This window comes from Protomyctophum parallelum, assembly GCF_964188405.1.
Source record: "Protomyctophum parallelum genome assembly, chromosome: 10".
Lineage (NCBI taxonomy): Eukaryota > Metazoa > Chordata > Actinopteri > Myctophiformes > Myctophidae > Protomyctophum > Protomyctophum parallelum.
In genome coordinates this window covers 8344366-8416454 of record NC_139704.1, presented here as the reverse complement: position 1 = coordinate 8416454, position 72089 = coordinate 8344366, and the positions used below count along the sequence as shown (strand labels likewise).

General features: G+C 42.9%; 2 protein-coding genes across 4 annotated transcripts in view; one reads left to right on the top strand and one right to left on the bottom strand.

Annotated features, from left to right (window-relative positions):
- Nucleotides 1-7584, top strand: part of cyp1b1 (cytochrome P450, family 1, subfamily B, polypeptide 1) — a 9452-nt gene extending 1868 nt beyond the window's left edge. For both annotated transcript variants that reach the window (XM_083774393.1, XM_083774392.1), the window contains exon 3: nucleotides 4390-7584. In XM_083774393.1, the coding sequence (XP_083630519.1) occupies nucleotides 4390-5002 (613 nt within the window). In that variant the 3' untranslated portion in view covers nucleotides 5003-7584. The remainder of the gene's footprint in view (nucleotides 1-4389) is intronic.
- An 8268-nt stretch (nucleotides 7585-15852) lies between these two features.
- rmdn2 (regulator of microtubule dynamics 2) lies at nucleotides 15853-61203 on the bottom strand. Of its 2 annotated transcripts, none has more exons than XM_083774394.1 (11): nucleotides 61144-61203; nucleotides 57001-57497; nucleotides 37207-37399; nucleotides 36586-36688; nucleotides 35289-35349; nucleotides 22204-22279; nucleotides 21768-21845; nucleotides 20014-20112; nucleotides 17338-17391; nucleotides 16922-17002; nucleotides 15853-15945 (listed from the first exon to the last, which is right to left on the bottom strand). In XM_083774394.1, exons 2-11 carry the CDS (start codon nucleotides 57480-57482, stop codon nucleotides 15892-15894), a joined length of 1281 nt encoding a protein of 426 aa, XP_083630520.1. In that variant the 5' UTR covers nucleotides 57483-57497; nucleotides 61144-61203; the 3' UTR covers nucleotides 15853-15891. The 2 variants fall into 2 exon arrangements, with proteins under 2 accessions (XP_083630520.1, XP_083630521.1); XM_083774395.1 differs by lacking the exon at nucleotides 61144-61203 and adding an exon at nucleotides 57863-57987.
- Between the last annotated feature and the right edge of the window lie 10886 nt (nucleotides 61204-72089).

Genomic DNA, 72089 nt, shown 5'->3' with positions numbered 1-72089 from the left:
ACATGCATGCTGATAACTGCGTGCCAGTGAAAGTGATTAGGTATATATAGGGTAAAGTGATTTTCTTTGGTTAAAAATAAGTGTTAAAAAGCTATATTGGATATAGTGTTTGTTCTGTAACAGGAGTCTACATGTCTCTCCAGCTTTTTATTAAACATATAAATTCAGTTTCAGGTCGGGATACCAATTTTAGCCAATCAGGATAGAGAACTCAGTCAGGATACAGTGGAATCGTAAGTGATGACACAAATAAATCAACAGACAGTTTTTGAACTGTCAGGAACACTGAGAAATGGCCGTATACTTTCTCCTGATTGGCTGAAATATTGTCACCATACTTGGAAATTAATTTTCTGTTTATTAAAGAGTTGGAGAGACAGGGAGACCAAACAAACACTCTATAGCAATAGTGATTATAGCCTACTATCAGAAGGTAGTGATTTAACCCTTCTGAGACTGTATCTCAAAATTACATTGGTGACTGAACCGCTTATCCATAGTCGGGTTGCGGGGGCAACAGCTCCACCAGAGAGCTCCAGACTTCCCTCTCCAGAGCCAACATTAGTAACTTAATTATGGGGAATGCTAAGCTGTGCTTCTATCTCTAAGGGAATTGGCAGCAACCCATCCGAGAAAAGTCATTTCGTCTGCTTGTACCAGCGACCTTATTCTTTTGGTCATGACGCACACGTATAGGAACGAAGGTGGCTCAGTAGACAGAGAGCTTTGCCTTCTGGCTCAGCTCTCTTTTCGTCACAACAGCATGCGGTATACAACTGCAATACTGCCCCTGCCACTCCAACCAGCTGGCTCCAGCCAGCTGACCAAGCCACCCAGGCTCCTGGTCAGTCATGACCATAAAACATTTGATTCTGTGTCAAAACACATGAAAACTTTTTTATGGTCATGATTCACCCAGGAGTCTGGATGGCTTGGTTGCAGGATTAAATGAATGTAGCTATATATTATTTTCTGAAATCTATGGGGAAAATGGAATCCGCTCCAATGACTGGCGCTGTGTGTCTGTCTATATGTCTGTCTGTTTAGAGTACGAACAGCTGCAGTGACATAAAGTGGCACATTCACACTGAGCACTATAACTATAACTGCAGCCAGCCAGTGGTGTCATTTTGAGCGGTGCCTCACCGCTCAAAACCACATGCCGTGTGTGTACGTCTGTCTGTTTGTCTGTTTAGACTGTAAACAGACTCCAAACGTTAGAGTACGAATAGCTACAATACCACTGGATGACCAGCCTAAAGGGCCATTCACACTGAGCACTGTGAGAAGATACATGCATCCGCATGGATGACGGCAGACTGCTAGGCGAGCGCTGGCGCTTTGGCATGGGGGTTCAGATCAACATAATTATGGAATTAATTCTGTACTGGCCATAAATGGAGTGTGTCTTGAGTGTACAGGGTTTGATGAGGTCAGATCAACATATGGAATGTCAGAACAAGGACGACGGGTGGGGATGGATCAACTTAAAAAATGTCAGAACAGGTCAGCTCCATATATGGAGATCGAAGGGTTTGAGGTCAGATGTAGTTGCTGACCGGCTCCATATATGCAGATCTAGGTGATGATCCAGTCTTCTCCATGTATGGTTATCCAGGGTTAGATGAGGTCAGTGTTGTGATCTTCATATATGGAGATGGCCATTATGGTGGTGTGACGTGTCACGAGGCATGAGGTCACGAGGCGTGACCATATATGGAGGTGTGATGTCATGAGGCGTTACCATATATGGAGGCGTGACCATATATGGAGGCGTGCAGCCAGCTAGCGCAATTGTTGAGCAGCCTGCACCGCTCAGTTCACACAGGTGTGATTATTACTTGCGCAAGCAGAGCGCGCAAGTAATATTTTCGCCCAGTCTCCTTCGTCGTGACAGCTGTTCCGCCATTCGAGGCTTACGCAGAAAAACATCAAATCTGTGCCTGTGTTGCTGGACCAATGATGACGAAATGACCATATTTCTTACGTCATCATTTAGAGCTAGTCATACGTATACTATATACATAATCAGTAAAAAATAAAATAGCAAATTGTGCCTGATCTGCTGGGACCAGAGTACGTGGTGTGTATGTGTATGACTAGCTCTAAATGATGACGTAAGAAATATGGTCATTTCGTCATCATTGGTCCAGCAACACAGGCACAGATTTGATGTTTTTCTGCGTAAGCCTCAAATGGCGGAACAGCTGTCACGGTTTTTGGCGCAAAGTAACCACAGTATACCGCTAATCAACTTACAACTACACACTTTATACAGTATAGAGTATAGAGTATATATGTATACATATATAGTATATGCCTATATACTATATATATTTCTTACGTCATCATTTAGAGCTAGTCATACGTATACTATATACATAATCAGTAAAAAATAAAATAGCAAATTGTGCCTGATCTGCTGGGACCAGAGTACGTGGTGTGTATGTGTATGACTAGCTCTAAATGATGACGTAAGAAATATGGTCATTTCGTCATCATTGGTCCAGCAACACAGGCACAGATTTGATGTTTTTTCTGCGTAAGCCTCAAATGGCGGAACAGCTGTCACGGTTTTTGGCGCAAAGTAACCACAGTATACCGCTAATCAACTTACAACTACACACTTTATACAGTATAGAGTATAGAGTATATATGTATACATATATAGTATATGCCTATATACTATATATATACTATATATATTTCTTACGTCATCATTTAGAGCTAGTCATACGTATACTATATACATAATCAGTAAAAAATAAAATAGCAAATTGTGCCTGATCTGCTGGGACCAGAGTACATGGTGTGTATGTGTATGACTAGCTCTTAATAATGACGTAAGAAATATGGTCATTTGTGGTCATTTGGTCCAGCAACACAGGCACAGATTTGATGTTTTTCTGCGTAAGCCTCAAATGGCGGAACAGCTGTCACGGTTTTTGGCGCAAAGTAACCACAGTATACCGCTAATCAACTTACAACTACACACTTTATACAGTATAGAGTATATATGTATACGTATATAGTATATGCCTATATACTATATATATACTATATATATTTCTTACGTCATCATTTAGAGCTAGTCATACGTATACTATATACACAAGTAAGACGCGCAAACGCGTGAAGCGAACGCAGCTCGTGTGTGTGTGGTTGTGTGTGTGTGTGCTACAGCTGCGCCCTGTGTGTGTGTGTGTGTGTGTGTGTGTGTGTGTGCGTGCGTGCGTGCGTGCCACAGCTGCGCCCTCTGGTGGCGGGCCGGTGGTGTAACAGCGTGACACCACACAGCGTGACACACACACAGACACTCAGCCCCTGCTGTCATAGTAAGTGGCTCACTGCGTTCGCAATAATCAGTAAAAAATAAAATAGCAAATTGTGCCTGATCTGCTGGGACCAGAGTACGTGGTGTGTATGTGTATGACTAGCTCTTAATGATGACGTAAGAAATATGGTCATTTGTGGTCATTTGGTCCAGCAACACAGGCACAGATTTGATGTTTTTCTGCGTAAGCCTCAAATGGCGGAACGGCTGTCACGGTTTTTGGCGCAAAGTAACCACAGTATACCGCTAATCAACTTACAACTACACACTTTATACAGTATAGAGTATAGAGTATATATGTATACGTATATAGTATATGCCTATATACTATATATATTTCTTACGTCATCATTTAGAGCTAGTCATACGTATACTATATACATAATCAGTAAAAAATAAAATAGCTAATTGTGCCTGATCTGCTGGGACCAGAGTACGTGGTGTGTATGTGTATGACTAGAAAAACTAAAAAGGGATCCAGAATATATCTACAACGATAAAACAGTATTTCTTATATAGATAGAAACTTGAATCATACTTAATAATACTAGATGTTTATATGTATAAAGTAGGTAGCAAATAGTTACATCTAAACATTAATCATTTCAAACGTTCCTTCACAGAGATACTGAGATTTGACAGTTTACAGCGGTCGAAAGGACTTGCGCGCTCTGCTTGCGCACTAGTTGGCCATTTATGGCCTACTAGTGTGCAACAAGCAAGTATGCACTCGACAGAGTGCAGTTCTAGTTATTATTTTTGGCTCATGATAACATACACTTGCTGTCACTGTGTGTGTGAACTGGGATGTACTGTAGGTCTAAACTGTAGCTTTCACCTGTCAATGTTGGGCGGTAGAGTGGCCGCATGGGAACCGCAAGGTTCAACACATTGCCATCGGTGTGGCAATGTGTTGTATGAATGGGTACATGTAATGCACGATCTATGTAAAGCGCCTTGGATAAAGGCGCTATTATAAATGCACCATTTACCAATGTATACAGTCATGCTGAGCTGATGTAAACTGTAGCTTTCACCTGTCAATGTACATATAGGCATCCTGATCTGCAACTCCGCCTCCAGCAGGAGGTGGACAAGGTGGTGCCCCGAAGCCGTCTCCCCACCATCGAGGACCAGCAGCAGCTGCCTTACGTCATGGCCTTCATCTACGAGGTGATGCGCTTCACCAGCTTCATACCGCTCACCATCCCCCACTCCACCACCACGGAAACCTCCATCATGGGCTACACCCTGCCCAAGGACACCGTGGTCTTCATCAACCAGTGGTCCATCAACCACGACCCGGTCATATGGCCACAGCCGGAGACCTTTCGCCCGGAGCGCTTCCTGGACCAGGACGGAGCCCTGAACAAAGACCTCACGGGCAGCGTGCTCATCTTCTCCCTGGGGAAGCGCAGGTGCATCGGGGAGGACTTGTCCAAGATGCAGCTGTTCCTTTTTAGCTCCCTGCTGGCTCACCAATTGCACATCACGTCAGACCCAACCAAGCCTCTTACTATGGAATATATTTATGGGCTGACTCTGAAGCCCAATGCCTACTCCATAGCGGTGTCCGTACGGGACAACATGGATCTGCTGGATGAGGCCAGCAGGCAGTCAACGAACGGAGGGACTCGGGAGGATGTGGGTGGACATGGATCAGATTGAAGAAAAACAATAAATGTAAATGAACATAATGTAGGCATTATAACTACAATATAAACAATGAAGGTTGGAAGGACAATATACACTGAAGAGACTCAGCACCTGCATGCAATCAGGTGTCCGCTAAACAACTTTGAAATAGATGCATTATATTTATACGTAAGCTGAAAACTCAGGCAAAGGTCATTCTTCACTGCTTCACAGGACTGATTCTAGAGACACGTTTGCTTTTTCCAAGTATTGAGAAGACACTGCGGTCTCTCTCTCTATCTCTCACTGGACATATTGTTTATGCTGTGCCCTACATGAAAGAGCAAAAACAAAAAAAGTACTGCATGTAGGCCTACTATTGTACTGTCTGCACTGGACATCCAATTTCATAATTAGGCAGGAGGCATAGGTGATTCTTTCATTTCATGATACACTCAAACGGATTCCGACCCATTGGGTATGCTGGAGTCAACATAATATGGTGTACTGGACCTGACAATGTTGTACTGTTAGTTTGACATTAAATAATCAGGATACACTTTGGGCTCGGAAAGAACTGAATTAAAATATGCACTGAGACTTAGATATAAATATGACGTTCAGACATTACACTGTGGTTTCTGTAGTGGTTTTCTTTAAGGGCTTCCGTCAGCCCAAAGCCCTTGAAATCTTTGCTGACCACGATTACCATAATCTCACCGAATATTATAGAATAGCTGCTACACTACATCTTGGCTATTAAGTGTAAACACTGGAATTCACTCTGTAACGAACTATATGGCAGAATACATATCATTACGAAACTGAAATTCATTAAGCTTGTGTGAATATAGCTTTTGCCATGATGGAACACCAGCTCACATTGCATTCATACGACATTCCTTATGTTATTCCCTCAACCGAATGTCTTTGCCAAAAATAGCCTATCTACATTTTCACAATGCAACGTTTGTGACACCTCGTGAACTTGTAGATCTGATATTTTTGTCCAGTGTTCCCTCCCAGAATATGGATGCTATAGGGCTCAAGTGCATGGTTAAACCTAACGTTGACCATAATAAGCCCAGCCTAAAAAACTGAGGGACCAATGGAATGCATACAGGGCTGACTCTGCCACGAGCATAAGCAATGAAATAATTTCACAAAACAGACTGATATGCACATGCAGTGCTTCAACCATTTGTCATCCGATGACATACTACAAATGCATATAGTTACTCAGGAATAAGGCCTATCAAATGCCAAATGTTTGACCTAGAACGCTTCTGAATGTTAACTGAAACATTATGACGTAGATCTTTATTCAAAGGTCTAGGTTAAAGAGCACATTATGGGTACCAAACATTAACCATTAACTGGCTGCATATGTAGCTTACGAATGTTGCTAGTCTGTGAACTGCTGTACTATGTACCAATATGAAATTACTAATGTTAGATCTATATTAGATCAGTGTTATTAAGACATATTTTTTGTGACAATGATTTTGCTCGCGTTTCACTACTGCATATATAAGCTTGAATGTCCAAGATGCTGCTCTTTGTAAAACCTTAAACCCTGCTATTTAAGTTCCTTGGAGAAGATGCCTGCAGTTACAGTACCAACATTATTTCATCTGCAGTTTTAAAACAAAGACAGAATATTATCAGATATTAAAAATGTACACAGCAACATCATGAATGTTATTTTTTAATGAGTGTCAAAATGGATCCTTATAGGGTTATTATCTTTACACTCACACAATTGAATTAACAGTTAATTGAATTTTGCAGTGTATAATTGGAACAACAGGGTAAAATAGGTGTGTTTGTTTTATATCCTTCTATCCATCTAATTTGTGTCTCTTATCAATAGATGCATATTGCATACAATACCATACATAATGCCAGGCATTGGACATTTAGACCTCCTGCTAATTCATGGCAGATACAAATGCCAGTTGGGTTGGGGACATTTCAAATAGTTAAAACCGGATCGAGATACTGTAGATGACAAGCACCAACAACTCATCTCTGGCTCTTGTGGAAAGCTACATTTTCATTAGTTGTTCTCTATTACTCTCACAATGTGGAAAATATAGCTATATCCAGACTATCCAAAAGCATTTAAGGGGGAATCACACAGTGTATGGCTTGTATAACATTTTATTCAGTTCCCTTGATTGATAAGTTCAGATAAATAAATGTTTGACTCAGTTAAGTCAGTGACCCATTTAATAGGAAGGGAGCAGCTCCAGGCAGTTCCTAAAATGCCTGGAATCAGGCTGTGCAAACTGTGATATATATATATATATAGGCCTACAGTACATGAATTCTTAAAAATAATTGTAGAACAAAAGAACCTCCGTCCCACTGACTGTGCATCAACTACAATGAACTTCATAATTCTTGCATCCTGTCAGATAACACAAATTAGATGAGTACAGCAAAAGGACAATATTCACTGTATAGCTATACAGCTTTTATTGTAGCTGTATCCATTCGTACAGCTGTGATGTTATTCTTGAGAGTATTTCTTCATACCCTCTTTCTAGAGCGGACAAACTAACTTGTTTTGAGTGATGTTGTAATACTAAATAAACATATTTTATTCATTATTTTGTATTTATTTAATGCAATTGTATGAATGTTTAACACAGAAATGTTATTTTCTGTTATTCACTAATACATAAGGCAATCACATTGCAATCACAAACAGTTCTGCTATTCTTCAAAATCATCGGGGTTAAACTGCAAATCTTTAATATATAATATTCAACTTGGCTGCATAGTAGCTTCAATAGAGTGGAATTCTCTGCCACTATGTGCTCAAAATACAAGAGAAAATAACTAGGCAAAGGATTCTTTCTGCAAAGCAAACAAATGTGTATAATATACTGTTGTAATTTTCCATCACAATCCGCGGCTGATGAAGCGTTAAGGCTGATTAACATGTCTCATCCACTGTCAAGAGGGAGTTGAGAAGATGTGCACTGTATTTTCGGCACCATGCCAGGTCAGGTGGGAACAAAAGGGAAGTGTTTGGGAGAGCCCTTTCCCTGTGTGGCGTTTTATCTCGGCCTCCCAGAACATCCTGTACTTGATTAGCGAGAGGTTCGCCAGCTACTGTAAGTTAGTCAAGTTAGTGTGCGTGACAAATCCAGATGAAGGTAGATGATTACTAATAATACGGCACTCAGCATGCAGTTTTTCTCCATCTCTCCCCACTTCTCTACTAGGGAAAGTAATATGTGGACTCTAGGGACAATTTATTTGGGGATCTTTGCTTGCTGCAAGATTAGTCTGGTAGTATAGAGACCTGCCACTTTTATGTTTAATACTATACTATGTCATCTTGACTTTGAGAAATGTAATACCGCTCTGCAACATCACAAGGCTAGGGTTTATTAGTTTTCCCTCGTGAATCACAGGAAGCTCCCAGTGCTCCCATGAGCATTAATTACTGAGAAATGAAACTGGCCTGTTTATGCAGAGACTTTCCCCAAGCGGCCATAGAGTTGAGCGAGAATGTAATGATTACCACTTACTGTACGTTTGAGGAGTTTGGCAGAATGTTCATTTGTAACTCAGAGAGTATACAGAATGTCTGCAGATGTGAATTGAAAGTAATTTTCTATGACGTGCAAACACTTGGGATTTGGATGCATATGGATGCATCCAGCGTGGTAGCCTACAGTAGACATTTATACATAGGCCTAAACATCTGCAGCCAACACCAAAGTACATAGGTGTCTCAATGTTTATAAGTTTACCTCATTCCCAAGGGCTCTATACTAGCCCCCCTCCTGTTTCCAATCTAAACGTGGGTAGATACAGCAAGTGTGGAATACCCTGACCCCATCCCTCAAAAAACAGGCTTGAAAATCGACCATTCAGCAGGCCAAAGGGAGAGGAAATATGTATTGCATTTTATAGCGCTTTTCCAAGTGCTCAAAGCGCTTTACAATGGTTCATTCATTCATACATTGGGAGGCGAACAGTCGATGCCAGCTTCCTCACATTGGTGGCAAGCTCACACCGACCAACCCATTGAGGCAATGTAGAGTTCAGTGTCTTGCCCATGGACACTTCGACATGTAGACAGGAGGAGCCGGGAATCAAACCGCTGACCCATGGATCATTGGACGACCCTTTTATACCTCCTGAGCCACAGTCGCCCTCGAAATGATCAGAAGCGATCATTTCGAGGGCGACTGTGGCTCTTCGAAGGAGACTGTGGCCCTTAGTCAAATGACTACCACCTACCTCTTTACCCCCTTCCCTTTTTCCCAAACCTATAGGCCTACACGTATTTATTTTTTGTGATGATTGTAATTTTGTTATTTTTCACATCATGATTATGAATTGAATACCCTGGACCCGAATGGAAACAAGACTCCCCCGGTGATATCCGTTTAGAGTAGACCGCGTTGGTCAGAGGGTAAGTAAAACAATCACTGCCAGAGAAATGAGTTCTTGCAAGACTACACAAACAACGGTGATAATTTGGAAGCCACCTCTTCAGGATGATTACATCGTGGCAAAGAAATACATAAAACTGAGACATGACTAGACTGGAAGGAAGTTAGGTTGAATCAGATCCAGTGGCAAAATCCTAATAAACCTGGCACAATTTACAGTACATGTCTGCAAAAAAGGAAGGCAAGCCTTAAAACTACAACATCACTCAAAGTCACGCAAGAACCTGCCTGTTGTTATATTGGTTTTGGACCAATGTCAATATTTGGTTGATAATAAAGCAGAAAAAAAAATCCCCCATAACATTTTAATCATGCACTCATATTTAACTATTGCCATAGATGTCAATTTATTTCATGTAAAAATAAATACTTAATTTGACTTTGTATTTTGCTTGATGGAAAATAAACGTATGTAACAAAATACTTGTTTTTGTGTACTCAAAATCTGAAGAACTTTCATCTCCAGTCTTACTATGACTACATTAATAACAATCAGAACCATAACATTGTATGTATGAGTTATATATTACTGAATTAAAATAAATAAAAGGTCCTGTACTAGCCGCAATATGCAACACTAGATTTGTTTTAATAATGGGAGGAATCTAGAGTTGCAATATCATCCAGTGATAGACCATTCATCCAAATTCAAACTGCAAAGATTTGTTTCATAAAAATCCACCGTAGACATGTTATAAGCTACTTTCTGTCAGTGTTGGAGTTTGGAAGCAGAAAATACATTTCTGCACACATTTATGTGCCACGCAGTGTCAAACATTATGTACTGTAACACTTTATAGATGCAAGTAAACCACCTGACATCCTGTTGGGTCAAGTCAGAGCACCTGTGATGTGAATGTAGCCTGGGACAGTGGGCGGAGGTAAAATGGTAAATGGTGCAATTATAGCGTCTTTATCCAATTAAGTGCAGTGGTTTTCAATCCTTTTCATATCAAGGCGACAAGGCCCATTATTTAGTCTGCATTTGAGCCACGGACCACCATTTGATGTCATTTAGCCTCTCAGACCCAAAAACGTAGAATATTTTGTTATGGTTGGATAAGATTTTTGTCCACATTTCCACGCTGTATTGATGAACACATCCATCAAAGCTGTGTTCAGACACAAGTTAGGTGTCAGACACAAGGCAACTGTCTTGAATGCAGCCCAGTAAGGGCATATGTCAACCCCGCCCGCTCACCTCCGCCCCTCCTGGTGCTGCGGCCATCTTGGGAACTAAACACAATATAAACAATGGGAGAAGGGTGGGGCCAAGAAAGGCCCTTATTGCAATCGGATCGGTAGCAAAAAAAACTAAAAACTAAAAAAACATGATCGGGACATCCCGGGTTTAGTGCCTTGCTCAAGCACACAAAGCCAGAAGGAACTGAGGATTGAACCGGGATTCCAAAACGACCACTCTAACTGTCACTTTTGTGCATTACCCACTGTCCCTCCAGGCTATGGGATACATGTCCACCAGATACATGTCCAAAGATATTTGCTCCTGCTTTCGGCTAAAGTCACGCAACTATTGTCCTGTAATCATCTTATTTACACATCAACCCATTTCCTTTCAAATGCAGAGAGAGAATAGGGGGATGACATTCAGAAAATGTTCTGGCTGGCCGGGAATCAAACTGGGGCTTAATTGATGATCAGAACAGTGCGCCCATGTGGTATGCACAACACTCTGCTATTCTTTCACCAAAATACCAACAATGAATGAAGTAGTGTTGGCCTCATTGGTCAAGCTTATAAATAGCCTATAGCTGTGGTCTGCCTCGACACAGCACAATGAACATAATGTAGGGTACATGAACTCTGTGCCAGCTTCTAACCGGTTGTTGTTATACAGCATGTGCCGAATCACACAGCAGATATAGGGGCTTTGTCTCAGTGCCATTCGGGGCAGCGGTGGCCGAACGGTTTGCGGAGCGGTCTTGATATTGGAAGGTCGCTAGTTCGTATCCCCGGACCGGCACGTTAAAATTACCACCGCTTAAGTGCCCTTGAGCAAGACATTGAACCCCTACCATGAAATCTTCTATGAGCAGGGCCTGGCTGTAAACTATTACATTATTGTTATTGAGCTTAGTCCAGTTACCCTGGGTAAATATAGTGACTTTGCTTTGCCACTTAATGTCAATTTGCCCCCCGGGTTCTCTAAAACAGACTACTGGCAGCAACAGAATGACAATGTAGCATATGTATGACTAGGAAACATACACTTAAAATGACACTGGCTCTGACAAGAACACAATAAAACCAATAAAGTTTTTACTGTATGCTGAATTGTTTCAAACATGCTAATTCAGTATTCAATCAAATTCAATCAATCAGAAACTCACTCACTCACTTTTGATTGATTTGATTGGTTATTGAATTGAAAATGAATTCAAAGGGACAGCCGTTAGGCTTGTTTCCATTCTGGTGCACCCTCAGTGCCACAACAAAGATTTAAGTTAGATAAATTAGCATGTAGCTTGCTCTTTTCAAATTGCCAATTACTTTATTAATGTAATACCTTTGCTCACACGTATTTGTAATTTGTAACAAGATACCTTTTGGTGCATTTGTGCCCATCTGTGACTATCGCTGGAGGGTCCACCTGAATCAACAAACAAATGCTTTGCAAACCATCAAACGATATCATGTACAGGTGTGAATAAAGCCAAGCATTGCACAAATCTGAATTGCACTTGTTTAATTACAGCCAGGAACACTGTACATCATCTTGGTAAATCAAAATACATTCTTCTTTTTTTCTGACACTGTATAACAATAAAAATATTTTACATTTTTCAAGTAGTGTTCATAAAGCAGATAGCCTACTCTTGAAAACAGGGGAATCAAAAAGAGGAACATGACATGGGTAGTAGAGGCCTGTCCTCATCCCAAAGTATACAAAAACACAAAACCTACCATTGGATCATATAATACAGCTAATGGATTACAGTGTTAAAGGTTCCTTGCTAGAATTATTTATTGATATCAATTCTACCATAGGGGGTTTTCAATGTATTCATAAAATAATAGTTAGTTTTATGACATAAATTACTCGTGTTAATATCTCAAATGTGAACCATTATGTGCAATTACTTAACTTCTTTAATTAACTAAGATTTCCGTGGTGAACAAAATTAATTAGTGTTAATGCCATCCTTTGTTTGCAACTCATTTTGTGAATCTATCTAAAACCCAATGCAAAAATTCCACTCACAATCTGCCATGGGAACGCACGCATAGCATAAGTATGACCAGGTTTGCCTTCAAAAAGACATCACCCCTGTAACACTTGTTTAAAAAAAAAATTACATTAAAGTGATACTGTTTAAGAATTTTGGGCGACATTGGTCTCTAAGAACTGGGATTCCCAAAATGCAGTTCACGGAAGTACCGCTCAAAAAAAAAGAAGAAATGTTGCAGTTTTAGTGCCGAGATGATCACAGCCTTGTCAGAAACCGTGTATGTATTAACTTATCCTTTTTAGTACATTGTATCAGCTTAAATTAGCTGTGTGTCGGGTACAGACACACATGACAAAAAATAAGTTTAGAGTGGTCAAAATACACATTAAAATGTGAAAAGTATACCAGTAAAAGATTATATAAAAAAATAACTTCATGTTTTCTTCATATCACAAAAGGATGGGTAGCTGCCAGAAGCGGTATACTGCCGTAAGCGGCCGGTGTGGAAAAAATAAATTTGAAAAGGTTATCCAGTAGGACTGTGTCAAATAGTTCTATATCCTGATAGTGTTTGTTCAGTAACGTGGGTCTCTATAGCTCTCAATTTCCAGGTCAGCATATAGGCGGCATAATGCCACAAAAGGAGGTTCTTCTTGTATCACGTTCACATTCATTCATCAGACTCGACAGAGAGAGAGAGAGAGAGAGAGAGAGAGAGAGAGAGAGAGAGAGAGAGAGAGAGAGAGAGAGAAGGAGACCCATGTTGCTGAACATGTAAAGTGATTTCTATTGCAATATAGAGCTATTTAACACTTAACCAAAATATATAGGAACAGTAGATATGCAGAAACAGTAGATATGCATTTGTTACAGAACAAGGAGCCTATTTGTCTTTGTTTTTGCATTGCCTATTGTTCTGTTTTAGTGTTTAGCTAAAAAAAAAATGAAATCCTTTTTAACACTTCTGCCATCCTGGACGTGGCACAGTAGTGTCTGTATAATAATGAAAGTTAGGCCGGAGATTGACAGGTGGAAGTAATATTAGTTGAACTTGGTTTGTAAAAGCTGATGGAAGCGTGTATGACGATTCAAATTACGCTTTCTTTTGAAAGGAAAGATGAAGATTGGACGCACACAAAAAATACGTTTTTGTTTCTCTTTTTTGGCATAGCGGTATATTGTTAACCATGTCTCAAACATGATTGCAGATAAAAGCTCTAAAAGGATAGAAATTGGAACAGCTCGTCTTAAAATGTTCCCTTCACTCATTTTTAACAGTTATTTTTTTTGTAAAATCAGTTGCACATATATACACAGGGTATATATATATATATATATATATTTTTTTTTTACAGTGTACATGGAAAATCACTCGTTTTCCAGAGGGCGTGAGACGGAGCAAGCTGGAGGCTTTGATGTTGCCGCTCACAATACAAAATGGGAACTCCCCTGGAGCGTTCTAAAAGTCAAACCCCAACCATCCGCCGAATGCTGGCGGCGAAATAAAAATAAAACGGCCCGATCTGCCATTTATATCGGTGAGCGACGTATAAAATCGAAACGGGAGCGAAGCGCTTCCCTGGCCGTTTTGCCTTCAGTGTTTTATCTCCCATTTTAAGAACGAAAAGGAAAAAATAATTAATTACGCTCGTTTAGCATGGGCTCAAACGCTCCATTTTCGAGCCGACTAATTGTTTGAATTGGAACGCAAACTCAAGCACCTTGGAAACATACCAGTGAAGACTAGATGACCATTGCCTGCAATTTCTCTGTAAAGCCAGCAAGAAATATCACTAGTATGCCACACCTCCCTCTACAGAGAGAAGCTGGACAACAGTGTTTAGGATGGAGACTACACTTCCCTCTCAATGGGTGTGATTCACTAAACTGTTTACACCCATATTTTGGGTGTAAATGAATTTTCCAAACTTCCCACGTTAGTAGTCTGATTCAGTCATCTTTTGTTTTTGTCTGTGAATTCCGCTCGTTCTCAAGTCTGCTCGGATGCAGACTTACATGGGACCAAAGCTTGCTGTACAGTATGTCATTAGAATTCCGTATTCTAGACTACAAACGTTGTGGAGTTTGGAAAATTCCTTTACACCCAAAATATGGGTCTAAACATAATATATAAGAGTAAATGAAATGCTTATAGTACGTGCATGTATTATGTTGCCAATTCCGCATTCCCGCTGGTTTGAAGAGAGCAGTGAAAAATAGGGCCAGAGGTCATCAAGTGGTCACATATCAGCGAGTTTGTTTGGGTGCAACCATTGTTGGAGGTCTTGTTTTGGCCAGTGGTGCCACTTGAATGTGAAGCAGGAGACAAAACAAAAACAGGAAATGGAGCGGAGGGAACACAGGCTCCGCCGTGTCGAGGTGTCCTCGAGACACACTGGTGCATATACAGTACACTCATCCTCAGTGCAACTGGATATTCAATATAAAATACATTTTTTGATCTGACTATTTCAAATATGACACTGGGCATACTGGATCTGGGATCAGGGACCGCGGGGAGACACATGCTCGCAGCTCACATTATCTTTACAGATAAAAGACAATTCACTTACAATCTGTGAAATATTCACTCTTTCACCCTTGTTAACGGTATTATCCCGCAGACCTGATTGCAAGGCGGTCTGTGTAGATGTCAGATAATACAATCAGATACAATGTAGTGCAGTCTGTAAGTTCAGATATGACTTGTTTGTTTTTTCCTGAAACGGAGTGAATCATAATCTGTTTAGTCTACCTGTTTGCTTTTAAAACTGACAAGATGGTTTTAACTATGAAGAGCATTCAAATGTCCCATAGCATAAATCTTACAGGTGTAATCCCTTCTGCAGCCATGTGTCCTATTTGTCCTTGAGCAACACCTACTTGCACCATACAGTAAGAGTACCAGAGGACAAAATCTATATATAGCTCTGAAATAACCTTTAGCATAATTATACAATTATGTCTGTGTGCTCACTGGAACACCATAGTAGCTTTTTGAAACACCCATCCTGCCCCCATACACACACTCACAGAGTGAATTAAGATTCAGGGAACACACACACACACACACACACACACACACACACACACACACACACACACACACACAAAGTCGTAGATAATGGTACCAGTGGAGCATAAAAAGGCCTTTCTTTTCTAATCCGTGGAAAAAGTGGCCCCAGAGCACAGAGTGTGTTCATACACCAAGCGATGGAGAGTGTGTTCATACACCAAGCGATGGAGAGTGTGTTCATACACCAAGCGATGGGCAAAGTAGGTCCAGTTCCTTCTGTGCATCTTCATCCTAGGAGAGAGGCAACGTTTTACAATACAGTACATACACTGGTGTGACCTCATTCAGCTCTATTCAGTCTGGCTCTGGCCGTGTTATGATACAGTGTGGCTTGTGCCCCCAGACAGATGACAGACAATAGCTACTGTACTGTATGTCTGATCGAAAAAAACTAAAATCAGTTTTTTCCCCCAGCTTTGGCCATATAAACTATACATTTCCTGTTAATGGCTTTAAAGCAGTGGTTGTCAAAGTGGTCGTAGTCGTAGTCAATGGCGAGGGAGAGCGAGTGCATTTTCCGGCAGCGGCATCAGCCACGGAGTCTCCGCCAATTGCCAACAACACCCGTGGCAGTGTTTCTCGGCGACCTAACCCAAACCCTAACCTCACAGGCAAGCCACGGCTGATTTTTAACCAGCAGCGCATGTCAGGAGCCACGGGTGAGTTTTAATCAGCGACGCCGACACCCAAACCCTAATCTCACAGGGAAGAGACGGGCAGCACATGTCTCGGCAGTTGCGGCGTCGGCCGTGGAACGGACCGACACTGCCGCGGAACGTGGCAGCAGTTGAGTGTCATAATCCCCCCCCACCTTCCCCGCACGCTGGGCAAGACCTATACGCTTTGGGGCGGAAGTTGCGGGATTTTGGTAGAAGTACCGCTCGAGGAAATGACGACGCTTTACAAATCATTACATTCTCCGTGAATGAAACAAGTGTTGTGATTGGTCGGAAAAATATCGTATCCTGGGGGGCAGGTAACGCCAGTTGCGGCGTCTGGATTGGCGGCCGCCGAATGGACCGACACTGCCCCCCCCTTCCCCCCCCAGCTGCACCGCATCTGATTGCCGCTGCGGGAGAATGCACTCGCTCCTTCTGGCTTCTTCTCTCAAAAAAAACAATAGCTATACACTAGCATGGTGTGGCCAACAGAGAAAATACCCAGCTAGAAGGAGTCAAATAGAGCATTATGGGTAAACAATCTTTACCTCTTTAGAGATACTATCCATTGAAGAAGCAGCGTTACACATGTCTCTAGCCTCTTGTTTCTGGCTCAAGTCTTTGTAGCACTGTACAAGGAAAAAGAAAAGTAATTTATGTAATATTTATGTAATTACAGAAATCATAGATTTAACATGTAATGTGGTCCCCAGAATAATAATATCTGGATATCAAATAAAGATACTGAAATTGATCTGGATCTTAACCACATGAAACCTAGCATCCCTATTCCCTAAATATACGGATTTTGGCTAAATAGCAGATCTACACACTCACAACGCAACATACTGCAAGCTTGTGGATCGCATATTTTCAATAAAGATTTGGTGTGGGGGGATAAAGGGACAGACCACTGTGGTCAACAAAGAACATAGGGTTGAATTGGTTAAAGTCACATACTAACCTTGGCTAAAAACACAAAGTTCGTTTTGGAATATCTGGGACGGATCTCCTCTGCCTGTGAGTGCAAGAAGATACAAAGAGACAAGTTCCATGGTTAACAATTACAATTTAGGCATTTAGCAGACGCTCTTAATCCAGAGCAATTTACAGTAAGCAAGCACAATACATGGCAATACATAAAATACATATAAATAGTCATCAAGAATCACAACGAAGCAAAGAACCTAGCATCATGTCTACATAAAATGTTATCTAAATTAAAATAGTTGAGCCTTTGCATACACCTGTAACGTCGTCGAGGCTAGGGCAAGTGCTACGGCAAGTGCTACGAGCTTAGATGGAGTCTGAAGAGGTGAGTTTTCAGACTACGGGAGAAGATTGGGAGTGAGTCTATCGTTGTATGTGTCTATGGAGTTAACATTACTCTAATAGACCCCCATGTGTGTGGTTAGAATATTCAAATATGGTCTTCACTGCATATTTTTGGTTTCTTCCTGAAAGCTGAAAGCCTTTGAGTCAAAAGTCTTAAATACACCACTTTAGTGACATAATAAAATCAACCCGTCCACCATTATCGTACAACACACAGCTGTGGGCGAGGCTTGAGTTCAGATGGGTGGTGCCAAGGTGAAAACCAGGTATACTTAACTCATTGGGTGCCTTTTGACGCCTGTTTTCCAAAGGCCCCGGGCACCGAGATCGCCTTTTCACGCCTTTTCAATCAATTCATTACTCTGGTTTCCGATGCGGTGAAAAGAATAATAACTAATAATAAAATAAAATAAACGGAAATGCAGAAATAGATTCCGCAGGCTTATGCTGTCTATGGGGACGCAGATTTTAGAACGCAAAATTAGACCAAAAACAAGCTTGATTTGCGGCTCTAAACGATATGATCCTAGCTTAAAAAAAGTATGTTTTTGGTGGATTAAATCAAATGACAATCGCGGGACATGTTACATTTTTACTTCCTGACTAGCTTTCAAACTAAAAGGTGCTCGCCGTTGAAAATGCATGTGCACCCTCCACCAGATGGCGCTGTGGTGCCGAATGAGTTAATGAACTGGTTGGTGTGGCCACATAAAAACTACATTTTAAGACGTTTTGTAAACTTTTTGAACAAAAAAAAAAATCCTCCTAGAATAATCATAATACCTGATGGTGATGTTTTAGGGGGGAACAATCAAGGCAGAGTCTTTAACATTTTCAAAATCGCGAAAAATCGTATTGTGAACGCAATATCGTGATTTGAATCGCAACGTGAGTCGAGTGAATTGTTACACCTTTTCATTTCAAAGACCAGTTTGATGCGTTACAATTGCAAAATGCTCGCTGTAGCTCACAGAGCTACAGCCCCATAAGCCCCACGCACCCCACGGCAATTCTCCCATAGTCAAGGCCATGCAGCAGCACAGAAAACAACCGGCTATTGGTTAACAGGAGGATATGTTGTATAACCTCGCAGGAGGTGTTTGTTGAAGCTAAGACAGCCTCTCTCCCCAGCCCCCCCACCCACCCCCTCCCTCCCTCCTCACGGCCATGAGCGACAAGTTCCAACAGGAAGCACTTATATCAAATTGATGGGTGAGATACACACACACACGAGATGTTGAAGAGGACGCACGCATGGGAATATTGGCCCAGGAGCACGTTTCATTTCTCTACTATATAAACATGTGAAATGTGGGAACACAGGATTAAGTCTTTCTAAACACAGAGGAGGGGTTTGGTCTTTAAAAAAACATCTGGATGAAGATGCAACCTGGAGGCAATAGGTTTCAATTTAACGCCAGACAAATAAGAGCACTGTGCGCTGCATCTCGCAATGGGTGTTAAGTTCAACCTTTGAGAGCATGCCAAAACCCAATTTAAAAAATAAATAAATACTAAAAACAAATCCAACAACTATTTGTGGAAACACAAGTAGGTGGGGCTAAGCAGGGGGTAAAAAGAAAGCAGGGAAAAACTGTAGATTCCCGTAGGGCAGTAATCTATTACTGTAATATCCTTACGTTCCTCCTGTCTTGGCAATTGTAAAGGCTTACTCGTTACTAACGAGTAAGCCTTTACAATTTTTAGCTGTGTTAGCTGTGTTTCTCCATCGATTTCCCGAAAAACGCGGCCGGCCGGTGTGCAACCACCTTAACTGTTTTACAGTTACTGATCCTAGTAACAACACTACCTTTATTTTATTTTTATGTTTTAATTTTCCCCGAGTGAACAGCATTCAAAATAAGACGTTTTCTGTCTGCTGCGTTTGCCACTAGATGGCAAGTGATGGTGGCGAATGAGAGTATTACATAAGTATTATATTAAAACAAGTATTGAACGTATTGCTTCCACTCGCTACGTCCGGCCGGGGAAACTCTCCCGTCAGGTGAAAAGAAGCAGCTTGGACTTCTCATGCATAGAAGGAAGCATGAGGTCAGTCCGCTGCCCCCCCAGGTTGGCAGAGGAAGTGTAGCGCCCAGGATTACATTAGATAATTGACACTGTGTGAAATGGGTTGCAAAATCCATTTCACCCAGTTTTGCACTGATTGTTCCACACACACACACAGGCACACGCACACACACACACACACACACACACACACACACACACACACACACACACAATAATGACAACTACGTACGTACGTACGTACGTACGTACGTACGTACTGTAATGAACGTACCTTAAGGAAGTGTTTCAGTGCATCCTGGACTGTGGCAATGGGAGGCTCTCCAAATAAGGTAGCAGCAACTTTCCTCTCAATCCACGATAACTGAGCCACCTGACACGTACAAAAAATGGTTAAGGAATTAGACATATTAAATCAGATGCAATTGAATGATTAAAAATAAATAAAGAAAATCCAGTCATTTGAGAAGCAAATACATATGACTTCTGTTACCATCCGGCCACTCTACCCCTGAGCCACCGCCACCGACCAATAGCATGTCTAAACTAAAGCCTGTACCCTGCTTGGAAACTTGAGTAATCATGGAAATCTAGCTTTTGGCTTTTAATTCCATCTAAGGGACAATGACATGAAAAAGGGTAAAAAGATTCTAGGCTTAAATTAATTGAACTCTATGGGAAGAAATGAATGGCCGATCTTTCAGCGGAACCAGAAAAATCACGCCCTCTGCCATGCCCTATTCCAGCCTTAGGAAAATACAATATTAGAATCCCATGATGACCAAATGAACCCTGTGTAGACTGGTCTGTTTTCCCACTGACAGTCGTTAAGGGAAGATAATAGGCGGGAGGAGGAGGAGCAGGCCTTCTGGGTCAAACATGAACTGTTCCTTCCTCGCCCCCATTCATCTGAGCACAACAATGTGTAATTGCAGGTGTAGCGTTGCCTTGGCGTCATCGCGGGGCCTTTCAAAGAGAACTGCTGCCTCAATGTAAACAGTAGATCATTGTTGAATACCAATACGCCGACGAGAACACATAAAATTCAACCCCCCCCCCCCCCAAATCATCAGGTGTTACTTCCACCACCAAATGTGCTTAATCACTCACTGCCATGCCCCCTTTGCTCCTGTTTTCGTACAGATGGTACCGTGTGTGTGTGTGTGTGTGTGTGTGTGTGTGTGTGTGTGTGTGTGTGTGTGTGTGTGTGCGTGCATGCGTGCCTGCATAAGAGACCTGGATATGAACAGTGAAATTCTATCAGCCATTCTTCAAAGAAGCCGCCTAATGGAAGCCTGCTTACGGGAAAATGCTGGTTTTGTCAAGTTTTCTGCACAATCACTTCTGACCCTGCTAGCTACACCGTTGCACAATGTAAATACCACTGCATGCATGCATTGCACAGTATACTGTTATGTATGTTCAATGCAAAGTCATACTATCTCCTGCTCACGGAAACCCGTTCAATTGACAGCCCTGTTGAAAAAGCTGTTCCGACATTCTCTGCGATCCAGAGTAATGTGCAATTGCATAACCCATCGACATAATCTCAAGCAAAACTTCCTGCCTTTGAGGAAACCATTGTTGTGAACTGGTTACCGGCTGTGCTAATCAACAGGAACACTTCGTTGACGGCTGGTTCACTTCAATATACATTTTGTATTCAATGACAAGGGCCTATGTTCCCAATCATAATGATCAGCAAATACGTACGTATGTGATGATCAATAATAGTTTCTTCTATCCTCCACGTCATCAGTGCCCATATACCCTATAGGTGGGGTTGGGGAAAGGGCCTTTCTGTGTGGAGTTTGCATGTTCTCCCCGTGTCCCCTAGGCCTAGGGTATATTACGTACCCTCACAAAAAGCATACAGAAATCCTGGTCTCTATACAGCCTATCCCCTGATGTGTGTGTGTGTGTGTGTGTGTGTGTGTGTGTGTGTGTGTGTGTGTGTGTGTGTGTGTGTGTGTGTGTGTGTGTGTGTGTGTGTGTGTGTGTGTGTGTGTTCGCACGCGCGTGACTTACCGCATAGCACCAACGTCCTAGTAGGTAGTGGGATAGGGGGTCCTGTGGCTTAAGCTCGATGGCTTTATCCAGATGATCCTAGAAGGAGGCACAAATATACAGACTTTAAAATGGTTTTCAATCCTTTTTGTATCCAATATTTATTGGGCATTTGAGCCACGGACCCCAAAATGTAACGAATATTTTGTTGTTAGATAAGATTTTATCCACTACTATTCCATGCTGTATTGATACCAGAGGAGAGATAAAAGGCAAACATTGATCAAAATAACAATTATTAAGACTTGTAAATTAAGTATAATGCAGATGTCTAACAATTTAACTCTTGAGAGTAAAATGAAACGCCTTTACGCTCTCAAGAGTTAAAGATCTCTAGTGGTCCATTTGGTTGCCAACACTCCTTCATTTAGCTGGGGACCACCTGGACTCCCGTTACCTTGAATATGTAGCCATTCTTTATCTTGTTCTGCACCGTGTCATATTCGGACAAGACACCGCACATGATGGCATACCTGCAGACAGACAAAAAGGACATCGTGTTCACTTTTAGACATTTGAAGACCACCTGAGCGATGGGACCGACAGGTGCCACTCATCATTTTATTGTCCGAAATGTGTTAGTACCTGCTGATGTAACCAGTACCACACATGATTTTGTTTGACTGGAGTGGAAGTACTGTAATTAGGAGCAGACTTTTTAGGGACTTTGTATATAGAAACACACAAATGTAATATGTTATCACCACAGGTATGCTCTAAAGGTGTGTGGAGATTAATCAGGCAGTTCCCCCCCTGGTCTGAAGTAGGCCACAGGCACTGGGAAGAAGAAGTGATCAAAGTCCTTTCACAACTACGCTGCCGTAATGCTGCTGGTGCTCTGTGTCAAACAGTGCAGTGAGACACAAAACACCCTATTATATGGCGGATTGGGGGGCGCAAGGTCATCTTGACAGTGCCATCTGACATGGTGGTACTGATGGTAGATGGAATCCGAGTGTAGGGTGCGTGTGTGTGTGTGTGTGTGTGTGTGTGTGTGTGCGTGTGTGTTTCTCGCTTAAGCAGAGCATGATTTGTAGTCGGGCTCCCGACTAATCACTCACTTGCACAATCTCGCTGAATTGGGATTGGTTGAAAATTAAGCAGGCACACAGCGTGCCTAAACAGTGCGAAAAGCAAACAGTGATTGTGAAAATTGTATTATTTGGCGGTTTGCGGCAGAGCGCAAGTTTTGATTCAGGTGATTGGTGGGGAAGTACGAAATGTAGTTTAGGAGCATGGTTTATGAGTTTCACTCCCTCTCCACGGTGCGGATATTTAATTGATTTATGTGACTTCGGTGATTATTGCTTACAGCCGCTGCTCAAACAGGACATGTAAAAGAAAAAGAAAAAGCTTTCATCCAGGGGGCTTGTAATTGTGTGCAACCATTTGTGGACAATAAATCTCAACCCCTTTCGTGCTACACAATGTAACTTCCATTTAATGTGGGCGGTGTGGAAATTAGCAAAAATAAAACGAGTGCCAAACATCACAACGCGTTAAGTGTCTCGCACTTTCAATGAATGCCCCGTGTTTATTTTCTTAAGATGGCATGGGCGTTGCCCACACGCCACACCACTGCTGGGCTGGCGGCGCGCATGCAGTGGGGAGCTTTACAACATCACAGGAGCAAAGATGCTATCTTATCTGAAGTTGTGTGCCGTTTGGCTTCCAAATGAAAACACACTTCTGGATGGGACGGCTTTTGAGAAAATCCTAAAAGAAACGTCGCTACCACTTGCGAGGAAACCAATCCAAACCCTCGATGCCGAGTGCCAAGCAGGGAGGCATTGGGTCCCGTTTTTTATAGTCTTTGGTATAAAACACCTGTGGTCTTCCCGAGGCTTTGGTCGTGACCCGTGACCCGGCCACAGAGACTTGAACCCCCGACCTCCCAATCTCAGGACGTACACTCTCTGACCACAATAACTTTGTACTTCTAGAAATATCGCTGCACTTACTCGATTTGCAAATATATTTTCCGATGCAAGTTTGCCCTCTAGCGTTTTGGGTTAGAACGTAAACTAATATGACCCGATACTAGTCTATCTCTGGTCTGTCTCCAAATAGAAATCCCCCCCAATCCTACGAGAGTCTAAAAACACAGCAATATAAACATGAATTCAATCCTTGCCATCGAGGTTAATAACATCATCCCAACCCATCATCATCAATGTCTCCGTAACACTTTATCCTTGCGATCTGAAACACATGTTATTAAGAGCAATAAATCTTGTCTACGGTCAAGGGAGGGGAGACGGAGAGAGAGAGAGATGAGAGTAGCAGCATACCTGAAGGTAGTACTAATCCCCAGGTTGAGATCAAACATTGCACAGGTGAGGGCTGTGTGGGGAGGATTGCTCAACAGCCATGCTACCGCAGGACATGTTTTCCCCAATCCTCTGATTGGTGTCGTGTATCATTATTCAGCATGTAGCAATGCTGGCAGTACTTAATCAGAAGTATTTTGGACCCAGGAGGTGTGTGTGTGTGTGTGTGTGAGTGCCAGTAGTGGCAGAGCTCATTGTGCCAACCACACATAATGGTGTTGGCTCGTCTCACCTACCTGGAGTTCCCCTGTGTGGAGCAACACGCTGGAGGACGGGAGCTCGTTTAACAACACAGGACAGACCGGCGATTGTGTTGACGTTCATGCCTAACTTGTATTTACGGCAAGTGCACCCCTCCCTCCCTCCCTCCCTCCCACGGCGCTATTATTTACAACCATTAACAAATAATAATTGGTATTTACTATTTACATGCAATGCGGCATCACAAAGCATTTGGAGAGAGAGAGAGAGAGACAAAAGATGTCATGCATGGCAGGTTAACTAATGCTTACTGTTTAACGAGCAATGACGGCAAGAAGGGTCTACCTCGTTGCTTAAGTAAACTTTACATTTCCGGCGTGTGAAAAGGTACCGTGGTGTGGGTGCCTCCAGAGAGGGGAGAGAGGTGCATGGGAGCAGAGGGAGAGCATCCACACTGTAGCGTCACGAAGATGCCAAAAGCCGCGAGTGGCTGGTTTTTAGACAGCTGGTGGATGGAAAATGTGGGTGGAGCTGCATTTCCATCCACCAGCTATTTAAAAAACCAGGAAGAGACGCATTTGGCATCTTCGTGACACTACAGTGTAGATGCAGAGAGAGTGAGAGCGAGAGAGAAAGAGGGAGGGAGGGAGGGAGAGAGAGAGAGAGAGAGAGAGAGAGAGAGAGAGAGAGAGAGAGAGCGAGAGAGAAAGAGGGAGGGAGGGAGAGAGAGTGTCAGAGATGGGATGTGAAGGTGTGTGTCAAGCCTCAGGGGCCTATAATATACCTGCTGTTGTTTAGACTTTCCTTTCTGTCCCTGCTGTGTTGAAATACTGCCTTGCAGTGGTGCAAAGTAACTAATTACATTTACTTAAGTAAAATTGTGAGGTAATTGTACTTCACTTGAGTATTTCCAATATCCAATACTTTCACTTCTACTCTACGTCTCAGAGCCAAATATTGTACTTTTACTGCATTACAATGATTTGAGAACATTAGTTAAGACTAGTTACTTTGGAGATTTTGATTACCAAAAGCCACTCTACAAGCTCACAATGTGCGTGGCAAAGCTACTGTATTTGCAAAAGTTTAAATTGGACATTCTGCATAATGAGTACTTTTACTTTTGGTACATTTTGATACCAATACTTTTGTACTTTTAATACAAGTACAGTTTGAATTCCGGACCTTTACTTGCAACAGAGTATGTCTATATTGCAGTATTGATACTGCGAGTACTTTTTCCACCACTGCTATGTTGCATGACTTTCCAACGTGATGGGGGGTAATTATCGACAGGGGGGGGGGGGGTTGAGAAAAAGACAGGACGCCAGTTGCGCAAAGGTGAAGTCCACGCTTTCATCGGGGCTCGCCAAAAATCCCCCACTCTGACGGGTAAAAACAAAAACTGCTGGGCGGAAACCGCAGGATTGATTGATTTCAGCCTTCATGTCGAAACATAGAGAGCTCATTCAGAGAGAGAGAGAGGTCTAGCACATTTATACCTGAGGACGCATCGGTGTCAACTAATAGCTTTTAACCACTTTAACCATTCTTAAAGAATTTAGCTGTTGAAAAATAGCAGATCTGCAAGCTCATAGCACGGCAACGAGTGCCACGCTACGAGTTTGTAGATCTGCTTCTTTTTCTTTTTTACGTGGCGGAAATTGTTGAAAATATATTCTTTCACAGCGAACGTGTTTTTTAACTCATATCTTTGCATCTGGGGGGGGGGGGGTCCCTCCCTGGAACAACATATTTTCAGACGAGGGTCGGCAGCCAAATACATAACTTTTGGAGTCCTTGACATGAAACAGTTTGAGAACCACTGATATAGAAAGGTTTTTTCAGAAGACGTGTAGAATCTGGTGTCAGGTCTAAATGGACTAGGCTGTGCTCCGGGCTAAACCTGCACTGAACACCTGGGAGGAACTCTAGGAATTCCAAGGGCAACCTGTTGGAAACATGCTGTGGGAATGAGCGATGTGTTTTGATAGATTATATACGTATATATATATATGGATATTATTGTCTCCACCAGGCCGAAGGCATGTGGGGAGAGTATGTTTTGCACTCCGTCCGTCCGTGTGTCCGTGTGTCCGTGTGTCCGTGAACAGCTAATCTCGGCCACCGTTAACCTGGTCGATGCCATATTTTGCACACACACTCCCTGGATGCCAACCATGAACCTCTGCCCCAAACTTTCCAGAACGGCCTGTTATAGCGCCACCAGGAGGCCGCTTTGTGCAAAACAAGTTTTTCGATGCCATATTTTGCACACACACTCCCTGGATGCCAACCATGAACCTCTGCCCCAAACTTTCCAGAACGGCCTGTTATAGCGCCACCAGGAGGCCGCTTTGTGCAAAACAAGTTTTTGCACAGTACACCTACAGATTTTGTCCAAACATCACGCAAATTGGTACACAGTCTCTCTAGAGCCATTCAACGAAACGGGTCTTTCAGATTTATCAGACTCCATCCTGATTGGTTAAGATTGGCTTCCAAAGTTCACAGGAGTGCTCAGTTTCAAACAAAATGCTGCAAATCATGAACACATCGCGTGATTTCCGTGAAATTGTGCACCCACATTCCCACTAGGCCGAGGACGAAATGCCACATGAACAATTTCAACTCAGCCTCAAGGTGGCGCTATAACTGGCCGAAAAGTGTTTTTACCTCTAACTGCACGGATCTGTGGATAACCTGGTGGAGACCTGTGCCCGGAAGGGCACTTTTTCTAGTTATATAGTGTTTTTTGCATACGTGCGTGCACAGTGTGTGTGTGTGTGTGTGTGTGTGGGGGGGGGGGGGGGGGGGGGGGTTGCGAAGGCCCTGTGTGAATTTAAAGAGTGGTTCATGCGCCAAAGTGAGGTGCCCTGTGAGCTCTTTTAGAGGGGGAATACCACTCATTTTTAACATCGACCTACTGTACTGACCTACTGTTTATAGCTGGTTGAAACAGAATAATACTTCCAAGTGATGAGGTCTTTGTTGCGCAAGATCGAGAGCGGAAGGGGTGCATTGTTGTCATGACAACCCTAATGATGACCGCAGCAACACAAAGGCATGTGTTCAGTTTTAAAGTTGTCACTCCAGAGGTCAAAATGACAGCCCCCCCTACACACACATGCGCGCCACCCTTCTGACTGGCGACTGGCAAAGGCCCTGTAGTTAATCCGTGGGTCTTTGTACCATCAGAGGGGCCCTGCAGTCAGGGATTTACATGGGCTAAATTCACACGGAGGGATCAATGCAAACGCACCTAAAAAACAAAGCCTGCAATGCAAGTAATGCAACCACGGTGTCCCTGGCCGCCCGTCAAGCCTGCTGGGATTACATACACAACCGTTTGGGCTTCGTGCTCGCAGGCACGAACACACACACGTCACGCAACCCCCGTAATAACCCCGTCCATATAACCCCCGTAATAACCCCCTTCCACGCCGTGGTGGGGAAAAGTACTCAAAGCTTTTACTTGAAGGTTTCATGACATTCATCTTCATTTGTTTTTAGTTTTAGTTTTTCTTTTAGGTTTAATAACCTTAAATTACACCCACACAACCTGAACTTTGAACATTCAGAAAGACTTAGCTGTCCAGTCAAAGCCTTGGGTGTTCATTCATCCATTCATTTTGTAAATCAAGAGTGCACACTGCACAAATGATTACATTTCTGCACTTTTTCCAGAGTTTACTGAGAATTTGATGGGTGTGGTGTACAGTAGTATTGGTTGATGTGAAACAATCTGCGGTGGATACTGGGAGGAGGAGGAGGGCATGGTGGGTAACAGAACACAGCGCCGTCTGGTTCGACACGGCTGCTGGAGTTCAACAGTTAGAGAGGAGTGACAGCATGGAGTACGTGCTGCAGAGAGGTTGATAGATAACATTCAACTTTGACACGGGCCAAGGGCCTCTCCCTCCTCATACAAGCAACTTCAAAAGGAGTCCTTGTCCACCTCTTCTGGTAAATGGTAAATAATAGTGCATTTGACACACCTTGACACATCCTTGTCCACCTCTTCTGGTAAATGGTAAATAATAGCGCCTTTATCCAAGCCGCTTTACATAGATTGCGTGAGCATTACATTTACCCGTTCACACAAACATTCATACACCGATGACGGAGGAAACCAATGGGGTTCAGAGTCTTGCTCAAGGACACTTCGACACTAACACTAAGGGAGCCCCGGGTTCGAACTGGCAACCTTGCGGTTCCCATCCGGCCACTCTACCCCTGGGAAATAAGCCCTGTGAAGACAATTTGGCCTTTGACACACAAAGAAGCTGGTGAATTCTATTAAACAGTGATTACTGTGACTACTGGCTAAGTCGGTTAATGTATGTTTAACCCTAGATACCTGGCCATAATGTGTCTGCTTTAAAATACATTGGAATAGAAAAAGTTGAAAAAACACATAGGGAAGGAGACTTAAACATTTTGGTATGAATTTGGACCTAGATATTAGTGGAGGATATTAAGTCAATATTTCATGAGAATCGTTCACTTTATGGTACAAGCACCAAAATTGGCACACGAGTGCTTCGGAACCTACTCTCTCAGAAAAGTACGTTGTCCACTTGAAAAAACAAAATGGACACCATTTTTCAAGATGGCCGACAAATGAAAAAGGCCATTTGTGGCGGTTCTGGACAACCGTGGGTCCGACCGACTCGAGACCGGGCACTGCACTCCCTGTGGGTGTGTGGAACGTGTGTGTCGAATTTGAAGTCGGTGGGGCGAACGGTTCTCGAGTTATGTGGATTACAGACGTACACACACACAGAATTTGTGCAATTAGCAGATCATTGGAACGGTTGTTCGCTTGGTGATACAAGCGTGACATTTGCCGTGAACATTCCTTTGGTCAACTCTTTCACTTTTTAAACCGAGCCATCCAAAAATCCAATATGGCGGTGATATTTCAAGATGGCCACCAAAATTAGACTGGTTTTGCATTTCAGCATATATTTGGCTATACCTTTGTGATGTACTATACCATACTACTGTATAATACTGTACGGCACTGTAGGGCATCATACTGTACCAGTACAGTACAGTACAGTACAGTACAGTACAGTACAGTACAGTACAGTACAGTACAGTACAGTACAGTACAGTACAGTACAGTACAGTACAGTACAGTACAGTACCGTACCATACTGTACCGTACTGTACCATGCTGTACCGTACTGTACCTTACTGTATGGTATCATACTGTACCATACTGTACCGTACTGTACTGTACTGTACCATACTGTACCGTACTGTATCATACTGCATGGTACCATACTGTACCTTACTGTATGGTATCATATTGTACCATACTGTACCGTACTGTACTGTACCGTACTGCATGGTACCGTACTGTACTGTACTGTACCGTGCCGTACTGTACTGTACGGCATCATACTGTACTGTACCATACTTTATGGTATCATACTGTACCATGCCGTACCGCACGTTACTGTACCGTACTGTACTTTACCATACTGTACTGTAACATACTATAGTGTACTGTACAGTACCGTGTGTGTGTGTGTGTGTGTGTGTGTGTGTGTGTGTGTGTGCACGTGCAGGGAAAAGGGGAGGGGTCGGTTAATGTGGAAATTGTAATGTCATTTGCGTCAGTGAAATGTTGTGCAATAACAGTATGTCATACAAAAGCAATATTTGTACAGTAAATATGACATGGATGCAATGTAGTGCAGATGGATTTCTGTGGCATGCATCATTTTTTGTGCATAGAGAGATGTGTGCTAACTGAGTGATTTGGTAGGATAAGTCGGACGGATAAACGGACATATTGCTTTGCATCCCCTATAGTAGTAGGATCTAGGATGAGCATCAAAACTATATATTTTAAATACTTTTCATTAGCACAATTTTACATTCCATAGGGCTGGACCACACATGGACCCCATTTGGTTTTGTTTTCTGCATCTTCCTCTGTGACCTGCCACCTTCATGTCATCTCTCACAGCATCCTTAAACCTCGTCTTTGGCCATCCTCTTACCTGGCAGCTACATCTTCAGCATCCTTCTCCCAATGTACCCTCATCCCTCCTTTTCACATGTCTAAACCATCTCAACCTCACCTCTTTATTGCTTTATCCCCAAACCTTCTAACCTGGGCTGATCCTCTAATTCAGTCATTTCTGATAATGTCCTTCCTTTTCACTCCTAATGAGAACCATAGCATCCTTAATTCTGCCACCTCCAGCTGTGCCTCCTTTTCATCAGTGCCACCGTTTCCAACCGTACGGCATGGCTGGTCTCACTACCATCGTATACATCTTCCCTCTCACTGGTAGCCTTCTGTCACAAATAACTCCTGACACATACATAATATGTCCCATATTCTCAATACATTGGCTTCCCTTGCTAGAACATTTCCATCTCTATACTCACCTTAACCTGTTACACTACTGTCTACTGTCTGGTCAATTGGTACAAATAATTTTCTCCCTCCCTCACCATCTCTCTTTGCACTTACTGTACATCTCATATAGCCCTGACCACTTCTTAGCCCACACCACCTGACATCACATCTCTTCTCTTCTTACCCATCATCTAAAAAAAAAACCCCAATGGGCATTGCCCATTGACATATATTCAAGTCTGTGTGTGTGTCTGTACATCTGTAATCCACATAACCCGAGAACCGTTCGCCCCACCGACTTCAAATTTGACACACACGTTCCACACACCCACAGGGAGTGCAGTGCCCGGTCTCGAGTCGGTCGGACCCACGGTTGTCCAGAACCGCCACAAAAGGCCCTTTTCATTTGGCGGCCATCTTGAAAAATGGTGGCCATTTAGTTTTTTCAAGTGGACAACGTACTTTTCTGAGAGAGTAGGTTCTGAAGCACTTGTGTACCAAATTTGGTGCTTGTACCATAAAGTGAACGATCGTGTCATTAATATCCTCCACTATATCAGACCATTCCTTGAATACGCCTGCCTGACATGCCGTTCTATTATTATTATTATTATCTCTGTGTATACCTTTTGTATTGTATATATGTTTTGGTGTATTTATTGTACTAGCCCTTACCCGCTGTGAGACGGGGGCAGTACCCTACCTAGGGTACTGCGCCCCTTCGCATTCTTAATTCACTAATAAATTCATTATTAATCATTAATGTGTCAAATCGAAAAATTGTGACGACCTCCATATTATTATGGTCAATGCCTGTGTGAAAAGTGGGAGCGATTGGTGCAGGCAGTGAGGAGCTACGGCGGTGTTTCTGACACACAGACACACAGACAGACTGACACACAGACAGACATTGACTGAATTATAGTATGATGATGATTTTAAACCTATTGTTCGTGAGTTTATGGCCCCTTAATTGATGTATTTGTATTGCTCTGGAGTGGATCTTCACATACAGTACAGCCTATTCATTGATTGAATGACGACACCCAGTTATGTTCCACCTATTTAAGGATTTCAAGGCCATACCCATGTACTGAAACTTGAGACGTTGTTGTATTTAGGTTGAAATAAAAAAGATGGGGGGCAGAACTTTATCGTGCGCGGACATTCCACTTTTTTCTTAATGAATTTCTGAAGAAAAAAAAAATCCTGGTTGTTTCTTGCAAATTGCAGGAATCTCTAATTATTTTTGCATAATCTTCAAGGGCCCAAAATATCCCCACCTGAGTGGATCAGACAGAATTTGTCTGGAGTGCTGCGGTACGTGCATGAGCTAATTATTTCCGTACTAATGAGGGCAAATAAGGACTGCTTGTTCCGAAATCCGTCATGATTTCCCTTAGAGGGCTGGGATGGGTTGTGTTAAGTGATATTTTTTGGTTTAAAGGTTAAATCACTATATTGTGTTAGTAATCATTGCTAGTGTTGGTTCAGTAACATGGGGTCTCCCTGTCTCTCCAGCTCTCCAATAAACAGAAAACACATCGGTTAGGTGACACAATTTCAGTGGAGAAAGTAGCCATTATAATAGTGTTCCAGTTCCACTCATTTCTTTGTGTCATCACTTACAATTCCACTTGTTTAACCCATTTAGGCCTCGGTGGCGCGCTATGAGCTTGTAGATCTGCTATTTTTCAATAGCTAAATTATAAATTATATATAAAATAATTAAAACACCAAAAGGGGTTCCCACCCAAAATGGCCTAATCTGTATCCTGACTGAGTTCTCTATCCTGAATGGATAAAATTGGTATCCCAACGTGAAAATGCATTTTCTGTTACCGACTCCTGTCACTGAACAAACAGTCTACAGCAATGAGTACCATCACAATATAGAGCTTTTTCCTAACACTTATATTATCCAAAGAAAATCACTTACCCTACCTTTAATATTGCTAAAGGATAGAATAGTGGTTCGTGTAAGGCATTTGCACAAGAGATCGAGGCAAGAATTCCCTGGCAGTGCAATGTGGCACAAATCAATGGAAGAACACACAACATGGTTTATGCCAAACGTCGTGACAAGTACGGCAGCGGTGTGGAAAGTGGGGTGAGAGCTTTTCTCACGGCATCGAGAGAATAAGTAAACAGCTACTTATAAACTCCCTTGCAACACTTCCTGGCACACTCCCCAGTCTCCATCCCCTCCCTGCCTTCTTAAATCATAGCTCTATCTAGGCTTACTTTTCCCCTCCTGTCCATTAAACTCAGACAGCATTTCCGACCAGCTTAAGAATCTCACAAATTCCATTAATGGGATATGGGATTAAGCATTAAGCTTCTTTTTAAGCCGTTGCTCTTAATTAACTAAACAAACACAGCCTTCTGTTTAACTAGATGTCTGGAGTGCTGGTACGTGCATGAGCTAATGCCAATTATTTCCGTACTAATGAGGGCAAATAGGACTGCTTGGTTCCACAAGGCACTTCCTGACTCACAACGGACCTTTTGGGGGGGGCATACTATGCATCGTAAATTTGTAATGCATCGTAAGCATGATCGAACCGCATCGTGATCAACAGTGAAGGCGTTGACTCTGTGAATGTTTATTTATGTTTTGTTTTATTTATTTCTCTATTTGATAGAAATCTTCTGCCCATTTGGTAAACAAGAATGTATATTAATTATGCTTATATACATGAAACCCTAAATGTCTACATGCCTTAATTATTCAAAATGGGGGGAAAAACATTGGGATATCAAAGTTGATTGGTGGTTGGTTATCAGCCCAAAAACACTGCAAATAACATTTCAAACTCTAGCCGCATAAGACAGGGGTTCTCAACCGGGGGGTCGTGACCCCTCAGGGGGGTCCCCAAATTATTTTGGGGGGTCCCCAAATTATTAAAAAAAATTATAATGTTATTTATTTATTTTTGCAACTGAATTTCTGGAAAATAGACATTTAGAGTTTGCATGGTACAAATAGTGCATGCATAAACTTTCCTTGATGGTTATTTCTGGTTTCAGTATTTATTTATGATGTATTTTCTCTATTATTAAGGTTATTGTAGCGGTCAGTTTGTATTGGTGGTGGGGAGGGGAGCGGGGCGGGGGTCACGACTCACAAGACATGGCCAAAGCATTTTCGGGGGTCCCCAGCCAAAAACGTTGAGAATAGTCCTGGCATAAGAGACCAATCTGAATGTCAGCATGTCATCTTTATAGTTCAATCCTCCTCAGCTGTATCATGTATGCCATTCACCAGCTCACTGTACGTACGAGAAGTCAAGTCTTAACACGTCGAGTGTTTCAGATGTGGAATGCAGCATTGGGGCCTCCATAAATACAAACAGGATCCATGCCATCAGGCCCGCTCCACACAACTCATTAAAAGAGAGGGAACTTTTCCCTCGAGTCACCGCGTAACTTAGGTGATATGCTTTATCAAGCAAAACACTGGTTGGAATAACGTGTTCCTCCATGCACACGCTACGTCCAACCAGGGACGTAGCGTTGCGGACTCCCGTCTGAAAATATGTTGTTTCAGGGACCTCCCCAGAAGCAAAGATTTTAGTTAAAAACGTTCGCTCTGAAAGAATATATAGTCAAACATTTGCGGCACATTTTCACAATTAAAAATAAATAGCAGATCTACAAGCTCGTAGCGTGGCACTCTGTGCCGCGTTATGAGCTTGTAGATCTGCTATTTTTCAATAGCTAAAGTATAACATAATCCTTGAAACACCAAAAGGGGTTCCCGTGCAGAATGGGTTAAGTACTCGACTTAAGTACAATCTAAAACAAGTAAACAAGCTCACAACGCGCCGCATCGCAACACACTGTGAGCTTGTAGATCGGCTATTTTCAAATGGCGCGTGGCGTGCTTGCGTGTTCATACCTTTTCAGAGCTTTTGCCATTTTACTCAAAGAAGGGTTAACTGGATGAGAGTTCACCCCCAGCATGACTGATTCACAAAAAGCTACTGCAGGTGGCCCAAAGATGGTTATCGCTCAAGAGCAGCATTTCATTAACCCTTTGTGTCATCAACCAGAAAATACAGAAAATAGCAGCCAGGAGAATGAGACTAGCAGGACACTGCCAAAGGCATCAAGAACTGCCAGCCAGCAAACTGGTGCTCTGGGAACCAACACACGGGCATCGATCACGAGGACGCCCCACGCTAACATACGTGGATGTACTCAAGAGCGATGCAGGAGTGCAAAGTACCAACGAACTGGCCAGATGTATGGAGAACCGAGATGACTGGAAACGACGATGGAGGGCTCGTCTGAGGACGACCTAGTGTGTGTGTGTGTCATCAACCGCTGGTTCGTGTTCGCAAGAGCGGTTAATGGGAATAGGAACACCTTGCTGCTCCTAGTTCTCACTGTGTGCGTGCTTGCGTGCGTGTGTGTGTGTGCGTGCGTGTCTGTGTGTGTCACGTGTGCTCATGATGATCTCCCTCACAGTGGTAGTAGGCCTACTGACTGCAGAATCACACAGCAGCAAGTGTGTGTGTGTGTGTGTGTGTGTGTGTGTGTGTGTGTGTGTAAAGGAATACCTACCACTGATGACTGTCGGCACACAAGGGATTCAGATTCACAGCTTCTTCTCCCACTTGTTTCCCTGAAAAAAGAAAAGGGGGGCAAATGATGCTGCGCTGAAAACACACACTAACCACCTATAGGACTGTGGTTTTCAACCCTTTTCACATCAACTCTTTATTCGGCATTTGAGCCACGAACCGCCATTTGATGACATTTAGCCTCTCAGACCCAAGACCAAAGAATATTTTGTTGTCATCGGATAAGATTTCCATGCTGTACTGGTAACATTAGGAGAGATAACAGGCAAACGTTGATCAAAATGACAATTCTTCAACATTCTCTAATTGTGTATGATTCACAATAATTGAACGCTTGAGAGCGTTCATTTGGTTTCATTTTACGGTCTCAAAAGTTAAAGATCTAATAAGGTTCTCTCCAGTTGAGAAAAGGATATCCCCTTGAGATGTAGCATCTCGTTTTCGAGGGGGTCCAGTGGTCCGGTGGTCCGGGGACCAACAGTGGTCCTTGAGGGGGACCCCCTCAAGGACCACTGGTGGTCCCCGGACCACTGGAGAGTTGGTAGCCAAATGGACAACTGGTTGAAAATGAAAACCACTGAGCTAGGACATTCATAATCATGTGAGCAAAAACAAGAGAGCGTGCTGGATTAGCTGGATTAGGCAGAATTAGGATGAACACAACAATAGCTACACAGAGCAGAAACGCCACTAGGCAGTGCACTGTAGTATAGCAATAAAAACAAAAGTGATATGTAACACAATCCAGGAAGAGATGGCTTTTAAATCCTTCGTCACTTCGGTGGCGACAGTCTCATTTCACTTGCTCTATTAATACCGACGTCGTTACTGTAAGTATACGGTGCCCTGTTGCTCTAAATAGGCCCAACTCCAAACACCATCAACACTTTGCACAATGGTGTCTTTGAGGGAAAGCACCTGACCGGCCTTGATTAAAGGTACATTAATGAGAAAGGATTAAAGAAAAACAGGTCAATCCAGTCTGAACCCACACAGCTGCCTCTGTTTGAGGGAAAGGACATTGTGGTCTACATATTGTTATAGTGTAACTCAAGACGCCAAGAGTGTGGAAAGTTATTAAAACCGGCTTTTAAAAAGCACCGTGGGAGGCAATTGTAAATTCACGAAAATAAATAAAACTACAGTCATTGACGGCAGACAATGCACATTATTTGTAGCTCAACCATGCAAGCAGCTCTAGAGGAGCTGTGTTTATGACCTATCGTCAACTAAGAGGGAAGCTTGGGGAACAAGGAATCCAAATGAGATGAGATTACCAGTCTCGGCATGGGCCTTCTTCTCCTCCAGGCTGGAGCTGACGTCGTGAGCATCACAGCAGGCACGGGCTAGTCGCCATAGAAACGTCGAATTCTGTCCAAACTAGGAGGAAAGAAAGAAAGAAAGAAAGCTAAATGCATCATAATGGTATCATAATGCCAACTGATTTTCTGTGAGACCTGTCATTGTGAAATTGGATACTGTAAGGAATAGGAATGGATGCTGAATTGCTGATCAGTGTTGATTTCGTCGACTAAAACTAAGACAAAAAGAAACTGTCGCCGACGACCCTTTTTCACTGAGGAAAACTAAATAAAAACTAAGCTATGACGACTAAAACTAGACAAAATATTTAGCCAATTTCGTCAACAAATAAAAACTCAAATGTTAGGGAGCGACTAGTGGAGTGGAGATCCAGTTTATGTTGGTTGCATTCTGAAAATAGCAGATCTACAAGCTTGTAGCTTGTAGATCGGCAATTGTCACTATACAACCAAGTGTAAAATCAGCCATTGCCACACCGTCTGCCAAATGCCATTTGCCAAAATGACTAAAACTAAATATTGTTTTCCCTCTGTCAAAATCAAGGCCTATAATAAATGTGTGGACATCAAACACACCTCCTCTCTCTTCTCCTGCAACGTGTCTAGGCTCTCTCTCTTGTCGGACGCTGTGCCTTCGTGCAAGGCGTCGATCCTGTCGAGAAGGATGGACAGATGGTCCGCAGGCTCTTCCTCTTTCTCTTCCTCCTCCCCGCTCTGACCTTCATCCTTTGACTCCTCTCCCTCGGAGTCAGTCAGGGCAGTTATGTACCTGAAAAACATGTCGAACGGACCCGTCTTTAGCACAAACAAATTCAATTAGAAAACGCATGCATTCAATCACTTAACCGATTCCATGCCGACTAGTGCTGCCAACGAATATTCCATATTCAAATGTAAAAAATAAAAGAATAATCGAATATTTTAAATTAAGATTCAAATTAAAAAAAGAACAATAAAATTGCTGTGTGAGTTCTGGTGAGACTCTGTGCCACGTAAACTAAAACATTATACAAAAATTAGGCTATTAAGATAATTATGAATCATTCATTTGATCTCGCAAGACTCAAGAGAGTGCATTTCTCAGCACCAGCCCATACAGGACCGGACCATAAAGAAAGAGAAAGTTTTACAGCATATTAGGCTGCAATATTCATATCACATATAATTAATACATGTGGTGTTTTAAAAGGAATATTCAAATATCATTTTTGGCCAATTCTGGCAGCACTAATGCCGACCACTAGCCAGTGAAATGCACGAAAAACCAAAAAGAAGAGCAGCGCCTTGGCTACCCAGGAAGAGATCTCTCGCGCGGGAGAAGAAGGGTTGTCCGCCCGATCTTGAATTAAGGATTTATAGACTTCTAAACATCCCATTTTGTCTCATTGTGAGCAGAAAAAGGACCATTAAAAAGGGACATTTCACAGCTGGAAGAAACTGCAGTCGCAGTATTTGTAGTAGATAACGGTAGCACAATTTGAAATTTGCACCCTTTGGCCAGAAACATAATTAAGTCTGCGTGTTTGACTGGATTGCTGAATTCATACAATGAACATAATGCTTTAGTGCACTGCCCCTCCCTGTGTGAGAAGGAAGTGAGACCAATGCCTGATGAGTCATCAGGGCATTTGAAATACTAATATATACTAATCTAATGTAATATCTAAAAACGCATATTACACACATTAAAAACCCCGGGAACGTGTTTCTTGTGTCCTAAACATAATTAAAATGAGATCTGGATGAAAAAGGGGTGAAGTGGCCATTTAAATCATGCACGATTCAGCTTCACTGACATGCGCTGAACATGAACTGCATGCTGGTTACAAATAATAAATGTGACACGTCTTGATTCTGCAATAACCACAAAATGATACTTGGCTTAGGGTGTGTGCACCAATAAATTCTCGGCAATGGTTGGCCCAATAAATGGGCCAAAAGAAAAACCAGTTCACCCTATCATCATAAAAACACAGCTTGGGGTTGCAAACGTAAAACACATCTCCTTCCTTTTGTGTGTGGAATGAAAGTCTCCTGAGGCATCTGTGTTGTGATGACTAAGCCATCATAATCAAGTCTTAACGAGTAGCTTTTACTCCCCCCTCCCCCCCCCACAAACACACACGTCACACACACACCCCGGCAGACATTGGCAATAATGGATCAACAGTAGTCTGTACACTTTTACTGTACAGGATGTCTACATGCAAACCAGTTTGCTTACACAAGGGGGGTATCTTAATTGTTTGTTGGAAAGTCTCGACATATTATGGTAAGATACCTGAAGGCTTTTCTAATGCACAAAGCGAGACTTGTTGGCCAGGACGGACGAGGCACGCAATGTTCAAATTCATGTGTTGCGACGGCCTCCTTTCAACCACCCTAAGTAAATTCTAACACCCCTAAGCTACCACTTAAAGCACAAGCAGTAAAAAGAATTATGCATTAATTCCATAGTCGGGTAAGAAATGAAAGACGCAGAGGAAAATGAAAATATGAAAGGCCTCCATTAAGCGTTGGCAGTAGCAACACATGCGTCATCAGTGGTTATAGGGAATGTTTTTTTGGGGGGGTGGCGAGTGGTCCTGGCGGGATGTGTCAGAGCAGAGCGGGGCCGCCGCTGTGGCAGAAACATTATGGGACTAACAGGTGCTGCTGCCGTGCCAGAGGCTTCCACCAGACTCCTCACTTCAATCCCACACCGATGTGATTAAAGGAGTCTGGGCCTCTGAGCTACAGGAGGTGTTTTCGTCAGTAAAAGAGAAAAAGAAAAAAACGCTGTCAAGTAAAAAGCGTGGCTGACATGGGCAACAAATCAAGAGAACACCGAAACACAGTGTGCCGTGCTGTGCTTCTGGCTCCACCGATCAATCACAGCTTCTTCCCACAAACGCCTAAAAAACATGAATTTCCTATACAGAGACAAAAATTATTAACTCTCTAGGGGAATTTCTACCTTTTTTGGTTAAAAAGGTCAGTTTTTTTAAGACGCATGACCTGAAAGTACAAATGTCATCGCTAGAGGCCTATTATTTCCCTCCGTGCTTAAAACGGACTGAAGTCAGCTACGTGTAGGCACACCCCGGTAAGAGAAATGCTTTCTGTGGGGGGATTAACAGCCGTCAATCTCACCTACCATTTCTGTGGCTGACAGGCCTGGCCTGTTAGCTCGTAGACTCCCAGAGCGCTTGTTGTTTTAAAGCCTACAGTATTTGCTTGAAAGGAAGACTCCTAATCCCTCTGCACACACACAGGCAAACTCTGGGGAATAAAGCGTGTTGCTGAGCCATCAACCTACCTCACGCACATGCAATGATTTGGTGCGAAAAGGAAGGATGACTGATCTAACCCTAAAGAGCAGGTACAGTACAGTAGGCTTAGGCCAGGGATGAGTAATTTTGACGATGGCCACTAACTATATTTCCACACTCACTCCAAAGGGCGACATTGCATATTGCTGTTCTAGCAAAAATAGCCGAACTACGAGCTCAAAACGCGTCGCTCGCAGTAGTGCAACGTGTTTAACGTTGCACTGCGAGCCTTTCAAATGTCATTAAATATAGTTATGTTAACTTTATAAACTAAATACAAATACATTGGACAATAACATTTTAATACTACTCATTAAGCTACTAATTTAGACTGAAGTAATTAAAGCGGGTCATGTTTGCCAATCAATAATATGTCAGTATTGTGATATTAACCTGAGAGTAGGGATGTCCCGATCATGTGTTTTTGCTCCCGATCCGATTCCGATCATTTGATTTTGAGACATACCGATACCGATCTTTCCCGATCCGATCTTTATATTAGAACGGATATATATATTTAATATTTATATTTTAAAACACTTATGCCATAATAGTAGTGTTGTGACTATACTTTTATTAGAATGAATGTCATTGTGTTTTACAGACACCTATGCCATCATGCATAGCGGGGGTTGCATTTCCTTTGTTTTCATCATAGGTGTCTGTCTTTCACGCCTCTGAGTGTGACTAGTCTTTGTTTGATGATCTCTGACTGGGACCAGTGGAAAACAACTAGCATAAACACAACAGTTTTTACAAAATGTGTAAAATTGCTTATACATCTTTCTTTGAGATTTACATTAGACAATTTAAAATCAGATATTTTCTCCCCGATTCTGATCTTTTGAAAATCATGCGATCAGAGCCAATCACCTGATCCGTTCGGGACAACCCTACCTGAGAGCCACATTAAGTGGAGGTGGGGGCCACATGTGGCCCCCGGGCCGCCAGTTGCCTATGTGATGTCATCATTTGCCACCAGAATGTTGATAGTACAGAACCAGTTTACACTTTCTGGTCGCTAAAAATATCCTCTCTGTCTGACTGCGGGGTAACCCCCAAAACGTGTAGGCAGACACCAACCATTTATTGGAGAGTTTGAAAGGACCACTTCAATTGATCCTCACTAATGATCATGGTAAAATATCACCATTTGTTTCTATCGATGGGGAATCCAAGCTAATAGAAACAGCAGGCTTTCTATTCCTGAAAAGTTGCAATGTGAAAATGGAAGCCATCGTTCTCACGATAATGAATCTAAAGATGTATTTTTTTAAATACAAACAATCTGCCTAACGATGATGTCATTGGTGTACGTCAAAATATATATATATTTTTTTAAAATACAAAAAAATCTGCCTAACGATGATGTCATTGGTGTACGGGTTTCTGAATTGCCCACAGCCCTCCTATGAGAGACAGACCGAATGAAAAAATGGTGGTATTTATTTTATCATTAACATCAGTGAGGTGAAGCAGTCCTTTAAATAATGCTAAATGGGCATGCTTTTGTCTGCATAATAAGGGCAATGTAGTCTGATGCTGCTTTATTCTCCCTCTTTGTCTGCCTGCTTGCGCTGTACGGTATACTACAGTGAACTAACTGTAGGATACAAGGCTTTTGGCCCGACTGGCGACTGTCGCGTTATTTGAGTTTCATCATTCGTCCATTCAATCACTAATTCAATCATTCATGTCCTTTCATTCATTCAGTAGTCTCTCCACAGTTGTTTACTCAATGGAGGTGGTGAGAGAGGGAGCGCAGAGTAACTGACTGATCAGCGCATTCCGCACGCACGCACACACGCACACACACACGCACACACACACACACACACACACACGGCTCATGAATCAGGACACAAAGGTAAATCCGTGAATGTGTGTGTCATCATTATCCTTAAAGTGATTATGAGTCTGACTGTATACCCGAATGTAAAGTAAAGAATAAACAAAATGAGGCTAGAAAAAAGAAAATCGCAAAATGTGTCAAAATTTGACTGAGGGACTGCCATTGGATTTTTTTGAATTTTCGTTTTTTCATGTCTTATGAAAGCAGGGAATCATAGCTTCAAATTGACATATCGGTTGTTCAGTTTGACCCACCAGTTTTGGAGATATGGCTTATAGAGTAATGTCTTGCAGAAAACAGTGAGTTGAGAAAACAGGCTTGAAAGGTTCACTTCTGTGGTCTCTAACATTACACTTTATTATTTCATATTTACATGTCGATTTTAGCTCTGACACTTATTTCAGACATGCTCTAGTATGCGCTCTGGTGAAAAGCTGGAATATGCGCAATGCCAAGTAATGTATGTCTCACTCTCCTAAATCCAGTACCACACGGTTAAATGACAAACCTTTATTTCCTCGAAAGGAATACAGCTTGCCGTGTAAGCACAGGTTAAACTGTAAGCACAAAGATAAGAGAATAATTATGATGCATAATTAATAACTACAGTATTATATTTGTATTGCACTTATATTCACACACACACAGGGAATCTCAGAGTGCTGCATATTACTTAGCCATAAGCATATAAATCAATCAAAAGTTTAAAAACAGGTTTAACAATGTCATGCATCATTTGCTGACAGTAACTGCCAAGCAATTAAACAAGAAAGGGCCTTCCTTCCTACACAGAAACGTGGTAGGTCTTTAGGACTGTCTCCAAAGACTCCTGGGTCTACGATGCCATTAAAACCCATTTTGGGATGTTGTTCATTAAACATAACCATATGATCCCTTTCTTTGTATCTTAGTGTCTTGTCTACCTATTGGTTTTATACCTGTGTATATACTGTATGTTGTGTGTATTGTTTTGTACTCAACCTATTGGTTTTATACATGTGTTTATATGTTGTTTGTATGTCTGGCCTCGTGGGGAAAGATGGTGGGTGGGGATGACTGGGAAAGGAGTTGTGGGAGAAAATGTAAAAAAAACAAAGAGTCTGTGAAAATTGCATATGTCATACTCTTTGAATAAAATTTACTTAAAAAAAACAAAAACATTTTGGGCTTGTAGGTCTGCTATATTTGAAAAATCGTGAAAATGTGGCGCAAATCATTGAATATATATTCTTTCAGAGCGAACGTTTTGAACGCAAATATTTGCTTCTAGGAGGGTCCCTGGAACAACCTATTTTCAGATGCCAAGTACATATAAAATATTTGAGAACGACTGACATAGAAAGGTAGGTTTTTCAGAAAACTGTCAGGATTTAGAAGACATTTGTAGAATCGTCCTCAGGTCTAAATGGGTTAAGTGGCTCAGTGGAAGTCTGTTCCACAGGCGCGGTGCAGCCCAACGGAAGGCCCAGTCCCCCGAAGGTTGCATTTAATTTCCCTTATTTCACCTTGGCAGTGGCAGGGGGAAAAGTGGAGGAAAGTAACTAAGTGCATTTACTTCGGTACTGTACTTAGTACAATAGAGGTATTTGTACTTTACTTGCAGTACTTTTACTGCACTACATTTCAGATCCAAATATTGTACTTTTACTACCACTACATTTATGTGAAAACTTTAGTTACTAGTTACTTTGTAGATTTGTATTAGTATTACAAAACTTACTTCAGCCCCTATTATACAGTATATATTCCGGCTATTTGAAAATATCCGATCTGCAAGCTCACAATGGGTAGCAATGCGACACATGCTTGTAGATCTGCTATTTATTTAAAAAAAGAAATCCCACGATTTTGTAACCCATTTTTCACCCCTGTGTTATCATCTAATAATGATCTAATGTGATCCTGGGCTCTACACACCCTCCACCAACCTGGGGAGAGCAACGGACTTGAACTCATGCTTCCTTCATGCATGAGTGTCCAAGTTGCTCCTTTAAACTTGACAGGGGGGAGTTTCCCCGGTTGGACGTAGCGCGTGGAAGGAACACGCTATTCCAACCAGTTCCTTTCTGCTCCATCAGGCGCCCTAGATGGCCAGGGGGAGGCAGTTTAGAGACCAGGATTACTGCATGTTTTTGTGAGGGTAACATAGACTGTAAAGAAATATGGACAAAGCGTTCCCCGGGTCTAACATGAATGTAAAATGAAGCCTGTCAGTCCTTGAATTGTAAATCGCCATCTTTCTAGCTGGCCCATTGGCTGGCCCAGACAACGAGGCGGGACTTCCCCCCTTCTTCTTAGTTGGTTTTTATTTTGACTCGAGTGGGTGGGGAATCCCGATCATAGACTGTAACGGTAGCCACGCCCCTCAGAACATATGCGACTTTATGGTCATTTTTTAAATAAATGGGACCATCATTTTCCAAAAAGAACATTATGACATTAGAAATTAGACTTTAAACTAGTGACTGGAAGCAGAAAGTATTCATGACCATGTTTATTAAGGTAATACAGTCTAGGTGAAGTTGGGCCCAAATACATGGACTTCTATGGGGCTATGGGTTTTTTTGGGCCCAATGACAGCACCACAACAGGCCATTATATGAACTTTCAGGAAATCCCGATTTCCTCAGTGGCTTCACAAAATATCTGTCTGACTGCCCCCCTGGAGGGTACCTACCCTAGGGGACACAGGGAGAACATGCAAACTCCACACAGAAAGGACCTTTCGCCAGCCTCGCCTCGGAAGTACATTTTGATACCAATACTTTAGTACTTTAGTTTACCTCACGTACATTTTCATTACCGGACCTTTTTACGTATAGTTCTACATTGCTGCAGTATTGATACTTTTACTTAATAAGTAAGAAATGTTGAGTAGTTTTTCCACCACTGGGAACGAGGGAGGCACTCTTCCAAGGGAGTTTAGCAGTTGCCGGTGGCGCCGCCATGGTTACACATCCTTCAAAACAAACCTGATAGAACAGTTACCATCCCAACATGGCTGGGCCTAGGAGCATTCAGCTCCGGCTACATTCAAGCCTGTGCACTGCTTAATGTGGCAAGGGCAATGAAACAATGACAACAATGACCGGTTGGACCAGCATCAAATCTGTAAGGCCCCATACACGCATACAGAACACATGCATGTTCTGCGTCTTGTCTGTGTTTAACTCATTTATCGCAGACATTGCTTTTCTTTTTTCTAAGCCTTTTTTAATATCAATTTATTACGGTGATTTATAGCAACGGAGCACTTTTACCGACGGACCGGAAGTTATACCGGATGTGGCTGGAGCAGCTAAATGTAGCCAAAACGGCGATCGACAACAACGGGAGGCATGATTAAATCTATCCAGTCGCGACTAGCGACTGGACAGCAGGGGGCCGTCTAACACAGGATCTTTTCTTAGAATTGGACGGGATGATTTAGATTAGATTTAGATTATTAAACGTTTTAAGATTTTCGTTGTCGTCGGCCAAATAGGGGGGGGGGGACATTTGCGATGACGTCCCACTGTGCAACATCGAGGATTGCGCAACAGGCGGGCGCTCCATGCTGTAGAGCGATGCGATTGGTTTTCATATCAATAAACTTCGTCTTTTGGATAAAACTTCGTCCTGGGCACTGGGTGTTCACAGTTTTAGTGCGGAATTAATTACATCGCAATGCCACGTTCACTGCCTGGATTTCACTAATCTTTGAAGAACGACCACGCTTCATCGTTCCTTTTCATGACAATCCGCTTTAAAAGGGTGTAATCGCTTGTCACAGTGTCAAATAATCCAAAGTGGCGATCACAACAACAGAGCGGAGGAGGAACGCGCCACCGCCGCCATTGGAATGCATTGGGCTCTTTCTCTGATGACGTCATCAAAACGGGTCACCTATCCCACTCTGTCTGATGGAAACCCAGTTAAGTCTTAAAACGTATTCAAAACGCAAATTAAACAATGAAAACATAACTTGTGTAACTCGTTATTGGGAGGGAAGCTGTTCTACAATCAATGAACTTGTGTAAGTCGTGAATGTGGGGGGGGGGGGGGGGGATGTTACACACAGACCATGTGTATGTGTATGGGGCATTGGGGCCTATGAGACGCCTTCCACTTTTCCCATGCTTCCAACAGATCAGCTGCCGAACCGGCCATGTGGCGGTGACATTACATCATCGGGTTTCACTTCACCTTGACATCATGGCTCAGTCATGGCCGACTATGCATGCACCCCGTTTGTTGTCATAGGTAATGGCATGCAAGGGAAACAAATGAACACACAACGAACAATTAGGTGGCATTCATCTGTGACAGACAGGTTGTGACATTATCGGCGCTACGGCCGAGATAAATCACACTGCGTGGTTTCTTTCACACTAGATTACTCCCAGGTCGTTACCGACAGGTGTCACCGACAGCTCTCGTCTACACTGGCGAAGCAGGTTTATCAGGAGATACTGTGATTTGTCTCCTCAAAAGGACAGGCACTGCATTGCATAATGAGGTTAACTACCCTCAGATATCAGCCCCTAACACAAGAAACTTATTGTACACAATAGAGGCTTAGGCTCGTAATGAAACTGGCCTAAAGGCAAAGAACATCCAACAATATACATAAACAGGGCGGAGAGAGAGGGACGCCTGCACTTATGACTGAAAGAAAAAGAAACATAGGTGAGAAATATCAATGACACGGTGTGAGTTTCTTACAAAGCTTTATCCCCTGAAGCAACGTGTGTGCGTGTACGTGTACGTGTGCATGTGCGTGCGTGTGTCCGTACATGCGTGTGTGCGTGCATGCACGGTCGGGGAGTGGGGAATGGGATGCGAGGCCTAAAGTATTACTTTTTTCAGCAAAACACTGGAACTGATAGGAGGAACAGAGCCAACCGACAAAGGCCGCCAGCGTGTTCACGTCTCGTGCATGTTGACAGTTACCACACATGTGGCATAACATTTTCCTCCTCAATTCTTTCAGATGTAACATGTTAAGCCCAGTTGCATACATTTGGAGAGCTGTCCCGATACCATGTTTTTCAGACCAAGTACGAGCACTGAATTTTTAGTACACGCCGATACCGAGTACCGATATGAGTACCTTATTTTTGTTGAACAACCACTTATTTTACTCCCTTTTTCTCCCATTTCATTTAAATGTCATGCCTTGTACTTGTAATGATACTGTAATGTTCAATTACCACAATAATAATAGCCTGAAACAATTTTGAAAAAGAATGTTCTTGCTAGGCTGAACGATCAATGCAACAGCATTGATCGTTCAGCCTAGTGTCAATTGAATGTTTTGGTACTCGGGTCAGAGTATCGGGGCCGGTTCCGAGTACTTGAGGGTGGTATCGGCCAGAGTACCCGATACCAGTATCGGCATCGGAACCATTTACAGGTGTCAGATTAGAGGCAGAAAATCAATGCAAACCACTAGCTTGAGGGGTTTCGTTTTTTGCACGAGAAGAACCTTTCAATAAACGATGCCCCTGGAGGGAAAGTGTATACTGTAGCCAACTGTGGGTGATTGAAGTTGTGCTCCAGAGATAATGTCTCCAGGATTGTGGCAAATGCCGTTCAAGAGAAATGACTAATGCATTCGTGTGCGGGTAGCTCGGTCAGTAGAGTACTTGCCTTCCGTTCCGACCGCAAAGTCATGGGTTCGAACTCGGGCACCACCAACTCAGCGTATGAGGAGCTTGATGTCGTGCGGTAAGTACTGCATGATGAGCTGATGGTAGGTGTTGTTGCGCTCCACCTCAGCATTCCATCTCCCAGAGATCGAGCGCATTGTGAAACGGGGATAGACTCCCGCACCCTGGCTGATACCGGCAATGAGCCTCTCTGACTTACTTACTTAATGCATACAATGTTTGTTCTAGTAATGTACAGAAAAATGCCTTTAGTGGAGAAATTTGAGAAAGTCTGTTGAAGGGAGCCATCTTGGACACTCAACACCGTGACATCATTGAATAATTAGGCAAGAAGCGTTTAATCCTAAAACAGACAATGAGTTCCTTTTCTCTCTCTTTATAAACATTTCTATGTGCGATGATCAGACATGCCTCTTGTTAAACAAAACTGATCTGCTTAAATCAACAACTAGCCGGCAGCATAAATGGTGTTATTATTTAGAGCGAGCGTTGGGGTTATGTTATAATGTCCTTGAGCGATACAGCGGTGTGTGTGACGTGAATAAACTGCAGTGGGAACTGTTGGGGAGGAATTACAAGTTCCTACAAGAGGCATTTATATGAAGTCTCTGACAGCTCGGCGCACAGTCACGGTGATTGATGGCCTCTCTGCTTGTAGAGGTAGCACGGAGGAGGAAGCTGTTGTGACACATGAAGAGTGAATGGAAGCAAGCGAAACGGGAACTCTCGACTTTTCAGTGGCTGCGTCTAAATCTTTATCACTTTGATTTACAAGCAACACTGCCTGCGTGTTGAGATTGTGACATTAAGTACATCAACTTAAGTACTGTAACTTAAGTACAGTTTTGAGGTATTTGTACTTTAAATGAGTATTTCCGATTTTCAATACTTTTATTTCTACTCCACTATACATCTCAGAGGCGAATATTGTACTTTTACGCCACTACATTTATTTGACAGCTTTAGTTACTTGTTACTTTGTAGATTTTGATTAATACTACAGGACATACAGTAACCACTTCTGCCCTACATATATACATTTAGGCCATTTGAAAATAGCCGATGCCATTGTGAGCTTGTAGATTAGATTAGATTGTACATTCAAAAACTTCAAAGGAGACATTCTGCACAATGATAACTTTTACTTTTGGTACTTTAAGTACATTTCGATGCCAATACTTACTTTTACTTGTAATGGAGGAGTATTTCTATATTGCAGTATTGATACTTTTACTTAAGTAAAACATTTGTGTTCATCATTTTCCAACGACTGCTCATTGTCACATGTAAACCTGATTTATGCGTTGTCGTGCGAGGCGTCGCTCGCTGAAAATATCTTATTTGTGAAATTGTGATGCGTTGTTGTGAACTCATACAGTAGATCTGCTATGTTTGGTGGAGCGACACCACTGTGCACATTAACACAATGAGTGCCGCCTGCTGGCTGAAAGAGGTATCATGACGCTTGGGTGCCACGTGATGAGAAGCAATTCTATTGTGATGCGAGCATAGACTGTAAAAGATATGGACAAAGCGTTCCCCGGGTCTAACATGAACGTAAAATGAAGCTTGTAATTCCTTGCACTGTAAGTCGCCATATTTCTAGATCCGTTTGGGCCCAGCTGGCCATTGGCTGGCTCCGTTTGGGCCCAGCTGGCCATTGGCTGGCCCAGACATCGAGGCGGGACTTCCCCCCTTACTCTTCGTTGGTTTTTATTTTGACTGAACGGGGGGTGGCTCCCGTTCATAGACTGTAACGGTAGCCACGCCCCTCAGAACATACATGACTTTATGGTAATTTTTTTAATAAATGAGACCATAACTTTCCAAAAAGAATATTATGACATGAGAAATGAGACTTTAAACTAGTGACTGGAAGCAGAAAGTATTCATGACCATGTTTATTAAGGTAATAAAGTCTAGGTGAAGTTGGGCCAAAATACATGGGCCTCTATGGAGCTACAGTATGGGGTTTTTTGGGCCCAATGACAGCACCACAACAGGCCATTATATGAACTTTCAGGAAGTCCCGATTTCCTTAGTGGCTTCACGAAATATCTGTCTGACTGCCCCCCTGGATGCGAGTCTGGTTTGGGGTGCCATCTTGGATGCTAAAGAATAGCATCAATCGAGCTAAAATGAGGTGCATCCTTGCTCTAGAAAACGCCAATGTTCCCATCGTGCTCACCGGATAATCAGAAAAGACCCCTGAGTCCGAACATCGCAGATGAGTTCAAAACCACGGAGAGTGCCGTAGTTTCCGAGAAAAGAGCGTGCAAAGGCCACAGCTACAACAGAAGCTAATGGCAGAAAGAAAAACAGTGCTGGCGGGGCCCTAGCAAACGTGCATAGCAACGAGTGGTTAAAAAAATAAAGGAAAATAGCGATATCAAACGCCTCAAGACGAGCCTACTCGTCAATTGCGCGCAATTAATTAATCAGGACAACGGGATCAAATGTGTTAAGTGTGCTGCTAGAGCCTCATGTTTGAGCAAGACCCATCTAATCAGCGCGCACGCCAGCAATGGTCACAGTTGGGATGTCTTTACAAACACGCCAGACAAAGCTGGCTTTAAAAATATATTATATGATGACTAAGATTATCACATGAATAAACGGCAATTTGCTCTAGTGGAACTAGAAAGCCTGTTTCCAAACAAACACACACACAGGTTGGAAAAGTATGAAGCTTGAAAAAACATTCACCTCCAGTAAAATAAGCAGAGCTCCGTTCTTACCGTAAGAGGCCAATCTGTACACGCCCCTGTAAATTGCCTCATAATAAATGCATAGTTGTGGAATATAAACGGGCTCGGGACTCGAACCCGCGGCATGCCGCCAGGCTGGATTACCGGAGTGCCTGGACTGCTCAGCCGCCGCCCAGGCCACTACTGTGGCTTTAAACAGACAACATCAAAGTGCTTGACTTGACTTAACCCTCTCTCAAAGTCTCTCTCTTGTAGAAAGAAACATAAGAGTAACTAAAATTAATTGGACAGCCAACAAATGCTGCTCAATCCTTGCTCAAATGTAGCAATGAGATCCCATAGGTGTCTGAATCGAGATCTCGATTTGTTTTCGATTAATTGTGCAGCACTACCATTTGATGATATTTGTCAGTACATGGGCCATGTTGTGAATTATCTGCATGCTGTCTGATTGGCAGCCTTCTGGTGGACATTCCCCATTCCCTGCATCCACAATCACACATGTGTTTGCCATGCCATCACACCACTCAACTCATTGGCCAATCACAGTCTAGGTGTGACACATATAACCAGCAACTCACCCCACACTCCTCACTCAGTCTCTAGCCTTCACACAGGCAACATGCAGCACCTGCAGACCTCACTGAGTCTACCCACTACTCCAGCCATGCGTACTTGGCCAAAGTAAGCCTTTGTTCCCCTGTACCGTATTGACCGATGTATTCTATGCTATGTTGATCACTTTGCCATATACTATGATTGTTCACATTATGTTCTAGTGTATATTTACTTGTCATTCAATATGGTCCTTCATTGTCATGCTATAGTTAATAATTATGTGTATTCCATTTCTTATATCTTGCTTGTAGAAACCATGGATTAAGGAGATAATAAACCTGACCTTGTTGATAATATACCTTGGTGTCTCATACTCTCTCTGACCGGGGATACTTGGGTGGTCAGCTCACAGCACACAAACCCAACCAGCAGAATATGTATTAGGCCATATACAGTTTTAGAGTCTGTAAGACGATTGTTTACATTCAACATTCAGCGGACACTGTCAAACAGACCTTTATTTCGAGCAAAGTAAAATGCTCCCTAAACACACATCTGTGTCATATTTTTAAGGCAGTTACTTTGAATCAAAAAGCAATATAACAGTGCAGTATACTTACTTATCAACGTTTGCCCCACCCTTACTACCATCAGGGTTCTTCTTAGTTACATAAGAGCATTTAGCACGGAGATATTATGCTATGATTTCCAACAAGTTCCAAGACAGATATGGAAGAGCCCTTTAAATGGATGTGAGGATTAGGGGGTTTAATTGGTCTCTCTGGTTGAACGCCATGCATTCCCTAAGGGGGTGGAATTTCTTCGCTGCACCTTTTCCCACTACACTATAAACCCCACGCCCTCCACTCGTACAAATAACAGAGCGCAGGGAAAAGGCTCTTCAATTACCGCAAGGTGTGTGTGTGTGTGCGTGATTTGATTTCTCTTAAAGCATAATAACCCGTACTGTAATTAACAGCTGTTTGATGAGGGCCGATGCCTGCCAATCAAGAGCTGGGAATCTTGGCTTTCAGAGGGCAGTCTACTTTACTCTCTTCACGCTTCTGTCTGCCTCTCAAACAAATGGGGAGAGTGATGTTTACAGAGGGGAGAGGTTTGAGCCCCTGTTCAAACATAGGGCACTTTTTTTCTTCTTCTTCTTTTAAATGTCTCTGTTGCATTGCACTTAATCCCAGGGACAGGGAACACAAACAAAGTCTGTTCACCTATAAAAATAACATCAGAGGCTATTTACTACATACCATTTGACCAAACTACACCGATAAGCACAATATGAGCAGCAAATTAAGAAAATGTATAACACCAAACATCATCGTATCATTAATATCATTAATTGTGATTCATACTTGTTGTGATCACAATATTCAGCAAAATAATCAAGATTATCATTTTAGCCGTAATGGTGCAGCTATTCAATCATGTGTCCAGTATATTTAAAAAGTGTCACTGACTGTCCTCTAGTCTGACTGTCCTCTAGTCTAGCCCCCCCTAGGGGGTGGGGGCTAGACTAGAAAAACATTGCATGGGTGCACCTGGGACGTATCCTCAGTGATGTATCACAAGGTCATCGGGGTTTCGGGTCTCGCAAAATCATACCCCTCACTCAGGTGACCCAGCCGGGGTGATCAAGTCCTGACTTAGGTCCCAGTAGCTAGTACCCACGCACGATCAGTCCCATTAGGACCAGGGCCACACAATCCGCCGCTCCCAAACTACTCTGCCAGGACTGGTAGGTAGACCAATCTGGCACGTGGATTGACTCCTGGCTGTCTGGGCCCCTCCTACGTCTCACCAGGTCCACCCCTGCTCTCACCAGGTCCACTCCTATGTCTCACCAGGTCCAGGACCTGTGCGTTGCACCAGACTCCCAGCACTCCTGACAATTCGTTCAGGAGTGGCGGATGCTTGAGCTCTTGGTTCTGCGAGCTACACCTGAACGGTGGTGCTGCATGCTCCACTTGCGGCTTGAATGGCCAAAAAGTTTTTCCTTCCTCCTGTTACCTGTCCTGCTCCTGAGATGCACCGGACCGGCATACAACAGGCTTGAGGCGCGGTGGAACCCCCTTGTGAATGACCAAAACTGCATTTGTACTCTCGTTCCCAGATTTGATACAATTTATGCTCGTGTCCAAAAAAAAAAAAAAAAGCTTAAGCCTGCCTGACTGCTAAACATTTAATGGGTTAATGATTGTCACTTAACTGCCAATATTTGTTTTCACAAGATGACATTTAAAGTGGCAGTCCATTCTAAAGGAGAGACATCTGTTGTTTATGTTATTTTAAGTTGGCGTGTGATCAAGGTATTTGGGCTGTGGATAGGAGACAGGTGACTGGGCATGTGGCACCAGATTCCTATGGCTGCTCCCTCCCTCCCTCCAACAACCTGAGGCGCATTCATCATACCTCACATTTAGACCACAGAAAATAAGCAAGTCAGGCCAGGTGGCAATGCCAAATGGGCACATGCCTTAGAAATGGCACCCGTGCGAACTGAGCGGTGCAACTATGCTTTTATTGTGATAATACACTGTACTGTAACGGCAGTGGTTCCCTAAGTGGGATCCGGGGACCCCCAGGGGTCCTTGAGGCAGTTCCAGGCCGGGGATTATATTATTAAATTATAGTTCGGAACCAAATGGACCCCTTATGGGTCTGTAACTCAACATTGATTTTATGTCAAACTGGGGGGTCCTTGAAATTAAAATGGTTGAGAATCACTGCTAGAGCCATATACTTCTTCTCTCATGGGGGGGGGGGGGGGGGGTGTCACTGGAATATCTTTTCAAATGGGGGTCCGTGGGCTAATTAGTGTATATTTTGGGGTCCTTGACAAAAAAGTTTGGGAACCACTACTGTACGGTACAGTTTTATTGTTAGTTATACTTTTTACGTATTGTTATAGTTACAGTGCTCAGTGTGAATGGGCCTGTAGGCTGCTCAACAGTAGCACTTTAGGTCACCCAGCGGTATTGGAGCTGTTAAATGGTGCCTTTATATAGCGCCTTTATCCAAGGCTTTACAGAGATTGACTATGCATTACATTCACCCATTCACACACCAATGCATTACATTCACCCATTCACACACACACACACACACACACACACACACACACACACACACACACACACACACACACACACACACACACACACACACACACACACACACACACACACACACACACACACACACACACACACACACACACACACACACACACACACACACACACACACAAAGGCAGAACTTTTACTTGTACTCCACTACATCTTGGATCCAAATATTTGAAAACATTACTTACTAGTAAGTTACTTTGTAGATTTGGATAATTATAAAAAAAACACACATTAATATATATATTTCGGCCATTTGAAAATAGCCGATCTACAAGCTAATTATTACATTATGGCCTGCATGGACTTCAGCCAGGAAAAAAGCAGGACACTCGACGGTGAGGTCTTTGTCAAGTCTAAATGAGATGACAGGAAATTACGTCTTTTATACAGTAGTATAGTCTGGTAGCTCCTTTGTCCATACATAAAAGACGTAATTTCCTGACATCTCATTATAATCCAAGCATCATTAAAATAAGATCTGGCTGCAATTTGAAGAAGGGGTGAAGTGTGTCCCTTTAACAGTTTGGCTCAGCACCAAGGAGGAGGAGGATGTGCGTTACGTATATTATTCTGGCCTTCAGCCAGGCTATAAAATAACAAACAAATCTACTTGCCTGACTGTAAACCAAAAATCACGCCCATGTGAAGTGAGTGGTGCAACTCCGTCAGGGTGTGCATGTGATAATAATCTGACTCGGCCCAGCCCGCCCCGCAGCACCACATCAATTTTCACAACTCGACCTGGCCCGCAACCCGCCATCATTAAATGCACGTCAAATGTCTTTGAATGCGGCTTTTATTTGTCAAAAAAGGTGCTTCTAAACTGTCTTAAACTAAGGCTAATAATATCACTGGCAAGCACGCATAGTCCCGTTCCGACCACCGCATCGCATGGCAGATTGAGAGGAGACAGAGAGGTTGAACGGAGAGAAGAAAGACTCACCCGTGCGTCGCAGACATAGCTTACAGTATAACAACAGGACTGTCACTAGGGCTGGGCTGCCGTACTTTATACCTCATACTTAGTTTAAATGCTTAGTATGAGGAAGTACAGCAGCCATGTGTTCATCAAACAGAAAGATTGGGGACTAACATCAGTTACTCTACCGTTCACTGCAGTAGAAGAGGTGCGCCTGGTGAGGGTTTAAACCCTGCAGCTATGTCGAGTCCGCCTACAGGAAATACGTAAGCTGCGACCATGAGACCCGTTTCTGAATTCGTCTATAGACAGCTATGTGTGTCCCCCTGTCCCAGAGCACGGAAATAGCACAATTGTCACCACCAAGTGTCACTGTTGTGCAGCATAACAGAGGCCAGGGAGGAGAGCTTGTACAGTACAGTACAGCACAAGTACAGTACAGTAAAGTACTCGGCCTGAACAAAAATCTATTAGAAAAGAAATCGGTATCGTAAAAAATATGTTATATCGTGAGTATATCGTTATCGTGATAAAATAAATTCTATATCGTGATATGAGATTTTGTCATATCGCCCTAACTGTCACTGTACAGACGCTGAAAGAAAACGCCACTAAAGAAAGAGAAACTATTTGAAAACGTTAGTGTTGTCTAACTTGTCCTCCTTGTACTTATACACTCCACACACGTGCGTGCAAACAAACAAACACACACACACACACAGTCACACACACTCGTGCGCGCTGAAGGAAAGGACTGCTGGTGGTTATAAAATATTTCACTCGCTCTGGAGTGAGTCAGAAGACTCAGAACACAAGAGGCAAGATGGAGTCCAACCATTTACTGATGACTTAAGTAGACATGAAACACAACTCACCACTGTTCAAGGACGCACAGGGAAAAGGTAAAAAAAAGGTTTTAACAGTCCGTCCGTTGTGGTGAGAAAAGTTGACAATGATAATTGTGTGCAGCCGTGCTACTGCTACGTGCCTGCAGGGTGTGCTCATGCACACGTGTTGGGAGCGTGTGTGGCTGTGCGCTGTTTGGGGATTCATTGGAGAGAGGAGATATCAACCAGCACAGCAACACAACAATCCGGTAGGGTGCGCAAATTTCCTCCCAGGACTCGTGGCAACAATAATCATTTGTAAAATATACAGTACATTGCATTATTTAACCCGCCCCAATCCGCCCCGCCAGTAAAGTTAAAATATCTTGACTCGGCTCAGCCCGCCCTGGGTGCTCCGTAAGGGAGTGGTTGCACGACTCAATTTTTTTTTTGTTAAGTTGTCTTCGTGTGGCTAGTGCCTTGAAAGGTGTGCGCATGAAAAGGGCACATTTTGGGCGGGAACCCCTTTTGGTGTTTTAAGCATTATGTTATGCTTTAGCTGTTGAAAAATAGCAGATTTTTGAAGAATCGTGAGAATGCTGAGAATGTTTTGAACTAAACTCTTTGCCTCCGGGGGGTCACTGGAAAAACATATTTTCAGATGGGAGTCGGCGGCCAATTACATATATTTTTGGAGGTCCTTGACATGAAATAGTTTGAGAACCACTGACATAGAAACATAGGTTTTTCAGAATACTGTCAGGATTTAGAAGGTATTTGTAGAATCGTCCTCAGGTCTAAATGGGTTAGCCACATAGCATCGCTATTCTAGGTTATCAGAGGTGAACATTCTTAGGTCATTCTAGGTTAAATTGTTAATGTCACTATTTTGTTTTCAGTCGTTAAGTGACATATTGACAGCCAAAATGAGGTGGTCAGATTTTAACACACACCAAGGATGTCATATTTATTTTTATTAACCACTTAAACCAAACTTTAGCCGTTGACAAAAAAGCAGATATACAAGCTTGTAGCGCTACGAGCTTGTAGATCTGCTAGTTTCGAAACATTGTGCAAATCTTTGAATATATTCTTTCACAGTGAACATTTTTAACGCAAATCTTTGCTTCTGGGGGGTCCCTGGAACAAAATATTTTGAGATGGGGGTCGGCGGCCAATTACATAATAATTGTGGGGCTCCTGTGACGTGAAAATGTTAGACTTTTTTCCCTTAATGGGTTTAACTGACCGATGTTTCAGCCATAACTTTTGACTGGGTCTTCTGACGTCTTTGGAAGGCCCAGACGAAGGCGCATCATGGTTGGAAAAACTACCTAAAATCTCAATTTGCTGTCGAAATCAACACTGCTACACAGCGAGGTGGCTTTTTTTAAGGGTACTCACCCGCCCTCGCTCTCTGCCTCCTCTGAGCTCGGCCCCTCGGCCCTGGCTCCTCCTCCTGTGGAGAGGGCCCGGCGCACGGCCCTCCTCCTGCGCGTGGGCGTGCTCCTGTGGAGGGGCCCCAACGTCCGGACACCGCCGGCTGCCGCTGCTCCCTCCGCCAAGCCAAGCTCGTCCCGCACGTGGTCCTGCAGCGTGGGCAGAGCGCTTTTCAGCGCCTTCATCTCGTCCTTCAGCTCCGAAACGCACTGGATCAAGGCCTCCAGACGGGCCAGGACCTCGACCTGGCCCCCACCTCCGCTGCTGGGCCCCTCCATCATCGTGCCGCCGGTGGCCCGCTGCTCGTCGTCATGTGCCGCCACCGACAGACAGGAGGATCTTCGTGGCCCGGACCGTTGGCTCTGGTACCAGACCGCGGCCAAGCCGATGCCGGCCACCCCGGCCAGCGCGCCCAGCGCCAGCACCCTGCCGTCCGCCTGGGCCATGCTGCTGTAGTAGACCTTCAGACGGGTGAGAGAAGGGACGCAAGAGGACGAAACGTTGAGACCTCGTTGTATCCGCTGCTGCTGTTTGCCACAAATAAGATTCGGAGCGCCTAAAAAATGTGTAATTCGTTTGCATGCGTGAATTTGAAACATTATTGTACTATAAAAAGGTCTATTTTCCCTTCAACGTTATCCTTTTTAGTGTAATAATATTAGTTTACTATAATTAGATTAATACACGATAATCAACAGTATCAAAGCAAACGGCATAAACAATAAGTTTGCTTCTTCTACAAAAATAAAACAATTTAGTTACAAGGCTCGTGTCGCGCGTGTCAAGCTGTCAATCTTGTAGCCTATTATTTACTTCTCAATCTCACCACGGAGTAACCTGCATCTCGGAGGACAGTCAATACGGGCAGTGTCAGTAGACCAATCACAGGCAGGCAGGGTGTAACCGCCTATGCTCGGACACAAACGGAATTCACGCGCCTTGAATAAAACTGGGAATCAAGAACCAGACGTACAGGAAGGACAGAAGAGTACACTACAGGGACACATGTTGAATGTCCAGCCCTCCTGTAGCCTTGCATTACCTGTATTTCAGGTTAAGCCATTAAGACCTGAGACCAGGCAGATTCTACTTAATGTTCTACAACTGTATCACAAAACATATTAGACATAAGCCATGGACCTCCGAAAAGTAAAATGTAAAAAAAAAAAAAAAATCCTTGAGCATGCCTGAAGGAGGTCAAATGATGAAAGCTTGCAATACATTTTTGGATACGTAATACAATAATAGCGCAGATGTGTTCTGAGTATGCTGAGTATTGCTACTTTCTTTTAAGCAGAGAGAATTTCAAAGAAGCCAAAACTTTAAAAAAAAAAATACTTAACGGCATCGGCGGTTAATGCGATTTCGCCCACGTTTCCTCTGTCCCCTATAGCCGTGTTATGCATCTTTGAAACATCTCACCAACACTCAAGCGGCGCGTCTCTCTCCGTGAACGGAGCGTATGTACATCTGCATCCCATGGAGGGCTTAATAACCGATCAGGGACCCTAGGTCAGCGACGTCCAGACTTCAGAAAGCTAACCGAGGGTCCTGAAAGGGGCTAAGCCCTCCTATGAGACACAGAGTAGAAAGAAATGTGCTATTTTATCATGATCATTAGTGATGACCAATTAAATGAATTGGTTGAAAAGTGGTGAAGTGGTCCTTTAATAGAAACACAGATTTGGGTGTCTACCCAATTTGTTGGATATGGTTTTATATGTCAACAGACAACAGCATAATCTTTCTAAGCTGCCTTCCCTCTGCCTTCCCTAGCTTAGCTGTGTTTTAAGTTAAAAAAGAAAACTAGATTCCTCATTTTAAGTTAATTCAGACAAGTGTAAGCTTAAAGCATATGGCGTATATAAGAAACAGCATTGCTACACGCAGTCACGCACAGCAATAACTACAAGCTTCAAGCTTAACGATACTTGTTGGCCAGCTGGGTAATAGGATAAACACTAATCTCTTCACGAGTAGTTACTTCTAACAAGAAGAAGCTCTGTCGTTACAAGATCACATTACAAGATCCCTTCACACACACACATATATCCAATGACAACCAATCCAGCAAGCAATCTGCCTTCACTCAAAAGCACTGGCGTAGCATAAGGGGGTGCAGCCAGTGCAGTGCACTGGGGCCCAGCGCCCCCTAGGGGCCCATGAGGGGAAGGGGAAAAAAGAAAAGAAACAGCTGACGGGCCGCTGTTTTGTGAATGAAATAGCTGTGGGCTGTGGCCGGTCGGTAAGGGGTTAAACTTCTGTGTGATGTATCCTTCCAAGCCCACTATACCATGTAATATACATCCTGCGTCTACTACATCCTGTAGTTCACTTAAGAAATAAAAGTATTGATACAAGTAGCTTTTATTTTGAAGAGGAAGAGGAAGTTGTTTCGGTTGTAGGGTAGCTACCATGACAGTGGTAGTGCCGGACCGGGGTGGTAGTGGAATAATACAAACAACATGCTTTTAGCCAAAACCGCATGCGTCTATGACTTAAACAATGTAGGCTAAACACTTTGGAATTACGTTAAACATGGTATATCCTCCGTGGCGGCGTCATTAGGTGAGTACTAGTAAATTAATTGTTAAGTTTCATAGTATCATTCATCATCAACAGGCTGTTGTTGATGCCCCCCAAAATGAACAGGTTACACAGCCTACAGGATTCTCATTATGTTACTCACTGCCTGCAAGGATGGCCGCCGTGCCATTTCTTATAAACTATCTAATTCATACGTGGGTCGTCGTGGGTACACGTGGAGTTGTTGTTGTTGTTCATGCGCAACGGTGCGCGGTGTGGAGAGGGCATCAGAGCGCAGCGCAACAGCCTTATGGTATTGTCTGAATGTCTGTACTATCTCTGCACTAGCTCTTTCTGTCCAGTCCTACGTGTATAGGCTGGCGATTGTGGCGACTTATATTCGTTAATAAAGAGAGAGCTGTAAAGGGGATATATTGTCTATGGTCAGTTCATGGTGTGTATCATTCTCGTTTAAAAAAAATGGGTTTTAATTGTCTGGTAACGGAAAATAACGGAAAATAATCTAACTTGTTACTTTTCTCAGAAGGTAATCTGTAACGGCAAGGGATTATTTTTATGGGCAGTAATCCAGTAACCTAACGACGTTACTTTAGAAAGTAACGATGCCCAACACTGCATATAATGAGGAAATGAGCTGTGTTTTTATTTATTTATGTTTGATAGTTTGGAGACATCAGGCTGTGGTAGTTTTGTTTTTGTGCCCAAGTCAGGGCAGGTTGTTTATTGATGAATATATGGACACTGAGCTTGGAAGCTGGTGCTGTCTGCATGTGGTGCTGAAAGGCTGGTTTTAATGAGTGATTGAAATATTTTTGCAGAATTACAGTACATTTCAAGCACAAACTCAATACAAAGACTGTTAACTGTGAGTGGACGAGTTTACTCAATGCTGTACCATATGTTCTCATGCCAATAAAGGCCCTTTGAATGTAATTGAATAATTTAATTGTGTGGCCGGTCACCTCACCTGTAATGTTAGTCTATACCTAGTGTGTGTGTGTGTGTGTGTGTGTGTGTGTGTGTGTGTGTGTGTGTGTGTGTGTGTGTGTGTGTGTGTGTGCATGGGCGCGCGCACGCACACTTGTTTATGGCGGTGGTGGGGGGCCTACAAAATATTCTCGCACCGGGGCCCACCATGACCTCCCTACGCCACTGCTCAAAAGTTAATGGATGATGGTGGTGTTGCATCATAATAAACAATAACGTGAATTGACCCTGTTCGATGTCCACCGGTGGGGGAGGCATACTATCATCCGAGGTGCGCTGCGGGCCGGGAGAGGGTTGCGGTTAGGTTTAGGTGTCTGCCCCGGGGGAGGTTAGGGTTAGGGTGAGGGAGGAGGTAGGTTGTCGTTCGGACCAATGCTCCGTCGGATGAAAGTACTGCACTCCACCGGCGGGCCCGGGCTATACCAGATACATTACAGATACCGGATACATTATTATTCCATTGAGTTACACTGTCAACACACGGATACTTTTAAACATGCATACTCAAGTCAAGGCCTTCCATTCATAATTTCATCCTTATTCATGAATAATTAGTAATAATAGAGAGCTTACTCGGCAGGTAAGCAGCTTGGTAAGCAGGCTCGTATCTTATTGACAGCAGAGCAGTTCAGGTCACTGACTGTGCAACTTCGAAAACCTTCCGTCTTTGCTAAACATCCCCAACAGAAAGGTTCCGCGCTGACACCAGTAGTAGTCAGTCAGCATCCATAGCGCCGAAGTTCCCACTTCAGCCTGCAATCTACTTGGAAATGTGCTGCAAGCTAGGCGCACTGGCGCAGTGAAACACCGTTTGTTTTGTTGGTAAGAATTTATTACATTGTTGTTACATTGGTTTGTATAATCATTTTGTATAATATAAATCATTATGTCAGCCTGTCAGGTCTTTATCAGATATATAATATTTTTGCACAATTGGTACTAGGCCTAGTGTATCTTTTCTGTTAATGCCATGATTAATTAATAATAATAATAATGAATTTGCACTTAAATAAACATGACATAATAATTAGGTTAATAATTATAATAATAATAATGACAACAAAAATACTGTTCCTGCTGAAACTCGCTAAAGAACCTGTGATTTCATGTGTGATGATGATCCACATATAGGATCAAAAAAGGATGCAAATAATAACTAGAAATCACAGGTGGGGAGCCTTTGGGCATGCACAATGATGTCATATAAAAAGTCCATAAACCTGGCTGCCACATGACGTCACGGGGGGGGATAATAGAGGTGGCGGGGCATAATCGAGTTGGGCAATAGAGGGTATGCGTGACACATGGGGTGTGTTCGGAAATGCTAACCGGGAATGTGGTCAGTTTGTTGAGTGTGGTGGGCGGTGACGTCACAGAGTGCGTTCAGTGTGCCTTATTTAAGTTATTTACGAACGACCACAGCTGTGACGCATTCACACCGGACAACCCCAGCTTCAGGGTAGGGTCACTCAGTCGGCACACCCGGTGCGCAGCGCACTGGATTATGCATTGGAGCCTCTACGGCGGTGCCCGTTGGGAACTGGACTACTTGGAACGATGCAAGTTGGAAATGCTAGCCCCACCCAGATATGTCTGTCTCCCTTAGTCCCTTTTATGCCCATATATGGAGTTATTTGTAAGGCATGCCCAAATATGGAGTATATGCAGCCATCTTGTGGAGTTCTGTGTCAGGCATGCCCAAATATGGAGTGTTGTGAGGTCAGAACAGGCCAGCTCCGTATATGGACGATGGGAAGGGGCCCGCGGCAGATTTCCAGATTCCCAGAAAAGCTTGCCCCAGCGGCATTCAGCTGGGTTTGTGGAGCTTCGTTTCCATCCACCAGCTGTCTAAAAACCCGGAAGAGACGCAGGCACACAGCGGCTTTTGGCCGCGTATGGAAGCTTAGGTGTGCCCAGAGTCTGTACCATGGTGCTAAGGTCTGATCCCCCCCCCCCCCCCCTCCTTTGCTCCATGCAGACTCTTCTCCCTTCTGGCTCCAAAAATGGAATGAACTTCCCATTGCAATCAATCTTCCGCCGTAGTCTGAACACTCTCCTTCAGACTCCACCTTAGCCGTATAACTTGCACTAACCTTGACGACCTTACAGGCGTAAGCAAAGGCTTAATGTATGTAATTTAGATTATGTAGAGTAGACATTAGACATAATGCTCTATAGCGTATAGTCTGTATACTCATAGTTTCATTGCCTTCCAATCCACACCTCCCGAGCATAGAGTTATATATCTATAGAGAAGACACCCGAGTTCTCCTCCCATCCACTTGCATTAAGTTGCTCAAAAGCGCATGAGGCGGATTCACTCCTCCTTCCTGGTAGGAACAGAGTGCATTCTGGGACGGATTGCAATGGTGAGTGGCCCCAAACACATGAACGCGCTGCCGTTGAACGCGCACGAGCGTCGTCCGTCGTGAACGTGTACAATGTTAGTCAACGGACAGCGCGTTCATGTGTTTGGGGCCAGGCTGCAATACCTTCATTCGGCCACTATGTCCATTTCGCCTCAAGATTTCCTCTGGGTGCCTTCTCTATTCATATATATACTCTAAGCTCCCGAGTTCGAATCCCGCTGTTACCACGATTAGTTTTTGTTAGGGTTAGGTTAAGGTTATGTTTAGGCATAGATTTTGTGAGGTCTGGTTTAGAGTTAGGTTTAGGCATATGAAAAGAGTGGGAACAGGTGTGTACTGTAGATGGGCAGGTACAAAACGGTGAGGAGAATGAGGTGAGGTGGAAGGAATGCGAGAGTTGCTGGAAGGGAGAGAAATAGACAGACAGATGTGGCAGTGAATAAGAGACATGACTGACTGTTACACTTGGCAGATGAGCTTGGGGCTATAGGGTCAGGACCTGCAGACATTTTTGTTTTCACAGGGGGGCTACACTGGGGACAGAAGGGAACAGAAGGAGCTATGTGGCTGAACCGACAATTTGTCTGTCCCGCGTGGAGTTCCGTATTTACTGTTGTTTTTTTGTTTTGTTTTTTTCGTGGAAAAACAGAGCACTTGCATAAAGAAAAAAGATTCACACTCGGAGCTTTACTCACAATCTGCTCACCGTGCTCGGTGTAGCCACGGGTTCCATTGATTATAGTGGCAGTACCGTTGCAGAGCAATTCTGCGCCAAGTCCGTCCCTGGTGCAGCCCGCCCCAGAGGCTCTGGCCCACCCCATAGTCTCTTTTTGAGGGGCGCTAGCACCTCCAACGTCTGGCTTTCGGACATTACGTCAGATGGCAGCCGAGTCTATGGTTTGTTTACTTTAGACAAACACAGATAATTGTTTAGTTTTTTTTATAATTTTTTTATCCCACGATTTTGTAACCCATTTTTCACCACTGTGTCAATCATCTAATGTGATCCTGGGCTCTACACACCCTCCGCCAATCTGGGGAGAGCAACGGACTTAAAGGTATATTCAGTGATTTCACTCAAAAAACCTTAGGTTTCGTTTTTGGCTGTGGGACCCAGCCTTTCGTCCAATCAGGATAGAGAGTCAAAAACGAAACCTAAGGTTTTTTGACCCCCAGGGGTTAACTGGGGACAGGGAGGAATTCCTTATATGGCCAGCACACTCTATAGTAGGGAGGATTATCACAACAAAACAAAAAAAAAAGTGATATATAAAGTGAAATCACTGAATATACCTTTAACTCATGCTTCCTTCATGCTTGAGTGTCCAAGTTGCTCCTTTACACCTGACAGGGGGGAGTTTCCCTGGTTGGACGTAGCGCGTGGAAGGAACACGTTATTCCAACCAGTTCCTTTCCCCTCCATCAGGCGCCCCGGCTGGCCAGGGGGAGGCAGTTTAGAGACCAGGATTACTGCATGTTTTTTGTGAGGGTACCTACCCTAGGGGACACGGGGAGAACATGCAAACTCCACACAGAAAGGCCCTTTCGCCAACCCCGCCTTCGGGTATGGGCACTGATGACGTGGAGGAGGAAACACGCCGCCAGCACCCACAGCACCCCGAGCGGGAATCGAACCCAGGACCTTCTAGCTGTGAGGCGACAGCACTACCAACTGTGCCACCGTGCCACTCACAGATAAAAAAAATTAAAGAAGATTTTTGAGGGGCTATATATGCCCATTGACAATGAATGGACATAGTGTAAACACAAACATTGCATAACACAAACATTGAAGACAAAGGTGAGGATGCATAATCTGATTGGCCAGAATGAGATGATATATGATGAATGATGATGTACGGGTGTGATTTTTGAGGGGCGCTAGCCCCTCCTATACAGGTTTAATGTTTGTCTTTAGTTCAATGTTTGTTTAATAAACGCCATTGACAATGAAGGGAAAACTTACTTCATTTTGTAACTCATTAAGTCATATTGTCTCTTTATTGTTAATGGCATTTAATGTTTGTGTTGGCAACTTGGCACCGTTTGTTTACATCACCATTACATAACCTAATCAACATGAGTTAGACTTTAATATAGCGCCCCATGCACTTCACACGGGTGTGATTTTTAGACTTTGGATTTGATGTAGCGACGCATTGTGAGCTTGTTTTTAATTTAATTTTTAATTCCAGACTTTTACTTGTAACAGAGTAATTCATCATTACAGTAATGGTACTTTTACTTAAGTAAATATTGTGAGTACTTTTTCCACCACTGGCCTTTCATCATCAGTTAGCAGCCATGCATGTCTTGCATGTTCAACTCTGCTGCAACCACTGCAAATGAATGACCATGTACAATTGTACACAATCCACACCACACTGGCCCGTACATACAGTATGTCCTCTCCAGAGTGGTTGCTTTGCTAATGTATCTTTTTAAGTTTTTATATATGGCCGTACCATCAGTTATAGTAGCATCCAACATCAAAACCAGGACACCGGGTTGTTGGGATACCGTAGTAGGAGATTGCAGGTAGAAAACCAAGAAAGGTTTTGTAAACAAGAATCATCCACATCTAGCTACACATTTTCATTACACCCATGAAGGCCAGTTTATGGAGGAGTCGCCTTGTACTGTACTCACTCCAGTCACAGTGACGCAACCTAAAATTCAAGGCTGCAGATTGCCGCAACTGCAGATCCTGCTCTCCCCTATCCACTCACAGCAGTACTGCTAAATGGTGCATTTATATAGCGCCTTTATCCAAGGCGCTTTACAGAGATTGTGCATTACATTCACCCATTCACACACACATTCATACACCGATGGCAGCGGAAACCATGCAAGGCACCAACTAGCACATCGGGAGTAATTAGGGGTTCAGTGTCTTGCTCAAGGACACTTCGACAGTAACTCTGGGGGAGCCCGGGTTCGAACTGGCAACCTTACGGTTACCATCCAGGCACTCTACCCCTGAGCCGCCGCCGCCCCCTGCTATCCTCCTCAAGTGATCCCTGTCAGGCAGCGCTATATTTATGGCAATTACCTTGAGGAATTCATTGACCCTTTGATATAAGTTTAACCCAATATAGTAGGTTTAGCATGTTTGCACCATAGCACATGCAGTGGCTTAATTTGTTATTTTTGTATGCTCGTATGGTGACCAATGAAAACAGTATTTGTGTCCTTTCAGTTTGGCGATGTTTTAATATTGATGTTTTGATCTGTCCCGCTCCAGTTGGCTTTTCCGTTTTTTAGTATTAACTCAAGTAGATTACAGTATCATACGGTTACAATTTACTTTACAATTTACAATCAGCACAAGTCTAAGACACAAACACATCATAAACTCATAATTTACATAAATATGTACACCTCTTGAATTTGAAAAAAAAGAATCTTAAAGGACCTATAACATAAAATTCAACTTTTTCAATTTCTTTTGTGTTTTTGGGGCTCCCATGTGTGTTTTCTATCCCCACAAATAACCAATTTTGAACAATCAGGCCTTCGTGTCATATGGGTGTTTTAATGGAAATTGCTCTCAGAAACAGCTCGACTGATTTTGGCCTCATCGTGATGTCATCAATGTCACCCTACTTTGTATAATTCCTCCTTTTCTTCAGTCTTCAGTTGCAAATTTGCATTTCCACTTTGTTTACAATGTCCACCATTGTTGATTTTCCAAGCTGGCATGGAATGGAAACAAGCCTGGTGTTATCTAGCATGAGTATTTAGTCCAGTACCTGCCTGTAGACCCTATCGCAATTTGGTGTTGGGGGAATTTCTCACTTGAACTAAGTCAATGGGTCCCTAGACATGAAAAATCAATGAGGTGCTCGTCCGCCATAGTGCCACGAATGGCGCAATGGCCACATCAAAAATGGCCGCCATCGGCTATGATGAAAATCCAACCTTTTTGTTTTTTAGTGTTTAAGCACATGTAATACATTCATTTTGACTAATTGTGGTGTGTGGAATTCATTTCTGATATTGTTTTGATGATTTGGGGTGATTTTGACCTTGAAAGGTCATAGTCAAGGTTATTTTGCTATTCCACAGACCTTGGCCATAACTTGTCCATTTTTAGGAGTAAGAACAGGAACAATAAGTCTATTTCAACTAAATTTGACTCTTAAAATTAATTTCTGATATTGTTTTGACCATTAGGGATCATCCTGTCATTGAATTATTGATGTTAATGTCATTTTTCAATAATTCGATTATGATTCTTTAGTCGCTTTTATTATATATTTTCATGATTTGTTTTCTTTACATAAACAAAATACATGGGCATGAGAAAAACAACAACAGCACCATATGTGCTGTGTGAATAAGCCCATTGTACAAAAGACTCTGTCCATGGCCCAAATGAGCCAATTCATTGCTATGGCAACCCCATAGTGGAGGTAAGTCAATATATCATAAGAATCGTTCACTTGATGGTACAAGCACCAAATTTGGTACACAAGTGCTTCAGAACCTACTCTCTCAGAAAAGTACGTTGTCCACTTGAAAAAACTAAATGGCCACCATTTTTCAAGATGGCCGCCAAATGAAAAGGGCCTTTTGTGGCAGTTCTGGACAACCGTGGGTCCGACCAACTCGAGACCGGGCACTGCACTCCCTGTGGGTGTGTGGAACGTGTGAGTCGGTGGGGCAAACGGTTCTCGGGTTACGTGGATTACAGATGTACAGACACACACAGACTTGAATATATGTCAATGGGCAATGCCCATTGGGTTTTTTTTTAGATGATGGGTAAGAAGAGAGAGATGTGATGTCAGGTGGTGTGGGCTAAGAAGTGGTCAGGGCTAAGATAAAGTATATGAGATGTACAGTAAGTGCAAAGAGACATGGTGAGGGAGGGAGAAAATTATTTGTACCAGACAGTAGACAGTAGTGTAACAGGTTAAGGTGAGTATAGAGATGGAAATGTTCTAGCAAGTGAAGCCAGTGTATTGAGAATATGGGACATATGTGTCAGGAGTTATTTGTGACAGAAGGCTACCAGTGAGAGGGAAGATGTATACGATGGTAGTAAGACCAGCCATGCCGTACGGTTGGAAACGGTGGCACTGATGAAAAGGAGGCACAGCTGGAGGTGGCAGAATTAAGGATGCTATGGTTCTCATTAGGAGTGAAAAGGAAGGACTTGATCAGAAATGACTAAATTAGAGGATCAGCCCAGGTTAGAAGGTTTGGGGATAAAGCAAGAGAGGTGAGGTTGAGATGGTTTAGACATGTGAAAAGGAGGGATGAGGGTACATTGGGAGAAGGATGCTGAAGATGTAGCTGCCAGGTAAGAGGATGGCCAAAGACGAGGTTTAAGGATGCTGTGAGAGATGACATGAAGGTGGCAGGTCACAGAGGAAGATGCAGAAAACAAAACCAAAAGGGGTCCTCCCCTTTTCCCTGTGCGTGCACACACACACACACACACACACACACACACACACACACACACACACACACACACACACACGGTACTGTACAGTACACTACAGTATGTTACAGTACAGTATGGTAAAGTACAGTACGGTACAGTAACGTGCGGTACGGCATGGTACAGTATGATACCATAAAGTATGGTACAGTACAGTATGATGCCGTACAGTACAGTAAGGTACAGTATGATACCATACAGTAAGGTACAGTATGGTACAATATGGTACCATGCAGTACGGTACAGTACAGTACAGTACAGTACAGTATTGTAGAGTATGATACCATACAGTAAGGTACGGTACGGTATGGTACAGTATGGTACAGTATGGTGCCCTACAGTGCCGTACAGTATTATACAGTATGGTTCAGTACATCACAAAGGTATAGCCAAATATATGCAGAAATGCAAAACCAGTCTAATTTTGGTGGCCATCTTGAAATATCACCGCCATATTGGATTTTTGGATGGCTCGGTTTAAAAAGTTAAAGAGTTGACCAAAGGAATGTTCACGGCAAATGTCACGCTTGTATCAAACGAACAACCGTTCCAATGATCTGCTAATTGCACAAATTCTGTGTGTGTCTGTACGTCTGTAATCCACGTAACTCGAGAACCGTTCGCCCCACTTCAAATTCGACATACACGTTCCACACACCCACAGGGAGTGCAGTGCCCGGTCTCAAGTTGGTCGGACCCACGGTTGTCCAGAACCGCCACAAAAGGCCCTTTTCATTTGGCGGCCATCTTGAAAAATGGTGGCCATTTAGTTTTTTCAAGTGGACATCGTACTTTTCTGAGAGAGTAGGTTCTGAAGCACTTGTGTACCAAATTTGGTGCTTGTACCATCAAGTGAACGATTCTTATGATATATTGACTTAATATCCTCCACTATGGGGTTGCCATAGCAATGAATTGGCTCATTTGGGCCATGGACAGAGTCTTTTGTACAATGGGCTTATTCACACAGCACATATGGTGCTGTTTTTCTCATGCCCATGTATTTTGTTTATGTAAAGAAAACAAATCATGAAAATATATAATAAAAGCGACTAAAGAATCATAATCGAATTATTAAAAAATGACATTAACATCAATAATTCAATGACAGGATGATCCCTAATGGTCAAAACAATATCAGAAATTAATTTTAAGAGTCAGATTTAGTTTAAATAGACTTATTGTTCCTGTTCTTACTCCTAAAAATGGACAAGTTATGGCCAAGGTCTGTGGAATAGCAAAATGACCTTGACTATGACCTTTCAAGGTCAAAATCACCCCAAATCATCAAAACAATATCAGAAATGAATTCCACACACCACAATTAGTCAAAATGAATGTTTTACATGTGCTTAAACACAAAAAAACAAAAAGGTTGGATTTTCATCATAGCCGATGGTGGCCATTTTTGATGTGGCCATTGCGCCATTCGTGGCACTATGGCGGACGAGCACCTCGTTGATTTTTCATGTCTAGGGACCCATTGACTCAGTTCAAGTGAGAAATTCCCCCAACACCAAATTGCGATAGGGTCTACACTACAGGCAGGTACTGGACTAATTATAATGACTAAAATATTAAATAATCTGCATATCAGCACCCTCTCCACCTCAGGACAGTGTGGTACTGCAGCTAAAACTGCTTTCAAAGTCCAGAAAGAATTGACAAGGCCTGGTTATATCAGAGTGGCGATTGAGGCTCAAACCATTAGAAATAACTTTGAGGGACATAGACAATATGATTATTAAATATTAAAAGCAGTTTTAAAATGCATGTTATTTGCGCTTTAATTGTCTTCTGTTGTCTGGAGTTATACATTCATGGTTCAATTCGTGGTATGACAAACACCAATATGTGTATCAAACTTGTCAGTGCTATAATTTAGGTAATTGTCCTGACTGTTTTCTCACTCAAAGTTATAGGCTACTTGGCATGTTTCATGTGTTTTAGCGTATTCCCTGTAAAGTAATAATAAACGTACATCTGAGCATGTATTTCCAAGACTTTCTATGCTGCAAAAGGTAGCATTACCATTTACAACACACAGTACATGTACTGTACGATCAATAGTAATGTTGAAAAATACTAAACTTACCTCTAGAAAGAAAATGTATCTCCCTGCGAGAGTTCTCCCTGCTGTACACTCTATAGTCTGGACTGCGATTGAGAAGGGTCCAAATGCATGTATAAACAAATCAACCTTGAACTTGGTGTCAGTTCAACTGAAGTTGTCCTTAACTCCAATGATACATGGCTAGTGTAATGGGGGAACGTACAATTTGTTTGTTTTCATACCATTATGTACACATACCCCCAAAATAAACTGGACAATTATTTATACTAGTCCTTACCCGTTCTGAATATATGAACAGCAAATCATGTTCAGTGTGCGATGTAATAGATCACATTACTGATAGGGGGGAATTGTTTACAGATGGTCTTGGGAAGTTGGGTTGGGCACAAAAGTATAGGCTAATTAAATGCTGTAGTCCAATCATAAGTACACCATTGATGTGTGATGTAAATATGGTGGTGATATTCTGCCTATAAATGGAAGTTATTGAATATTTTCAAGTTCGGTGTTGCACTTGCATTGGAGAATGCAAGGGGAATGTTGCGCCGGAAACTGTGTCCCAGTATTAATCTGTGTCCGTCCCAACATGCATTTCACACGTGATTTGCGGGGAGATGAGTTGTTCAGTACTGTAAATATGACATGAATATGAATGCAAAGTAGTGGTTGAGGTGTGGACAGGCTAGCTGTTGGTGTTGTGCATGGTGAGATGTGTGCAAACGGTGTGGTTTAGTAGGAGAAGACAGCCAAAGGATGCAACACACACACACACACACACACACACACACACACACACACACACACACACACACACACACACACACACACACACACACACACACACACACACACACACACACACACACACACACACATTAACACAGGTTAATTCACTAATAAATTCATTATTAATCATTAATGTGTCAAATCGAAAAAAGACCTCCATATTATTATGGTAAATGCCTGTGTGAAAAGTGGGAGCGATTGGTGCAGGCAATGAGGAGATAATGCTTTGTTTCTGACATTCATTCATTGTTAGAATTATAGTATGATTATAGTATGATGATGATGATTGTCTGTCATAATATCATGTCAGCTGTATCCAGGGCCGGATTTAAAGTATACTGCAATCCAATTCAAGTGTGATTAATATTTAGTTATTGTATGTATAGTTTTATTAGGGTGATTTTGCCATTACCCCCAGAGGTTTTTGGCCAAAACGAACCTGTTCCTTATACAGTCCTCTTGACTGGCTGCAGCCTAAGGCAAAAAGACAACTTCACTGGTACCAATTCATATTTAAATGTGTGCACTTCAACTGCCCCCCATACCTGAAACAGTCACTGTTACTATATACATCCCCATACCCACTTAGAAATACTCAACATCCCTACTTTGCTATTCCCTGAAGAATATTCTCTGAATCCGGACGCATGCAGGTCATGCCATTACAAAGCCCCATTTGACTGGAACAACCTGCCCCTTTCTCTCAGATCTGTGACTTCTCCAGGCCGCTTCAGGACTTCCCTGTATTCACACCTCAAAACAACCTGTTCAACCTGTTCATGCTACTAACACTGCCCGTACTGCTGTTTACTTCTGACCCCTGTTTCAAGTCACTGTA

Bases quoted from the DNA above. Each gene is read 5' to 3' on its own strand.
- rmdn2 (XM_083774394.1), bottom strand. From the start codon at position 57,482: ATGGCCCAGGCGGACGGCAGGGTGCTGGCGCTGGGCGCGCTGGCCGGG. The intron at 36,689-37,206 runs GTGTGTTTGATG...CTTTCCTCCTAG, and splicing joins TGCAGGAGAAGAGAGAGGAG to TTTGGACAGAATTCGACGTT. The intron at 20,113-21,767 runs GTAAGTCACGCG...TGTACGTGTCAG, and splicing joins TAGGACGTTGGTGCTATGCG to GTGGCTCAGTTATCGTGGAT.